At 30.7% G+C, this 58,061-nt stretch overlaps 5 protein-coding genes across 18 annotated transcripts; 2 read left to right on the plus strand and 3 right to left on the minus strand.

The window, feature by feature from the left end:
• Positions 1-924: 924 nt before the first annotated feature.
• LOC100797408 (protein prenyltransferase alpha subunit repeat-containing protein 1-B) lies at positions 925-9,514 on the minus strand. 8 transcript variants are annotated; one of them, XM_006576659.4, is made up of 12 exons: positions 9,274-9,514; positions 9,005-9,053; positions 8,412-8,523; positions 7,679-8,071; positions 7,157-7,264; positions 6,915-7,005; positions 6,385-6,453; positions 5,423-5,500; positions 5,177-5,266; positions 3,939-3,989; positions 1,648-1,866; positions 925-1,556 (listed from the first exon to the last, which is right to left on the minus strand). In XM_006576659.4, the coding sequence occupies exons 3-12, from the start codon at positions 8,492-8,494 to the stop codon at positions 1,437-1,439; spliced, it is 1,302 nt and encodes a 433-aa protein (XP_006576722.1). In that variant the 5' UTR covers positions 8,495-8,523; positions 9,005-9,053; positions 9,274-9,514; the 3' UTR covers positions 925-1,436. The 8 variants fall into 8 exon arrangements, with proteins under 8 accessions (XP_006576722.1, XP_003520431.1, XP_006576724.1 ...); XM_003520383.5 differs by having other exon boundaries at positions 8,412-8,527; positions 9,005-9,514; XM_006576661.4 differs by lacking the exons at positions 9,005-9,053; positions 9,274-9,514 and adding an exon at positions 8,708-8,955.
• A 927-nt stretch (positions 9,515-10,441) lies between these two features.
• On the plus strand, positions 10,442-24,329 carry LOC100797947 (protein PIN-LIKES 3). Of its 2 annotated transcripts, none has more exons than XM_003520384.4 (11): positions 10,442-10,577; positions 20,033-20,212; positions 20,577-20,656; positions 20,745-20,869; positions 21,319-21,440; positions 21,667-21,921; positions 22,078-22,170; positions 22,591-22,691; positions 22,791-22,843; positions 22,943-23,128; positions 24,062-24,329. In XM_003520384.4, the coding sequence occupies exons 2-11, from the start codon at positions 20,078-20,080 to the stop codon at positions 24,184-24,186; spliced, it is 1,275 nt and encodes a 424-aa protein (XP_003520432.1). In that variant the 5' UTR covers positions 10,442-10,577; positions 20,033-20,077; the 3' UTR covers positions 24,187-24,329. The 2 variants fall into 2 exon arrangements, with proteins under 2 accessions (XP_003520432.1, XP_040869921.1); XM_041013987.1 differs by lacking the exon at positions 10,442-10,577 and adding an exon at positions 19,006-19,094.
• Positions 24,330-41,186: 16,857 nt separating this feature from the next.
• Positions 41,187-42,742, plus strand: LOC100795830 (uncharacterized). The gene is made up of 4 exons (XM_003521027.5): positions 41,187-41,375; positions 41,511-41,631; positions 42,200-42,260; positions 42,343-42,742. Exons 1-4 carry the CDS (start codon positions 41,348-41,350, stop codon positions 42,661-42,663), a joined length of 531 nt encoding a protein of 176 aa, XP_003521075.1. The 5' UTR covers positions 41,187-41,347; the 3' UTR covers positions 42,664-42,742.
• Positions 42,743-43,134: 392 nt separating this feature from the next.
• LOC100796351 (uncharacterized) lies at positions 43,135-50,938 on the minus strand. 6 transcript variants are annotated; one of them, XM_006576666.4, is made up of 7 exons: positions 50,734-50,890; positions 49,372-49,776; positions 45,978-46,300; positions 45,843-45,899; positions 45,450-45,601; positions 45,183-45,305; positions 43,135-43,649 (listed from the first exon to the last, which is right to left on the minus strand). In XM_006576666.4, exons 2-7 carry the CDS (start codon positions 49,752-49,754, stop codon positions 43,455-43,457), a joined length of 1,233 nt encoding a protein of 410 aa, XP_006576729.1. In that variant the 5' UTR covers positions 49,755-49,776; positions 50,734-50,890; the 3' UTR covers positions 43,135-43,454. The 6 variants fall into 6 exon arrangements, with proteins under 6 accessions (XP_006576729.1, XP_006576726.1, XP_006576727.1 ...); XM_006576663.4 differs by having other exon boundaries at positions 45,183-45,601; positions 50,734-50,938; XM_006576664.4 differs by having other exon boundaries at positions 45,183-45,601; positions 45,978-46,291; positions 50,734-50,885.
• A 1,173-nt stretch (positions 50,939-52,111) lies between these two features.
• LOC100796883 (uncharacterized) lies at positions 52,112-52,881 on the minus strand. The gene has a single exon (XM_003521029.4). It carries the CDS (start codon positions 52,740-52,742, stop codon positions 52,419-52,421), a length of 324 nt encoding a protein of 107 aa, XP_003521077.1. The 5' UTR covers positions 52,743-52,881; the 3' UTR covers positions 52,112-52,418.
• Between the last annotated feature and the right edge of the window lie 5,180 nt (positions 52,882-58,061).

Below are 58,061 nucleotides of genomic sequence, written 5' to 3' on the forward strand. Positions count from 1 at the left end.
AAAGAACTCATTTTTGGCATCAAAGTCTCAAGAGAAACAGCTCAGCACATAGATCCAAAACAGGGTAGCAATACAAAATTTTCAAGACAACATATTCAAGAAAGTTTAACAACAAGAATAGGGTTCAAGGGTTGGAGAGACTTTCCCCCTACCTTGATGATGCTCCACAAAATTTAGAAAGAAGAATGGGGGAGTTTAGACTCAAGTTTCCAAACCTTCAAGAGTGCAAAATAAGATTTTGAAACTACAAGTGAGAATAGAACAAGAAAATATCAAGCTTAGAATTGAAAATGAAAGTCATTTACCTAAGCTTGATGGAAGAAGGGTTCAAGAACACTTGGAAAATCTTGAAAGAAGAATGAAAATGGTGTCTCCTTCCCTCATGACCAGCTTGTGAAAGATAGGAAGAATGACCAAGTTTTGTAAGCTTTTGAAGTTTAAATGAAACTTGTAGAAGAAGCTTAGAGCATGATCCATTGGATTATTGTTTATGATCTAATTAATGACCAAATTTGACACATTGAATGACCTTGATCAGCTATGCGTAGCCGTGCCATCCAATACCAAATGTTATGTGCTTCACTTTTAAAAATTTTACTCAAAAAAGTTAAAATAAAGTTTTGCCAAAAATGGATATTCTTACTTTATACCAAAACTAGTAAATTTTATCCTATATGCCTTGATTACTATGCTAATCTTCCTAGGATTAGCCATAACTTGAGTAAACCTCTCATAGAGCTAAATTACGCTGCCACTCATTGCACAATGCAATCTTGTCACGGATGGAATTTTCATTTAGACAATTTTCATATCTCTATCAGTTAAGCTAAACAAATTATTTATACTAAAAAAATATATATCTATATAACACGAAAATTATATATTTAAGATTATATAGAAAATTAATTAAATCACACAGGCACGGATTACTCAGTACAAATTTTCATTGTCTAGCCTATCACAATGTAGCAAAATAAATTAAGAAGGAAATTTCAGGGTGTTACAAACTTAATTTTTTGATAATGAAAGAAAGAATTCAGAGAAGGAAAACTTCTCTGCACTGTGGTAACAGCCACCCACAACTACCTAAATGATTGGCTACCTCTATCCCCCGGCCCTTTCCCTTATATCCCATGCAGCCTCTAACTTTACCACCATGCTTCCCACACTTGTTGCCAAGTATGTGAGTTAGTTATAGCTTGCATAATCCCTTTTTTACCCTTACAGATATAGGAGTCTCTAAGAGCTTGACTAGAGTATTTGAGGTGCAATTGAGTTGTTTTAGGCAAGTATGAAAGTTTCAATGGATTTATTTTTCAAATGGATTTATTTTTCAAATACATGTGCGGAGTTATAACAACTTGGAACTTAACCCTCTAAAGAGAAAGGTGCACATCACAGGATCTCTCTATCCCACATAGCTCATGTGCTTCCATCTAGTTCATAAAGTAATTGAAGAGTGAGGATCTCTCTGGGCATGACTTATCCAACAAGGTCTTCAGATCTACATCTTTTATCTTCTCTAAGAGCTTACTCTCCAGAGGCTTGGCGATTTGCTGATGCATATAATACATGTAAAACACCAGAGAAAGCAGTGCAGCTAAGCAGTCTTAAAAAGTAAATCCAAAGGAAAACTAATCCACATACCACTTTTAACCACAGTATGTAACAAGCAGAATATGCAGCTTGTGCTTGGACATCCACAAAATCATCAACAAAAGTTGAGCAGGAATGGAGAAGACATAATTCATTCTGCAGAAAGGTGCCAAAGTCATGATGCATGCTGATTGCCTCCTTGGAGTGGTAGGATGCATCACCGGAATCAAGTATCCACATGGAAAGGAAGCGACGATGAAGCCATAGAGCCTGTTAAAAATGAGCAATGTTGAATTTCTAAACTTGTAAGAAAACTACTGAAGTAGAATAGCCACTTGAATTGAAGGCACCATAAATCGCTAATAGTGTTTTTGGATGGAGCAATTCAGTGGGGGAATTCATTTTTTCAAAGAATTTAAAATGATTCATGATAAAATAGCTTGTTTGGATAGAATATTTGAAAGGAGATTTAATGTTTGGTATTTTTATGAATCATTTTGATTGACTAAAATAGTAGGATTTCAAATTATCTAAAAAAATATAAAATTTGAAATTCTTTTTACGGAGACACTCACTCTAACTCACATTTTTGCCCACGACTCTTTCTCGCTCAACACTCGCAACTACGGGTGACCAAAGTTTTTACGACCGGCATTGACTTAAGTTGTTTTTCACTAACGTTGGCCGAGATTTTTTTGGTCAGAATTTTTTTGTATGATGTCAACCAAAATTATTTTTTGCCGATATCGGCTAAGATTTTTTTTAGATGATGTTGGTTAGGGTTATTTTTTCACTGACGTCAGTCATGAGAACTTTTTACTGACGTTGGCCAAGGATTTTTTTTTTGCCATTGTCATCTAGGTTTTTTCAGTTAATGTTGATTAATATTTTTTTGGCCGACATTAGCTAATTTTTTTTCTACTGACATCAGTCATGGCTAACTTTTGAGTAGACACATGCTAGGATTTTTCAGCTAATGTCAGCTAGGTTTTTTCAGCCAACATCAGTCAAAGCTATTTTTTTAGCCAATATCGGCTAGGGTTATTTTCCAGCCGATGTTAGTTAGGGTGTTTTGGCTTATGTCAACTAGATTTTCTTAGCCGACATCGATTAGGATTTTTTTTGCTGACATCAACTAGGGTTTTCTAGCTGACATCAGTCAGAGCTATTTCCTAACCACATTAGCTAGGTTTTTTGGCTAATGTTGGTTAGGGTTCTTTCTACTAACACCAGCTAGGTATTTTTGACCGATTATTTTTAGTTGACATTGACTAAGTTCTTATAGTCAACATTCAGTAGAGTTTTTTCGGTCGACATCGGTCAGAGCTATTTTTTAGCCAACATCAGCCAAGGTTATTTTATAGTTGATGTTGGGTAGGGTTTTTTGTCCGACATTGGTCAGGGCTATTTTTTAGCCAACTTCGACTAGGGATTTTTCAACCAATGATGTTTTTCGGCCGACATCGGGTAGGTTCTATTGGTCGGCATTGACCAAGCTATTTTTTAGCCGATATTGGATAGATGTTTTTGTCAACGCCTGTTAGGATTTTTTTGGCCGACGTTGGCTAAAAATAGTCTTGGTCAATGTCGTTCGGAAAGACCCTAGCCGGTGTTGGCCAAACAAACCCTAGCCGACATTGGTGAAAATACCTAGTCAACATCGACTGAAAAATAGACTCAACCAACGTTAGCCGAAAAATAGCCTCAACTGACATTAGTTGACAAATGTTCCCGGCATACTTTGACAAAAAAACCCTATTTGATGTCGACTGAAAAAATAGCCTAAGTTGATATCGGTTTAAAAATATCATTAGTTGTGGTCAGGCAAACAACCCTAGTTAAAATTATCAATATTTTGTATTTTTAAATTATTAAAAATTAAAAAATATTTTTTAATTAATATTTCAAAATTAGATTGTGTTTGTTTTCTATAAAGTTTAATATTAAAATTTCATCTATTTAAAATATAAAATTGAAATTTTGCATATGGAGGAAATTGAATTGTCCTATCCAAACAAAGAATTTAAAATTAAAGAAATTTGAATTGATTTATCCAAACAAAGTATTTGAAAAATGAAGAAAATTAAAATCAAAGCAATTCAAATTTTAGGCATTTCAAATTCCCTGAAATTTTGAAATTCCTGATCCAAACACAAGGTAAAAAATAACAATATGCTATAAGACAAGAAAATGATATTCAGATTTCAAGAATCAAAAAATCCTATAAATAACAAATGAAGAGATTATTTATAATGCTCCAGCGGATCAGGAATCATTTTAGTGACAAATGATGTGACCATTGACCAATAAGAAACAACAAATTAATAATAAGGGTCACCTACCTCTCTTCCAACATAACGTTTTATCAATGTTTCATTCCAATCAAGTTCATCCTGTCAAATCAGAATTGCCACATTGTTAAAAACTACATTTTTGTACTGATAGTACTAGTAATATGAGGTCAAGATGATACAGTAATATCAATTCCATTAGCCAATCTGCAGTTCTTGTTTTCCCCTTCTATATTTCTATGAAGGAAACACATGCTGCCCAATCTTTTCGTGCAGTAAGTAGTACATTGAATATTTCAATGATAAAGTGTTGTCAAAACCACGTTCTGACATATATTACAACTATCAGATCATCATTTAAAGTAGTAAAGCAAGTAAGAAATAACAAAAAATTATTCAAATTCAAAAACATGATCAGTAGATCATGATGTTATAGTAAGTCGAGCATATTTTGGAGGTGCCTAAATTGAGCTTCGCTTGTTTGGAGCAGCTCACTAGTTTGCAAAATTTACAAGCATTCTTTTCTAACTTTATTTTGTCTTTCATTTTTCAACTAAAAGTTTTTTATTAGCATTGATGAATTTTAGAATAAAGAATACCAAATCAGTCATTTGTAAAAGTTTCATATCTCACGTACATTGTATCCTGAGTTGTTTTAAAAAAATTCTAGTGCTTCGTGTCAAATTTCTTCAACATTTGGAACTCATGGCTCTTAGAAACCTAAAAGGCCAATTACAAATTTTAATGTCTTAATTCACTCATTCTGCTACCATTTCTAGCAATAGGAAGATAATATAAACCACCAAAAGGCCCATAAGATCCTGCAACATGCACTAGTTTTATGACAATTAGATAACAGTCGAAGGTATGGGTTCAATCCTAAGCCCTTAAGATGAGAGATTGAGGCTATATTTTGATATCTAATGAGTAATGATAGGTCTAATTAAATGAATTGGAAGAAAATCATCATATACCATTGTTTGAAATTGGTGGTTAAGAAAAATAGAAGTATTGGATGGAATGCAAGGGAAGGGAAAGGAATACAATCCACCAGGTTTCAATCCATCCTATTTTGAAGCCAGAGATTCAAATTGCAGATCACATCACATGATGCCACTACAACATCTCAGAAGCAGCAACTCAACTGCAACAACCAGTCAATCACTATCAATTGACCATTCCTTTCATTCGACTCCATTCCATTCCTTTATATCAATCCAAACATAGTATAACAGACTTAAAATAAAGAGCCCATCAGATCATTTACAATAAATGAGTACAATTATTACCTTCAAGGCTTGGACAATATCAGCATTATGACCATAAGATACAGTTTCTTCCACAGAATTTTGGTTCTCCATAAATTTCAGTAATAGACGCTGCAATGCAATGGAAACTATTATTGTCAAGAGTGCAGAATCCTAAGCTCATCGAAGGACATACAAAACTATGGTCTGTTACTCAAAACTCAGTGTTTATAATTTGGAAATTATAAACATTCAGTATCAGGTTAAAGCAAGTAAATCACAACTTACTCTGCGATAATGAAAACAACAATTATCAGCAACATGCAGTGCAGCCCAGCTTCTGGATTTCTTTAATTCATACAGAACCTAAAAAGGTAAAGCGTCATGAGAACCATTCATTAAGTCCATGACAAGTAAGTTCATATTTCATTTGATGAAAAGATTTTTGATGGAATGGCAATGGGAGAGGGAGTAGGAATGCAATTGAATGTTGAATTGTTGACTTCATTCCATGTTTATATTTGATATAAAAAAACTTCGTACCCCATTGCCCAGAGGCTCTTCGCTATGCGAAGGTATGGGGGAGGGATATTGTACGCAGCCTTACCCTTGCATATGCAAAGAGGCTGTTTCCGGATTCGAACCCATGACCAACAAGTCACCAAGGCACAACTTTACCGCTGCACCAGGGCTCGCCCTCATGTTTATATTTGATATACTATAATTAAAATAAAAATGCAATAAAAATAATTTGTTTGTTACAGTTAAATATTAGCTGCTTTAGAAAACAAAATTTGGTCCCAAAAAGATTTTGGAACGGAACAAGTGGTCCACCTGTGATCGGCCATTTTTTATACATATTTTGATGAAATATAATGAAGATTACAGCACTTTTTATGGAATACCTATTCCTTTAGTTTTTGGAATGTTCAATCCCCGTCAGAGGAGCTAACCAAACATGGGAATGGGCCCATTCTATTCAACTAAACATGGAATAATTGGGTTAATATATCCCTTAGCTCCAACAGCAGGGTAAAGTAAAACTACATACGAGCACGTGTGACAAGGCATTTCCAAAAGAGAAAACAACTATGCTACTGATACTACATTGTATCTTTTGGGAGTTTAAGACTACATGTACATCCCTTCATGACAAATTGCTAGTCCATTTCATTATTCAACCATGCAATTTGATCAAGAATTCACGACATACACTTGCAACAAATAAAAATATATCATAGAATCAATACCTGTTCGATAGTCATGTATGAGATTAACCAGCAACGGTGATTCCATGCACGATAATTCATTTTTGATCTCTGTAAATGATGGGGTACATAAAAGGAATAAATGGATATTTCATTCAAAATGATATTTCATCTGACATGAAGTCTCTAATCTATATGGCAAAAAGGTGAGGCATTATATAAATCAATTAAAATCATCAACAGATAGCTTTCTTAAAAAAATAATCATCAGCAGATCTCTTGTCCGCCCCACCCCTCCAATCTTTTTTTCCTTCTTTAGGAAGATGTTTTGGAGATTATTTCGTATTTACAACGCAAAATGGATTGAAATATCAAAGGTGTCAACATTTGGCATGTGTATCATGTTACAATATAATCTTGTATATATCCTTGTATTGAGCAAAGGTCAGATCAAAGGTTTAATAAAAGCAACAATTATCCTTCTCTCATGTATGCAAGCCCGTCAATCACAAAAACATAAAATAAAAAGTTTCCAATTTAAGCAGTATAATGTTCCTGTATTGAAATTAGACCTCAGCTATTTTTTCCACCAGCTCAGATTCTTTTCCCAAAATCTCATTGAAATTTGAACAGTTTGCAGAGATTGACTTGATCACCCACCGCCTAAATAAAATACTTTTATGCATTAGATTGCTAATCACATTCCAAAGCCTCAGGATCAATTAAAATTCAACATTCAAATCTATATAATACTAAAAAAAATATATCCTTTTAGTGATGGGAACAAAGCCATTAGAAGCTTCACATTTAATACCTATGATTCCAAGCTTGTTCGCTTTTGGGTGAATATGAGAGCACAAGTTCTGACAGGAGAAGTTCATCTACAAACATTGAGAGCTTCTTCTTGGACACTATTAACTTTCTGCAATATGCACAGAAAAACTTGAGAAGTTGGTAACAAATTCCTAGCAAATTTCCTCAATGGATGTTATCCCTACTTTCTCTTTAATGCATTCCTTACAAATCCTACCTTATATGTTCCCTCACACATCGCAACATTTTGTGCAACACTAAGCTTTTTCTTCTGTTTACTCTTTAGCACCTAACATTTAGTACCATACAGTATCACATGTCTTATGACTGCAATAAAATTTTCCTTTTAGTTTAATGAACATAGCATCATTTGGACATTTGAACACAAGGAAAATGCTATCAAATAAATCTGTTGTCATAAGCAGTTGAAAAAAAATTATTGAAATCTGTCAACTTATTATTCTGACTTATAGATGTCCGCAAAAAAAGAGTATAAAAAATTATTAATAGATAAGATGAGAACCTGCAATTCCAAGCTGTCAAAAAGTCACAGCTTAGCAGCAGAAGAGACTTGCTGTGTCTCAGAAGCATACTTTCAAGATGATCACAAGAAGAAGAAGAAGCAGGTAAGCAAATTCCAACTTTGTCAGATTGATTGTCACACATCCTGTATTGTTTTAACGTAGTCATAAACACGTGTTTAGCAGCTCTATATAACGGTAGAAGAACATGAGTTGAAATTCCCAATTTATGATCTCTGTTCCAGAAATATAGGTTGTCTTGTTTGGAAGATTCCTCAGAGATCACTACCCCGTCTGCTGATTGATGGATAGCTTCATCAGATAAATTAGACGAAATGTAGGATTCTTCCTTTAGCAAGGCAAATTGGGATGGATGAATGAAGCCCAGCTCGTCACTGGATCAAAAGGAAACACAATATAGTTACTTGAATCAAGCAAAGAAGAATCAAGACATTGCTTACAAGTTGTTATTCTATCAATCAAGGTTATATCTTTCAATATGTTATATCATCCATAGACTTGATACAAGAGAAGTTTGCAAGATTTACTAAAACAAATTAGTAATGGTTTTCTAAAAACTAAAATCTTACTAATAAGCATTCATGATGAAAAGGTTAAAGCTATTAGAAGACAGCATATTGATTAACAGGAATCCTAGAAAATTCACAAGTTTCTGAAGCAACCATCAGGGCAGGTATTATATCAGTTTGTGTGCATGACATCATTAAACCTTACATTAGAGCATCAAATTCAAGAATATCCTCAAACTGACGTAAGAGATCCATAGCCTCTACATTAGAATGAGACTCTTCACTCATATTTGCTAACCTGTATCAAGTCAAAGGTGCTGACTTGAAACAAAACAGAAAAAGGATGGGATCAATTGCCAAATCAATCTTATCAAATAATACACTAGGAACCAAGTAATTACCCCAGAAAAGAAAATCAAGGAAATTCAATAAGCATCGATCAATCCAATAATCCATTTCAATTACAAGGTGGGACAACAAAAACAAGGCAAATAAACTGACATGAGCGAGCTGACAAGACTTGCACATTCCTCAATTTGCAGACATGAAACCCATTTCATAGCTTAATGCAGCTCAGGCATTTCCACAAATAGTTCATGGGCACTACCAATTGAGACACTTATTCTTGTAATTTTACAACTATGCGAACAAATAGTAGAATAGAAGGAAGGCAAATGAGAATGAAAAATTAAAAATAAATTCTTCTGACCAATCAAACAATTTGTTAGCCAAAGCCCTAATATCTTAAACGTTTTTTGTTCAGAATAGAAGACCAAACAAAAGGGAAATTTTTTTTACCTTAATGGAAGATTTCGAGAATAATGGAATTCTGGAAAGTGTCAAAGCACTGCAGAGAGTGTAGCGTAGGATGGAGGACGAGAGTTGTTTTGGGGAGAGAAAAAAAAAGAGGAGGCTAATTACGTAATTTTATAAACAAAAATAAAGAAAGAGGAGTGTACTTAGTAGAAAGGGGGAGTGTAAATAGCAAAAGACATATATTGTTATGTCCGTGTATTGCAAAATCGGATAAAAACGCCAACACAGTGAGGAATGAAGTAGTTATTAACTTATTATTGCAAGCGAAGCACACAGCAACATCAACGGTGAGCATCACTGACTCCACCCAACACTACACCTTCCAATTCGTCGTCCCTTCGCTTCAAACTCTTAATTCTTTTTGTCATTTTTCAACTTGCAGCAAACAAACTTTTAGGATTGAGGATTGAGGTAGTAGTATAAGATTTTGTATGTTTATATGTGATGTGAAGAAATAAACTAGTTAATGAAAGATTTATTTCTGTGCACAAAATTTTTTTAAGTTAGATACATTCACGCGATAAACAAATTTAGTGTCCAACTTAATTAATGAGAGGATCTCTCACCAAAAATAAAAAAAATATTTCAACTTGCAACACACCGCAACCACAAGTCCACAACCCTACTTGCATGCCAAAAGCTAATTAATGCTGTAAATAATATTTTTTTTATAATTTATTAGGTAATCAATTCTCAGTTTTACACCTAATATGTCGACTTCAATAATTATGTGCATCACTAGCTATACTGTTAATTACTTTTTCTCAATTATTTGTCACAAAATTTTTCTTAAATTATTTATGCACTGTTTTGTCTTTCTTTTATTTAATTATCAAAAGAATTTAAAAAATTTGACGATGATTAACCAAAAGATGTGTTAGCGGGTAGAATTATAATATTAATATTCGTGAGTTATTTTTATAATGAAAGGATATTGAAATAAGTATTGAAAAATAAGTATCTTTTTTAAAATAATATTATATTAAAAATTGATTTTTTTTTTCGAATACATCGTTGTATAAGTTAAATTCATGTAGCACAATCATTCACTTTTTTTAGGTGGAGATACAATCATACAATATTTATAACTAGGTCACAAGATCAAATTTTGTTGGTACTCTTTATTGAATTATTTTAGAATCAGAAAAGTTATGTTTGTCCCAGTAAAATTGAATTCAATTTTTTAAAGTAAAATTTGGAATTTATATTTTATGGATCCAAAAATGTGGTTGAGATGAAATATTCATTAAAAGTGATTTATCAAATTTATCGATAACGATTAATTATTAGTAAAATTTTATATATTTCATACTTATAATAATAATAATAACAATAATAATGAGACAACTTCTGTCTGCCGAGAATTATTATATAAATAATCCTTAGATGCAATGAATACACGTGAGTAATTAAATCTATAAATAGCAATGTGAGGAATAAATTTAGAGGAAGGGAAGTGTGTTGATATGGACAAGAGGGAGAGGCATTATTAAGAGTGCTAAAAGAAAGAGGAAGAGACGGAGAAAACGCAGAAGAGAAGAGGAACTTAAAATCTGTAAGATTTTCTCTCTTTTCCATTGTAACTTATGTGGTAAAATAAGGTTATATAATCCACCACTAAGAATAAGTGTTTTTTTTCTTTCTTTCTTTTTCTTAAGAAAAAGATTTTATGGAAGTCCTTCTGAACTTGGTGTGAAATTTGAAATTAAGATGTGAAGGATCAAAATCCTAGCATATAACGAAGCCATGTTTATTGTCTAAGAGAACACTTTCTCTTCGCACTTGATTATTTCTAAAAGTAGTAATTATGTGTTAGATTTATCTTCCTTTTCTGTTAGAATTTGGGTGGCTATAGCCTATAAGATGATAATCATCACCACTTTTTCTCTTTCTTTTTCTTTTTTCTTCAAAGGGCTATTGGACCAAAGGTGAGAAATTCAAAATAGAGACTTGAGGATTGAGGAATTGAACCCACACCATAAAAATAAACTTTTTTTAGAAATAACAATGAAATGTCTAAACTGAGTTGGCTCGAAATGCGCCAAGAGAAAGAACTCATGGGCATTTCTTTGGGTGTTGCTATTCTCACTACACACACTATAGAAAATGTTTCTTTTGCCCACTCACAAAAGCCTTACACCCCTCCCCTTTGTGTTGCGTCGTGCTACCCCATCCCACCCAACTCCAAGTTATGCTGCACCACCCCAGATCAGCATGTCCCCTCTCTGTTGCACCACCATGCCTCGAAGACACGAGCAGAGAGCTTGGTCGGACATAGATCGAATTTTCCTATGCATTCGAGTCATCCAATAACTATTCATCATATTGTTGGGATTTTAGGGGATCCTTATAAAATATCAATAATCACCCGGAACACATTACGTTAGATTATCAATAAGAGTTTTAGGAATATCTAGATCCATAATGATTGATCAAACAAACATAGCAGAATTTGAATTCGTAAGTGATTTATGATCTATGTACTCTTCTTAGGATTTGTTACGGAACGGATTACTAGTTAACAGCATAACTGGTGGCTTCATGGTTCTTCCTCAACCGAAACTTTTTTATTCCTTAATAAGACATTTGTAACTCTTCAGATGGGGAGAAGAGAAACTATATATGACGACTCGGTATATTGAGGACCATAACCTTCTTATAGTTATTAACCTAATAGGATTCTCGTTATCCCCTAATGGGTTAACACTGACATCTGCTCATTTAAGTCCATATCCTCTAATTTAATTGTCACTAATGATAAATAGCTAATTATGAAATGATAAAATTCAACTTTATTGCTACAAAAAATCCAAACAACAAAATGTTTATAAACTGTAACATAAGACTCCCACTAAACTAAGGTATTATCGGGAATTACACCCCTATGAGCAGTATGCTCATGAAAAAACTTTAAGTGTCAAACCTTTAGTAAGTGGATCAGCTAACATAAAATGAGTCCCTATATGTTCTATACAAATCTGTATTTTCTAAATTCTTTATTTAACAATCAAATACTTTATGTCAACAAACTTTTACTTGGTTGAATCCGTAATAAGATCACTAAGATATTGTCTCAGTAAACACCCAATGGCTACTTAATATTGACAACAACATGCAAGTCAATTACAATAATTTAGCAACCATAAGTTCTAGTATGATGTTTCGTAGCAAAATATTAACTCCACCAACATGGTTAAATGTGGATCCTTATGTGGAGTGATTGTTATTAAGACATTTCAAAAAAATCAAAGTCAGAATATCTAATGATATCTAAACTTCTAGACTTTCGATATGAAAACATATAATTTCTTATTCTCCTCAATTAGCGCATAATGCGCTTCACTATTTTCTAGTGTTGCATACCAAGATTACTCATATATCACCTTAGAACTTACACAAAAAATTAGTTTATACATGTATATTTGAGATTGAAATAATGAGTAATTTAAACCATAGTAATAACAACAGCAACAATTAAAGAAGAGAAAATAAGCATACAATGCAAAAATAATCTTTATTGTAAGTTTCAAGACCCAAACAAGATATCTAGCGCACCATTAATTCTCAATCTTTGGATTGAAAAAGACTAATTGCAAGTGGTACTCTCAACGCATTGATCAAACATTGGTGATAAGTTCTGTCAAACAAAGATTGTCTTTGAACACTCCATTGCTCACATGAAAAACTTATACGATAATTACTCTGGTCAAATAATGATTGTCTTTGACCATTTCATTATTCACATGAAAAATCACACTATTTATAATCACCACATGTTTACCATCGCAAGCATGCAATTATTCGGTCAAATTGTGTCTTCCTTTGGGTCGAACACAATTCACATGAATAATTTCATGCAGCATCCATGTAAATTCAATCAAATCAACTTAAGCAACAAAGGTTACTTTAACAACGTGTTGTTTCAATCAATTTAACAAAAAAATACAAGATAATTTAATATAATAAATGAGAGGTCTTAAAATTACTCAACTTTCACATATAATTTAGTTATATAAAAATAGATATAATAGAACATATAAATATTTTGCAGAACAGACCCATCACAAAATACCTAGCACAACATTAATTCGTAGAGAAATTAATTTGTAATTAGTACTCTTAACACAATGATCAAATATTAACAATAAATTCTGTCAAATAATAGTTTTTCTTTGGACCGACTATTATTCACATGAAAATGCCTTATAATTGTCACGCATTTATCATCACAGGTATAAAATATTATTTGGTCAAATTGTATCTTTCTTTGAACCGAAAACAATTTGTATAAATAATTTTATACAAAAATCTATGTAATTTTAATCAAATCAATTATCGTGTCAATCAATTTAATTAAAAAAATCACTAGATATGCAAATAAATGGGAATGATATGTTACTGCTAAATTAACTTCAAAACAAAAAAGAGCAATACATTTACCTTTCTTTACATGTCATGCAGCTTAACTTGGACACTCTTTATTCATGTGTCTTTGAACATTTCATTGCTCACATGAAAAATTATATGATAATTACTTCGATCAGATAAAAATTGTCTTTGAACATTTCATTATTCACATGAAAAATCACACTATCTATAATCACCACATGTTTACCATCGCAAACATGTAATTATTCAGCCAAATTGTGTCTTCCTTTGGGTTGAACACAATTCACATGAATAATTTCATACAACATCCATGTAAATTCAATCAAATCAACTTAAGCAACAAAGGTTACTTTGACGACATGTTGTTTCAATCAATTTAACCAAGAAATACAAGATAATTTAATATAATAAATGAGAGGTCTTAAAATTACACAACTTTCACATATAATTTAGTTATATAAAAATAGATATAATAGAACATGCAAATATTTTATAGAACAGACTCATCACAAGATACCTAGTACAACATTAATTCGTAGAGAAATTAATTTGTAATTAGTATTCTCAACACAATGATCAAATATTAACAATAAATTCTGTCAAATAATAGTCTTTCTTTGGATCGACTATTATTCACATGAAAATACCTTATAATTAAAAATATTATTTAGTCAAATTGTGTCTTCGTTTGAGCCGAACAAAATTTGCATAAATAATTTTATACAAAAATCTATGTAATTTTAATCAAATCAATTATCGTGTCAATCAATTTAATTAAAAAATCACTAGATATGCAAATAAATGAGAATGATCTGTTACTACTAAATTAACTTCAAAACAAAACAGAGCAATAGATTTACCTTTCTTTACATGCCATGTAGCGTAGCATGGACAATCTTTCTTCATGTGTCCAAACCTTTTAAAAGTAGCAAGTAAATTCTTCATCTTTCTTTTGTTTCTTTTGTTGAGAGCACCCTTAGTTTTCCTTCTTTTTTTATTATGAAAGGTAAGCTTAAATGAGCACTTTTAGACCTGTCTTTCTACAGCCTCTCTTCCTCTTGTACACAATGAGATATAAGTTCATTAATTGACCATTTGTCCTTGTCTTTCTGAGTGTTATAGCTCACCTTGAATTGCCCAGAGAAATGAGATCAAAACTCAATGAACGAGCAAGTCTTCACCAAGCTCTAGCTTAAGTGCTTTCAATTTTGATGTCAAGTTAGTCATTCCATGATGTACTCCCTTATATAACTTTCCCCCCTATTTTTTAACAAAAAAAATAATAAATAAATAAAAATTGCATGCGCAAAAAAACTTGCTTATATATGTTATGAACAATAGCCATGAAGAGTGTTGGATCAAATGGCCTCAGAATAATTAAGAAGGGGGGGTTGAATTAATTATTCTTAAACCTTTACTAATTAAAAATTACTCTTGCAAGGCTTTTACTAAATTGTTAAGAGAATAAGGAGTAGAAGAGAAACTTAACAGAAAGTAAAAACGGAAATTAAATGCACAGCGGAAATTAAAAGAGTAGGGAAGAAGGAGACAAACACACAAGAGTTTTTATACTGGTTCGGCAACAACCCGTGCCTACATCCAGTCCCCAAGCGACCTGCGGTCCTTGAGATTTCTTTCAACCTTGTAAAAATCTTTTTACAAGCAAAGATCCACAATGGATGTACCCTCCCTTGTTCTCTTTGAAACCCTAGTGGATGTACCCTCCACTAGAATTGATCCACAAGAGATGTACCCTCTCTTGTTCTCAGTCAAACCCAAGTAGATGTACCCTCTACTTGTACCACAAAGGATGTACCCTTCAATGTGTTAAGACAAAGATCTCAGGCGGTTAAACCTTTGATACTTTGTGAATGGGGATACAAAAGAATTCTCAGGCGGTTAGTCTTTTGAACATTTTTGTATTAGGGAAAGGGAAGAATCAAAAGAATTCTCAGACTGTGTCATTTTGAATTCTTTGACAAGGGAGAAGGGAGACACAAAAGAATTCAGGCGTTTAGTCCTTTGTTCTTTTGGAAAAGGGAGAAGAGAGACACAAAAAGAATTCAGACGGTTAGTCCTTGGCGAATTCTTTTTGGCAAAGGGAGAAGAGATGAAAAGAATGAATAGCACAAGTTTTCAAGGTTTAGAAAACCAGAAAACTTTGGAAAGCTTTTGGCAAAAGGAAGAAGAAGAAGAAGTTCAAAGAGACTCAAAAATCAATGTGGAAAAAATTGCTTGTGTAAAGAATGAATTGGAAAAGATTGATTGATAGAATGAATGAATGAAAATGCAAAACAAGGCCTTGCTTTTATAGACTTTTCATGTCTGGTCAAGAGGATCATTTTGAAGAGTTATAACTTTTAGAAAAACTTAAAACCAATTTGAAAAAGTCAAAAATCATTTGAAGAGTTACATCTTTTGATTTACTCAGAAACAATTACTGGTAATCGATTACCAAATCAGTGTAATCGATTACACAAAGCTTTTATGTGAAAGGATGTGACTCTTCACTTTTGAATTTGAATTTCAACATTCAAAGGCACCGGTAATCGATTACCAAAAATTGTAATCGATTACAGCTTTTTGAAATTAATTGGAACGTTGTAAATTCAGTTTGAAAACTTTTTCAAATCCATTTTGCTACTGGTAATCAATTACAATAATCTGGTAATCGATTACCAGAGAGTAAAAACTCTTTTGTAAACATGTTTTGAGAAAAATCCATGTGCTACTCAGTTTTTGAAAAAACCTTTTCATACTTATCTTGATTAAGCTTTTTCTTGATTCTTGAATAGTCTTTTCTTGATTCTTAAATCTTGAGTCTTAAACCTTGATCTCTTGAATCTTGATTCTTGATTCTTGAATTCAACTTTTCTCTTGAATCTTGAAGTGTTCTTGATTCTATCTTGAACATCTTGAACTCATTCTTTGATTGACTTTTGAGCTTTTTGTCATCACCTTTGTCATCATCTTTTGTTATCATCTTTGTTATCATCAAAACATCTTTGAATCACTCTTGATTCACCATGAAGTTTTGCTTCTACAAAGAGAAGTCATTCACAAATCCAAATAACAATGCCAACAAAAGCAAAATACACCCGAATTTAAATCAAATATCCAATTTACCAACAATTAATATGTATTGTTCCAAAAAAAATGGGGTTCATATAACCAAAGCAATCCAGGTATAATTAAAATCAAATAACTTTAATTTAAATCCCAATAATCTAACAGTAATCGCGGTTCTGATACCACTTGTTGGAATTCTAGGGGATCCTTATAAAATACCAATTATCACTAGGAACATATGTTAGATTATCAAGAAGAGTTTTAAGAATACCTGAATCCATAATGATTGATCAAACAAACGCAACAGAATCTGAATCCGTAAGCGATTTATGATATATGTAGTCTTCTTAGGATCTATTACCAAACGGATAACCGACTAACAGCATAATCGGTGGCTTCATGGTTCTTCCTCAACTAGAACCTCTTTATTCCTTAATATGACCTTCTTAACTCTTCAGATGAGAAGAAGATAAACTATATATGATGACTCGGTATATTGGGGACCATACTTCTTATAGGTTCCCATTATCCCCTAATTGGTCAACACTGACATTTGCTCATTTAAGTCCATGTCCTCTAATTTAGTTGTCTAATGAGCTCACTTAATTTGATCACATAAAATAAAACTCATTAATGATAAATAGGTAATATAATTGTCTTATAATATTAGCCAACATTAATTATTGGAATAAAAAAATTCAACAATCTCTCACTTATTGGGCTACATATTGTAATAATTATATCAAAAATCCTTAAGCACGTCTCTGTATACTATTTACCTTTAGACTTCCACCTTAACAGCTTAATTCATCTCATATATTAATAATAGAATCAATGCGTCTTTCGTCACTTCAACAAATGTAACTAGACCCCAATGAACACCACATGAATATAATCAATGACATAGGTTAATATGAATAAACAACATCAAATTTTCAAAAATATTGTTATCAATCATAAATAAAATTTTTTACTATGGTATTTTCAAAATTAATTATTTTAATATTAGTTTTTCCAAAATTAATTTTATCAATTCTTAAAAATATACCGGTCTCAATTGACTGTCCTTGTCCGTAGTCCAAACAAAGTTAAATTGAGCAATATGGGAGGTGGATATATATTAAAATAAAAAGAATTTACCTTTCAAAGGAATAATTTGAACAGACAAGTAACAAATTTGGTTTGACAGAAGGAGAAAGATTTGAGTGGTGAAGGAGGAGAAAGAAAAAGAGACTATATATGATGGAACGTGTGTGGTAAAAAATGAAAGAGGGAACAAACTTAATAAAGAGCAGAGCTAAACATTATTCTTATAGCATTAATGACTTATTATTATTATTATTATTATTATTATTATTATTATTATTATTGAATATCTGCAATTCTACAAAGTTTCAAGTAGTGGACCATTCGGTTCCCAGATTTGGAATTCCATTAACAAAATACGTGTGCTCACCTAAGCCTACTATCACTTGCACTGCTATTTTTAATTATATGCGTTCCTAGTCTACATGTCTGTCTTTTTCTAAGCTTGTTGTGTTCATTCTGCTGTGTGATGAATCAAGCAAATCAAAAGTTGCATGACCAGTGATTTCTCCAAAGTTGTTACACAGTTTATATCTATGATTACATTGGCATATGTATTATTATATAAATGTAAATAATTCTTTAGTCTTTTACCATTATTTGTGTCTATTAAATGATGAGGTGAAAGAAATAATAAAACATCATCGTGAATCAAAGGGTATAAGTTTGTTTGGATTTAACTACTTATTTTGAGTTCAAACTCTGAGGATCGATCTAGTCGTGTTAATTAAGTACTGTGAAAATATTATTACTTATAATTATCTTATTCGATTTGAGCATAATTATCTTTTGCCTTTTTTAAAAAAATTGAGCATAATTGTTTTCCATATGAAAGATGAAAAGATGAAAGATACTTATCATACCACATAAGGAAATGTTAAAAATGCTTTATTAATGCATTTTCTTTAATAGAAATTTTTTTAGTGGAACCGGCAAGTCTACGATAACTATATACACACTATAATATATTGTGTGTTTTTAACTTATAAAAAGCTAGAGACTAATTCTTTAATAGACTGAGATTCATTTAAGAAAATATCTTCTCCAACAAATGTTCTTCCTTATAAACGAATTTTGGGATGGATATATATTAACTTTGTACATCAAATAAAATTGCTTAATAGTATATTATCAATTTATTTTTTTATTAGATGAATACTATACTATATATACAAATAAAGACAAACTTAAGGTGCTTAATCGTCTTATATGACCTTTTTTTTCTTACCGATTCTTGCATATATATAAAGTGAATAAATGGCCAACCATTTAAACTATTCAGAAATTGTATATGACTTAAAAAAATAAGTTGAGTGCAATATTTGGTAACCAATTAAAACGAGTTTGTCTTCTACATTTGGATGTCTTCTACTTTTGGGATAGTGCGCTATGTTCATATGAATATATTTATATTTCCACATACTCACACTAAATGCCCTTAATTACCCACTACAAAGCCACCAAGTCCCTTTAAAAACATCCAACCCTCCAGCTTCACCTTCTCATAGGCCAAGTAACTGAGCCTCAGGTAAATGAACATTGCGTATCTCAGTATCTCTTGCATTTTTCATTCTAGCTAAATTGTTCTTTAATTTCTTGCTTGCTTATGAACATGCAAGAATTTAATTAATACTTTTATGTTTTTTTATATTTTAAGTTGGAATAAATTCCTTTTATATATATATATATATATATATATATATATATATATATATATATATATATATATATATATATATATATATATCACTTTCCTCGAAGCATGTTGAGTTCTTGAGACTTATGAGTATTCATTCATGCATGTTAGTTAGCAACTTACATATGCTAGTAGTTGCCATTTCAAACAACATTTCATACAGAAAAGGAAGGGCCCGTACGTCACATTGTTATGTCATGTATAATCAAATTCAATATTATATGACGTTATAAGATTAACTTAATGATAAAAGAAATAAAATAAAAAAGTTATCATGAGTTTAATTTTTTCTTATAACAAATATTAATAATTAACCATTAGCATTTGTCGTTTAAAAAATTTACTTGATGACTTACCAAGCAAGATCAGCATAGTGAAGGAAGATTTGTGTAATTTGTATGATCGATGTATTCAAATTCCATTAGTTGTCCCCATTTATATATATATATATATATATATATATATATATATATATATATATATATATATAAATAAAATGTTGGTGACATTTATAAACATATTGATTATTGAATTATTAAACAATACTTCCAATTATATTATGTCTGTAATTGGCGTATTGTATGGATTCATATAATTGAAGAGCAAGCTCAAGATTTTCTTATATTATTTAATCATATCATTAGCTTAATTATAATGTGTGTGTATATATATAGCTTTAATAAAAAAAATATCGAAACTATTCTTTGCTGACTTTGCAGTAAATCATTTTGAGGTTAATTATTTGAAATTAACTTTGCTTCACATATCAGGATTACAACTCGTTTCTAGTTGTGTAAAAGAAAAGAAGACACAACATGGACTTTTGGAAGCTTTTCATTGTTGCATTATTGCCAGTTTTGAAGGTATTGTTGATTACTGCTGTGGGGACAATCCTCGCAATTAATCGCTTGAACATACTCGGGGAAACTGCCAGGAAAAACCTCAATACTGTAAGTTTCACCATTTTCTTTCTTAATTTATTTTATTTTGAATATTATTATTTATCTAAAGTTACAAGTTTATTAATTGTTAGCAAGCCATATTGCTCCTTGTTCAATATTTTCTATAAATAAAACTATTCGTATTTTTTTTTACTATTGCTCTAGTAAGACATTCAATATAACTATTCTAGTTTATAAATATAGAAAAATTTTCTAGTCCAAGTATTTTTGGAAAGTAGCTTCACTCTTCAATTTTTTTTTCCAAGACACTTTTCAAGAATCAAGCTCACATGCCAACAATGTTCAAAAATCACTATAGTTGCTACTAATATGACTTACTAATATATATGATTTTTTTCTTATATATATACAGATGGTATTTTATGTCTTTTCTCCAACTCTAGTTTGTAGCAGCCTAGCTGAAACAATAACTTTAGAGAACGTGCTTATATTGTAAGTTTGTTTTCTTGCTATACTTCTACATTTTCTTTTCAAACAAATTCTCCATGGATTAGCAAAGATGATTTTACAAATTTTGTAGGTGGTTCATGCCCGTGAATATTCTTCTCACATTTGTCATTGGGTCAGTTCTTGGATTGCTAGTTGTTAAACTAACTAGAGTTCCTCATCATCTTCAAGGCCTTGTGTTGGGGTGCTGTGCAGCAGGTCTCATCACTTGTATATTTGAAACTCTGTCTTATCAATATCATATGCATAGCATTTAAGAGTACAATTTTCATACATGATCACTTTCAATTAATTAAAAATCATGATATAGATACTTTTAAAGTATGTAGTACACCTTCTGCTCCTAACATATGTAGTCCTAGATTTTTTTTATATAAATAAAAAACTAATAAATAGATGAAAAAAAATTATAAAATTAATTTTATTATCATTAATTTATTTATAGATTTTATCGTTCATTATTAATATTATAAAAGATACAAATAAAAAAATAATTAATATTACATTAAAAAGTTAAAATGATCATTTTTTTCTTATCCAACAATTATTATGACCCGAAGAAAATATTATTCAACTTAACAATTTTATTATACAAGATAATTTAATGTGGATGACGATTTGAGATTTGAAATGTTTGATTTCTGCAGGAAATCTGGGAAACTTGCCTATAATTTTAGTTCCAGCTGTCTGCAAACAAAGTGGCAGTCCTTTTGGAGATGTGAATGTTTGCTACAAAAATGCACTAGCATATGCTTCTCTATCAATGGCAGTATGACACTAACTCCAAACATTTGGAAGTTCAAGAACCCATTTAGCTTGAAACAATATTTTGTGTCATTTTTCTTTCTGTTTTCGCAAATCACAAAAATGCATGTTATCTTATTTTTACTTTATTTTCTATTTTGAAGTATTTATACAAGAAATAGTGATAAAACAACATGATGACATTTTTATGACTATTTAAGACTTTTTTAACTGTGTTTTTTGTTTTTCAGCTAGGATCCGTTTACATTTGGTCTTATGCATACAACCTTGTTCGATTATATTCACCGAAGATTTCTAATGAAGTCAAAGTTGATGACAATTCCGTAGTAGAAAATCCAGTGTCCACAACAAAATCTGATCCAGAAAACCCTTCAACATTTTCCACAGAATTACCATTTGTTAGTGCTGATGATAGATCACAAACCGAAGATCATGTGAAGCACTTTGAAATTCAATGTACAGGGCATAATGGGCAAGTGGAGGAGGTATATATATAGTACATTTGTTCCAATATAACTAGATTAATTGTGTTTACTTTTTTGAATGACATGAATTTCTACCCCTTTCTCTTCATCCAATTATAATCTTATGTAAATTATATTTGATAGTACTTATGATCATAAATTTAATGCGTTTTACAGGTATCAAAAAACAGAACGATTATGAACCATTTGATAATATTAGTCCAAAAGGTCAACCTGAAGGTACTATTCACTCCTTCAACGATTGGAGCGGTAAGTAAAAAAATTCTTGTATTTATTTATTTGACAGTCTTCATATTATTTTCATTCAATTCATTGAGCACAAAGGGAATGATGTTTAGAATGAGGCATCCTAGTTATGGACAAAACTTACATATGTGTTTTTAGTATTTCTCAATTAAAATTGCAATTTGATGTCGATAATTTATGTTGACCTCTAATGTAAACTTTTATCATACAAATTATTGAAGTGATCGAGATTCCAATTCTAATTAAAGAATGATGCTAAAAATACTTTAGAAATTAGATGTAAATTTTATCTTAAAATCATTTCAAATTCAAGACTTGACTAAAAATAACTTAGTCATGTGTTACTTATGATAATTAAGTTCTAAAAAACAACCTTGTTAGTTCCTAACAAAGATGCTTTCTCTTTTCCTTCTTTGCATGTAGATTATTGGTTTAATAATTGGTGTAGTCCCTCAATTTCGGAAACTATTAGTTGGTGATAATGCTACTCTCCGTGTGGTTGAGGACTCGGTAATCATGGTGGGGTAAGTGTCCCTTGCACCTAAGTTTAGTTATTAAGTGAAATTAAAATTGAAGGTACATTAATTAGATGATCGCACACTTTTATTTTCCCCAATTTGCAGGTATGCATGCATTCCAGTAATGACTTTGTTGGTTGGAGCAAATCTTATCAAAGGTAAATAAAACAAAAAATGAAATTCTCAATTAGGGTTGAGTTGAATTTAGAAGTTGTGATTTGAAAAAATATGGTGACAAAACTGGTTGCATTGTTCAGGTTTGAATGGACTAGGAAAGCAACTTCCACTCATTATTGGGGTTACGATGGTTAGATGTATTGTCTTGCCAGCAATTGGTATAGGTGTAGTGAAAGGTGTTGTTCGTCTTGGATTGATCCATCCTGATCCATTATATGAGTTTCTTTTGCTGCTTCAATTTGCCCTTCCTCCTGCAGTAGCCATGAGTAAGTAAAATATGAAATTTAAATGTGCATTTGTGGCCAAAGTAAATTATTACATTAATTCCTATATGATTTTCTATTTTCTTAGTTTCATGCCCGCCCACACACATATGTATTATTAAGTAGCATCATATAGGATGAAACTTTTACAAATAACTAATTGATCCGAGGAATAATAGACTCAAATCATTTAAGCAAATAATTAGGAATTCAAATCCTAATTTTGCATAGGTAAAAACCTAATTAAGAGGGAACAAATCACCTTATGTGTGATAACATATCCTCCAAAGAAATTAATCTGTGTAACTAATTAGCAATACTCCTTGCAATCATATACACTACCAAAAAAATTATATATATGAAGGAACATTATTGCCCTCATTATTGTTAAACTTAATTTAGTTCTTTTACATTTTCTCCGAGCGAGATTATTTTTTTGTCAATTTGAATTATCTAGTGGATACCATTTAAAACAAATGAATAAATTATTCTCACATTGAATAAAACAATAAATAATTTACTCACCTTGAAAATTTATGACATCTTCCACTTATATTTCTTAATTTTCAAAGAGAATTAATTCAAGCAAGATATCTGAATTATTATAAACTTTTAAATATATTTTTAATTTCTATGAATAAAAAAATATTTCTTAATTTGTCTACCTATCTATCCATTGATAGTATGCACAAATCTAACTTCACATGAGCATATGTTTACTCTCACTATGATATATAGTTGCTATTAAATGCGTGATTTTTCCTCAAAAAATTAAATGCGTAATTTACAATACTTTTTTTTAAGAGAATTTACAATACTAATTATTGGCTCCCTTCATAGATATCCATGTAAGTGTTCACTTTTGTTGCTAGAAAAAATCTGAACCATTTTTTCTATATTTAGTCGGAAATATACTTAATTTTATGAATGTGCCAGGTACGATCACTCAATTATTTGGAGCTGGTGAAGGTGAATGCTCAGTTATCATGCTTGCAACTTATTCCTGTGCAGCAGTTTCAGTAACACTTTGGAGCACATTTTATATGTGGCTTGTACTATAATTATTTGACAGTGGAAGATCTCTATTAACGCTTCACAAATGCCTCACTCTTTAAAAAAATGCATTTTAGTGGATATATAGCTAAAAATATACGTTTTACTAAATTAGGAACTGTTTAAGATAAATCAAGCATATTTGTTGTAATTGACTTGTAATTTTATGCTATAGTACTTGTTTGTAGCCGAAAACAAAATGAAGAATGGAAACAAGAAATCAAAGCAAAGATCACTATTTCATTGGGCCAATCTAGCTTAATAACAATAACCATAACGGAGTTGTTATTCACTCTTCCCTCAAAATTCCACAATTATTCATCCCCCAAATGTACTACGAAATTGTATTTCTGCATAACAAGAAATACCAAAATTACACACTGCAGAATCATGATTCTATTGTATATAGTTTTTACACCCTTTGTTATACAGTAAAAACATAATTTTGTAGTGCATCTAGGACGGCGAAAAAAGAACATAATTATAAATATAAGTTACTTTTTTCAAAGTAATCAAATTAATTTATCACTCTTAATAGTACTCAATATATTTTTGTATCGGATACAACTTATCATTTATAAAGGTAATCAAATTAATTATTATAAGAATTACCTTTATTAATCATAAACAAATCAATTCATGAAATTATTTTGATTACATTAAAAAGAGTAATTTATGCAGTCATTAATTTAAATTTAAATAAAAAAATATAATTCATCCAAAAATTAATTTGATTACTATTAAAAAAACTAATGTGTGTCATCACTAATATAATTTGTATCAAAATTAAATTAATTCAAGTAAAAATATAATTTAATTCTGCAATTAATTTTTTCTAAAAAATATCTAACTGAAACACATTTCTATTGTATAAAAAGGGGTGCAAAAAATTACACAACAAACGTGTTTCCGTTTTGAATTTTATATGTGAAAACATGTTTTTATTATGTAATTTTTTCGCTCTCCCTTTTTATACAATGAAAATGTGTTTTTATTTTTATATATGGAGAGGAGGAGAATGTGCAACACCACTGCATGGTATGAAATTGAATGTTCTTAGAGATTCAAGACACCTAATGTATAACCATGACACTTGGGCATGCACTAGAAGGTAGTGGTGGCATGTATGCAAAGAGAGGAAATTTAAATTTGCATTTGAGTGAGAAATTGGGTTGAAAACGAAAACACACCAAACATAGATAAGAGAAGAGAACTAAAGAAGCATATGTTATATATACAAGAAGGGACGTGGGTTGTGGTGGATTTTCGACGATCAAAGATAAGAAGGATGAGTTTATTTTCCCAAACTTTCACTCATTAAGTTTTATTTATTTTGCTTCCGAAGTGGAATTTTCATGCATTTTATTGATTGAAGAGTTTGATATATATGTATTATAAGTCTAAATTTTTGTTACACTATCAATTAATAAGAAATTTTTATTAATACAATTTTCAAGATAATTATTATAAAAGTTAATAATTTTATTATTTTATATATATATATATATATATATATATATATATATATATATATATATATATAATTTGTGATTGTTTCATTGTGTTAAGTTATTTTTGTTTGATGGGTATAATGATATTGTTAACATTATAATTAATCAATGTTTAATTTTTTGAAACCTGTTGCACATATCAGGACTTGATTTGTAGTTATACAAGAGAAAAGAAAAGAAAGACAAAATTAAAATGGACATCTGGAAGCTTTTTGTCATTGCATTAATGCCAAATCTGAAAGTACTGCTGATTACTGTTCTTGGCACCTTCCTTGCAATTAATCGCTTTGACATACTCACAGAAACTGCCAGGAAAAAAATGAATACTGTAAGTTTCACCTCCTTGTCTTAAAGACACCCTCTTTTTCAACCTAAATATATAATATACAATGTTCCAAAATTAAGCAAATGCTCCTTATATATATTTAAATAAAATGATTTTTACAAAAGGAGTTTAGTTGGTTGAAAAAGAGTGGATGAGCTGTTTTAAATTTTCTAGTATTTATTTTTAATTTCTACTAATAAAAAATAAAATAAAATGATTTGTTTCTCTTACCAGATTAACATACTCTTCAAAATATTATTTTATATGTTCAAAATAATTGATGACATTAGATTAATTAATAAGAAATATATAAAAATATGATTTATAAAGAAAATTACATGTGAATGTAATGTTCTGTTTTGATACCATGACATATTAAATAAGTTTTGTTCCATCACCCTGGTGCCCCACTTGGCTCACAAGTCCATGAGCTACACCAATGCGGTTGATACATTAATAGTTAATGTCTTAACTTGAAGGTGAAGACCAAAATTAAAAATAAAATAAAATTAGAAGAACTTAAAAATCTTTTTTATAGAAATAAAATTTTTTTTTTACAAATAGGTTATTTAAGTCCGATTAAAAATTACAAAAATATTGTAGATACGACACTTTAACTTCTTATTTAATAGGTCTTATTCACTATTGTCTAGTTTTTAATAAATTTTTACCCAATAATAAAAAACATATGAGAAGAAGTGTGTAAAAAAAAAGACTTAAATATATTTTTGTCCCTTTAAGTTAGTGTTTTTTGATTTTTGGTTTTTATAAGTTTATTTTTCTAATTTTAGTTCTTGTACATTTATGCGTTTTCAATTTTGGTATTAGTAAGATATTTTGTTCATTTTATTTCCTATAAGACTGCATTTTTTAAATAAAAAAATTGTCCCTATATGTGTAAACTTATGAGACTATAAATGAAAAAAATTAGAATCTTAAAAAGATAAAATTAAAAAAAAATATAAATTTATAAGGATTAAAAATAAATAAAAGACTTAAAAGAACTAAAATTAAAAAAATACCAAAGATTAAAATTAAAAAAATGAATTTAAAAGGATAAAAAATGAAACAACACTAACTTACAAAAAATCAAAAACATATTTAAGTTTATAAAAATATTGCTACCACGTTTTAAAAATTAAATAAGAAGTTGTTCAAAAGAAATATGAAAATCAGGGCACATGTATTATTTCTTAATTGGTTTTTATATCCTGCATGGGAAAACACTGCCCATATTAATATATTCATTATATCCCTAAAAGCTTGTGCTAATAGTGTATTAAGATTGGAAGGGGGAAAAAATACGTGATGTGCTTAGCAGTTAGCCATACAATTTTTTATGTAAGTCTTCTGTAAAAAAAAGTTTTATATAAAACTCATACTTGACTTTCTTTACATATGGTATATTTTGTCTTTTCTCCTGCTCTTGCTTGTAGCAGCCTGGTTAAAACCATAACTTTAAGGAGTATGATTACACTGTAAGTTTTCACATTGGTCTTCAAAATTAAAATTTCTCAATTTTGTTGGTTTAATAAAGATGCTTCGATGAATTATATACAGGTGGTTCATGCCACTGAGTATTCTTCTCATAATTATTATTGGGACAGCTCTTGGATGGTTACTTATTAAAATAACTATAGTTTCTCGGCAAAATCACCAAATTGGGTCCCTTTTACAAATTAATTATCAAAATGGGTCTGTTTCAATTTTATTTACCAAGGGGGTCTGTTATTTTACTACAAAGCGCCTACCTGAGGAGCGCGTTCCACCAGAACGCGACACGTGGCTTGACTGGACAAGACGATGTGACAGGGGTGGTCGTGCCTGCCTGTCAGGCGCTACCTGTCGTGCCTACCTGCCAGGCGCTACCAGTCGTGCCGACCTGCCAAGCGCTACCAGTAGTGGTGGGGTCCCTGGCACGTCCCTGTTCCCTATAAAACCATTTGCCCTCCGTTTCATTTTCACACAAAAATCTTGAAGCTAATCGGAAACCTTGAAGCTGAGTTGAAACATGTTAAAGCGCTTTATAACGGTTAGAAATTTTGTTCAAAACTAGTAAATATTTTTTATCTTCAATACATTATAGCATTAATTAATAATTTATTTTGTTGATGATAATAATGATTATATTTTGTAGGTGCATAAACAAATTGACACGAACTATAAAATGAAATAGTAATTTTGTTTATATTTTTTGTGTGATAATTAGTAATTTTTGGTAACTTAATAATTTATTTTTTGGTTATAATTATGTTTTATTTGTTTGTTGATGACAATAATTATTTATTGTAGTAGTTTTTATGTCTAGCACATTACTATTATTATTAGTTAAGCTCATAATTATTGATGTTGTTGGTATATTTTTTTAATAGCCAAAATTTATACATAGACATTAAAAATAAATGCTGATTGTTTTGCGTCATGAGTGTGCGAAGTAGGAAATTGTTGTGACAGTAATTTCATTTATTTAGAGTAATTTGTTGTTGTTAATTTATTTTAGGTTAATAATTTATGTTATGTTAATATATTTTTTATATTATTGTTTGTTGACGACATTAATTATTTATTGTAGGTATATTTTTGAAAAATGAATTCAATTATTACACTCGTCTATTTAAATGGTAAGATGTACGAAACTGATGATGGTATCACATTTGAAGGCCCTAAAAAAGCTATTCAAATAAAGCGTGGTATTAGTTTTGAGAGTTTAAAAAAAAGGATACACGACAAGGTAAAATTACAAAAACATGAAAGTATATCTACTATCACTTGTAGATTTTTAGTTGCAGGTAAATATATTGCACTGCAAATTTGTGACGATGAAGATGTTGAAACAATGATTCAAAGTTTTGAACAACAACAAGAAATGTCTGTCATAGAATTATGTGTTGAAGTTGATGTTGCGGGTGCTTCTGCAATTAATTTGACAAATTCATTGTTATCATGCGGAAATAATATGTCTCACAATGAATCGGGTAGTGCAACAGTTGGAACAAATTCAGAAGAAGATTTTGATGATGATGATTATTTAATATCTAATTCATACGCTGAGGACTCATTAGATGAGGATGAGGATATTAATGAAATGTCTGACACAGATGATGAAGCTGCCCGTTTGATCGAACCACTTACAGTTGTGCAATCGGGAGAAGGTATATTTATTGTTATATATAAATAAATATTATAATATTTAAATAATTCTCTACCCTTGAATTATAAATTTTTGGTATATTGTTTTTGTAGGTGGAAGTCAGACTCCATTTTGGGATTCTGCTTCTCACTATAGTAATATTAATTGGAGTTATCTTGACCAAGAAGAAATTTGCAGTTTAGATATGGAATCAAATTTTAATATGGGTCAAGAATTATATGTTGGTATGAAATTTGATACCAAAAGCGCGGTAAAAAATGCATTACAACAATATGTAATGAAAGTACATCAAAGTTTCAAAGTTGTTGAATCTAAATCGCAGAAATATGTCGTCTGTTGTGGAAATAGAAGCGATGACATCCCATGCCCTTTTTATATGAGGGCAATTTTATCAAAAAAAACTGATACATGGAAATTTACGCAATGGGGAGGACCACAGTTGCTTGAATATGAGTATAACTCAAGACCATGATAAATTGGATTCTGATTTGATTGCCACTTGTGTACTAGGTATGATTATAAATTTTCATTCTTATTTATCCTTTTTTTTGTGTTTGTTGGTGTGGTGTACAATAATTTTTCGTACTTATTTTTATAGGGATGATCAAAGAAGATCCGTCACTCAAGATTTCTTTGATTCAAGAGAGGATCAATGGAATGTTTAATTACAACATTTCGTACAGGAAAGCGTGGAAGGCAAAGCAAAAGGCAATAACAATTGAATATGGCGACTGGGATGAGTCTTATGCCGTTCTTCCGTCATGGCTGAAACACATGCAAAATCATTCGCCAGGATCGTATTATCAAATTTGTGAAACCGCCTATTGTTGGGCATCGTTCCCATGCCCATAACTGAATCAAGAGAGTGAAACCGCCTATTGATTTAGCATGATAGTCTGTTGCGATGCACATCTCTCTATAAAGGTTACCCAGAAGAGCAGCTCCCCATGCATAAGTGCTGCACTCTCTAAGGTCTCTCAAAAATTGCAAATATCTCATTGGCACCCTTTTGATGCTTTTGTCAACAAACATCACGCCTCCTATGAATCTTAAGATCCAAGCTCGAGCAAATCTTTCAAGCCCTTGTTGGTTGCCTATGAAATCATTAATATTTGCAAATTGAGAAGTCAGCCAACTCAATAAAAGTGAGTTCCCGTCAACTGCATCATCGTCAGGCATGACACCCAATAATTCATGGCACAACTCAAACCAATCAATATTTGTATTGCCGGTTAAAGGTCTTCCATCCACAGAAATACCAAGTAGCACAAAAACATCTTGAAGGGTAATAGTTGCCTCGCCACACTTCAAATGAAATGTATGTGTTTCTGGTCTCCACCTTTCAATAAAAGCATTAACTAATGCTCCATTTATCTTCAATTGCGTCAATTTCATTATCGGGTACAAACCCGAAACTTGTAATAAAGGAATAATTTCCTCGGGCGGTGCTTCTCTATGATTATACAGTGGTGTAGCTCGTCGAATTTTTAACGTCCTTTGATTAGCACCATTCCAAATATGTTGTGATATATGGCTTTTTTGCATCCACAGTAAATCATCCTCTAATGGTCCATATGCCACGTCATAATGATTAGATGATGATGAACTTGCCATATTAAAACTCCTGTATAACAAGAAAAAAAATTAATAATCACACATATCATAAATAATTAATAATAAATTACAATATTTAAATACATTTTAAATACGTACGCAAACAATATTCTAAAAAAATACATAATTTAAATTTTAGAAATGAACACATAATTTAAGTAAATGAATTATAATGACACACACACACATATATATATATATAGCAGTAATTTCAGCAATTTTTTTTCTTAATTTTAACTTTTTATTTTAAAAGTTATTAATTATAATTTAGAGTTTAATTTTAATTTTAAACTATTGATATATTGTATCAAACTCAATATGTCTTTCTTTTTTAAATACGCTCAATAGCAATATTATAGTAATATTTATTATTAATTTTAATTAAAATTATATTCTAGAAATTAAAATTATCAACCCAACAACAACAAAGTCTTACAATTGCAAATAACATCAATTATAACTAATATAATTAAATGTTAACAAAAATAATAATGTAATATTTAAATAACAAATCATAAATAACAATATTATTATCTATAATTATCTTCAACAATAAATAACAATTTTATATTATTATAAAATCAAAAAACAAAGCACTAAAAATATATATCAATTTAAACTGCCTATCTATCATAAAAAAAAATATAACAAAGCATTACAAATATAACACACTATCAAACTAATAATAATTATCTCTACAAATAAATCCACTAAAAAGTATAAATTGCCTATATGCATATATATATATATATATATATATATATATATATATATATATATATATAACAATTTATATACATTAAATAAATTAAAAACACAAAATAAAAACTAACCAACCAAACAAGGGAAGGGGAACCTGCAAACAGGGGGAGAAGCCTTGCTGCAAAAAAAAAAAAAAAAAAAATATATATATATATATATATATATATATATAAATATTAAAATATAAAAATTTATATAATTTAAATAAACAAAAAAAAAAACAAAACCTGTTGGGGAGGGGGGAACTACAGGGGAAGAAGGGGACTGCTTGAGGGGGAGGGGGGACAGCCTGGGTGGTGGTGGGGTTTGGGGGAGGGGGGGACCATTTAAGGCGCCTGGACGCGCCTGGGGCCAGGGCGCGAACCGAGGCGCCTCGGGCAGGGCACGAGTCAACGCGCCTGCGTGCAGGGCGCGACCCTTAGCGCCTGCATGCAGGGCGCGACCGTACGCGCCTGGTTGCAGGGCGCAACCAGCCCCTGTCGCCACCGCCTGCCACCACCTGCAACGAACGCCACGTGTCGCGTTCCTCCGGTAAGTGCCCCTCAGGTAAGCGCCTTCAACCACCAGAACAGCACCCCAAGGTAAATAAGAATGGAACATACCCATTCTAGTAAATTTTTTGTAAAAGTGACCTACAATGGTGATTTTGCCATAATTCCTCATCATCTTCGAGGTCTTGTGTTGGGGTGTTGTGCTGTAGGTACATACGTAGCTTACAGATTTTTATTTATTATTTTAAAAAATTAATAGGATTTTTTTTAAATATTTGTGATGTGCTAACCATACCAAAAACTTGTATTTATGATCATTATTGAAGATCTAGAGATCTAAAAAAATTGATATTAATTGTAGGAGATGGTAGAAAATACGATGTAACTACTAACATAAAAAGTATTGCAGAACTATATAGTTGCATATCATTATGGGCCAATTTGTTTAAATTTAAGTAATTTAAAAAAAAGAGATTTAAAAAAATGATTTTTTAATAAATAGTTAGAAGTTGCTTCTCAAAAAACATAAAATTATTTTTTTAAAATAAAAATATTTTAGACAACACTTCAAAAGAAAATAGATAAATAAATTCCTTATTTTATCAATAAAAATGTTTATTTTTTAATAACAAAAAACTTTAACAAACATACCTAATATATACTTCCTCGATTTTTCTGTTTGACATTTTAACACTCTTTTATTTGTTGTTTTCCAGTTCTAATGCTTTTTTTTCCAATTCCATCTTTAGCAATTAATTAATGTGTGCTTTTAAAGAAATTAATTAATGAGTGACAAGGAAAGCAACAAGAAATTAATTAGCTATTTTGATGAAAATTAAAAGATTTCTTAATTCTGCTTGTTCCATAACCTTTAATGTGCGTGTCTTTGGAGTTTGATGTCTACAGGAAATCTGAGAAATTTGCCTCTTATTATAGTTCCAGCTATCTGCAAGGAAAGAAGCAATCCATTTGGAGATGTGGATATTTGATACAAAAATGGACAGGCATATGCTTCTCTGTCATTGGCAGTATGATACTAACTTAGAGGATTTGGAAATTAAGTCTTTGAAACGAAAAATGGTTTCTACTGATATTTATATGACATTTAATGTGTTATATAAATATAGGTTGAGATTATGTACAAGTATTGAATCATGACTATCTAATAATTTCTTCCATAAAAAGTTATAAAACACTTTTTTTGCTCCAATATATTAATTATTATTAGGTGAAATTCACATGAGACCTATTAAATAGAAAGTGATCAATTGCAAATGATTACATTATTTTTTGACACTAACATGAACAGTGGCGGAGCCAGAAAAATTATAAAGCCTGGGCAAAAATTTAAAGATAGCAAATTCATAAAATATGGATAAGTGGTGAAGGCACGCAATTTCTGTTAACATGTCAAAAGTGCCAAGGAAATTAGGAATCATTTCCAGTCAAAAGAACATAAGGCGTGCGTGACCTAAGTCCGCGATATCCCTGTTTGAAACAGAGAGACAGACAAGCCAGAAAGTAACCAGAGCAGAGACCCAATTGGCAGAGTATATTTCTACATTTTACTAAATCCATGTGAGGATAATGTCATATTGAACACAAGCATCTTATTAGTGTGCGTTTGGATATATATATATATATATATATATATATATATATATATATATATATATATATATATATATATATATATATTTGTAAAATTAATTTTGAATCAACGTGAATTTACGGAAACGGGAGTTTTGTAGTAACATAACTTTTGTTTGGATAACAAATAATATTATCACACAATACTGTTTGAAGTTTGAACCAAGAGTTGCCATTTATCTGTACACTGTAATGCCATAATTTGATGACTGAGGCCACATTAGGATATCCAGTGACCTGCCAAATAGAATGTCATGCAATAGATAAAATTATAATTATTATTAGAATATTCTTTGATAAAAGTGGAGAAAAATTTTAAGTTTTTATTCCATTATTTGAGAAAATAAAATAGGAAGCAAATTACTAAACAATTAGTCAGGTTATTTCATTTCACAAAATTTTAAACAATTTCAAGAAAATATAATAACTAATAAGTGAGATGATGAGGAAAAAAGAAAAAAAAAATAGAAAGGAAACAAGATGGAATCGATTTTTTTGCTATAAAAAGTAAGTAAATCTTTACAATTATCCTTTCATGAATACAACTATAAAAAACAATGCATAATAGCAATGAAGAACAAACTTAAATTCCTATGCATCTATTTCAACCCTTCACTACTAGACTTATCTTAGTGGATTAAAAAAAATGATTTGAGACAACATTTCCATGAGCAAGGAAAATAAAAAAAAGAATAAGAAATAAAATAAGAAGGCATTGGAACTATTTGAGCTTATCTTTTTGAGCATCTTAGCTCTGAAAAACGTGAAGAACGACTTGTATGTGCTAGTATTGCAGTTACGTTAATACAGCCCATTAAGAGCCCGTATACCACAAGTTCAATCCTCGGTCTTCAGAATAATAGCCCAAAATATGCTGTTACAACTTACAACTCAAATAATTTTTCACTTTTACAATTCACTTCTCAACTTACTAAGTATGCCCCCCTTTTTTATATTTTTTATTGTAAAAAATATCATTTTGTATAAAAATAATAAAATTCCTGTCTATGTCTTTGGGCCAGAGCCTGGGCAATTGCCCAGGGTAGCCGGGCCTTGAAACCGCCTATGAACATGAACATGAATTTCATTTAATAATTAAAAATGATAAGTAAAAAAGAATGTGTTGTTGATATAAAGCATCACATCACATATATAGTAATTAACATTAGGAACAGGTTTGTGTATATACGATGCGAAGGACATTTGTCTCCCCTTAGAAATTTTTCTGCAAATCACGACGGTGAAAATATGCTTAAATGAGTTCCAAACCTGGTGTTCTAACTTCGGGATGATCCAACGGTTAACGAGTCCGGAATTATCATTTGACTGAGACGGGTTTGGATGTATGCAGGAAAAAAGGGAGGATTTTGGGAGAGGAAGAAGGGAAAACGAAATTGAGAGGAAGAGAAAGCATATAGAAGTATCGTCAATCTGAAAACTGACCTAACATGTCTCTATTTATATAGTTAGGGTACTCACAACCTATTATTTACTCTATTTTTCTTTATTTTTATTATTTCATAAACAATAACTTTATTTTATTTCCTATCGAATGAATAAATAAAATATCATTTTTATTTTCCTTCATACCATTATTTTTATTAATAAAATTATTTTTCCTTATTTATTTAATTATAAAAACCTCATCATTTTTCTAAAATTATTTATTTTTAATTAAAAATCCTTTTTAATTTATTTTATGAAAAATGGAATGTTACATATATAATGCCTCAATGTAAAAGAGTATAAAACACATAACCAACATATACACATTACAACACAAGCAGATTGCAATTTGGAGAAATTCTGACTTTCTTCAGCGGGTTGAGTAATCCAATTGGATTCAACTTGTTGGATAAATTGCTCTTCCTCTTTTGACTTAAATGTAGAACATGATATTATTGAACATTTTTAGTTTAGTATTTTCATATTCTTTTTCATCTTATTTGAACTCTCTTTGACTCTTATTTTACCACCATAACTTAGTTTTGGTCTTAGGCAAATAATTGGACTTAATTGATAATTGTTGCTTATTTTTTGATTTTGTGATTACTTGACTTATATGTCTTGTATAGGACCTATAGGATGCTACAGAACTCCATATGGAGCATATGAGTAGTCCCTGGAAAGCTAAGAAAAAGAGCTATAATTTTATCAGAAGTAAACTGGTCATTTCTGTCATTTTGAGGGTCATTTAAGGCTTGGAAGTCAAAGCCACTACACTTGGATTTTGGGCTACGAATTTTAGGTCTTTACATTATGTAATTAGCTTAATTAGAGAGATTAATTAGGCCTAATTAGGACCCATCCATTACTTCTTATTAGTTAGAGTATATATTAGTGTAGTTAGTTAGCTAGAATCATTTTTCACAAAACAAATTTAGAAACTTCTAGTACAAGTTTTGAGATCAAACTCTTTTCTCTCTTTTTCTCTCAATTGTTCTTCATCTTTCTTCAACTTTGTTTTTCTCTTTTCTTGCTCAATTTTCATTGTTCTTCCATTGGTGATGACTATGGAAGGCTAAACAACTAATTAATCCAAGGATCCAATAAATCAATGAGGAATTTGAGTTCTGGTTAAGTATTTCGAGTTTTGTTGTGAATGGTCATCCTCTTCCCCAATTTTATTTTTGTATATATGATTCTGAATGTGTTTAGGATTGGAAATAAATTAAGCTATTGATTAATTTCCTAATTCGAATTTAATTACAAATTAATTGGATGATATTTCAATTGGATTCGTGATCTCAATGTATTTAGGGATTAGTTTGATTGAATTACATATAATGAGATTGATTGAACTTTCATGATATGATCATCATCTGTAGCAAACTATGATAATTCAAATGGCTTGGATTTGATAAATTGGATTGGTGCTCTTAAATCTGTTTCATTTCTGTTTTTATGTTTCTGTAATTCTACATTTTTGTTTTTTGTGTTTTTACAATTCTACATTTCTATTTATGTAATTTTTTTCAATTGTCCACAACTTATTTATTGAAATCCCTTGCAGTGTATAAGTGGATTAAAGTCAAAACCAAATTGGATTGTGTCTCTGAGTCGACCTTGGTTATTCATGTACTATAAAATGAATCCTAGTTTGTTTTGGAACAATTCGACAATTCTTATCAGATATTCAAGTAGAATGCTCCTTAGGCACATTTTCAGGGGAGTCAGGGTCTAAAACTCGAACCTCAAAATTGAATTTATCCTTTTCAATTGATTCCTTGGTTCTTTCGATAAGCCATTTTGTTAACAATAAGTGTTAAGTCATTCAGTTTTGTAAATAGATAATTAGATAGTTAGTATTTTTACTTCTCATTATCTAGGATAAGTACCAAGGTACATTTGTATTGTAATTTGATCAATGAGATTTCATTATTTCAGCTTTTCAAAGCATTCATTCTTCTCTCCTTTTTTACCTCTTCAGCTGAACCTTGCATTTTTTACATGGTATCAAAGCCTTTTCTTTTGTTTCAAGGAACTTCTTTTTCCTTATAGACATGTATCTTCTTTTAGAGATAATTTTGGAGTGAATAGGCAATTTAGTTCCTGAGATTATACCCATTTTGTATATTAGTCCCTAACTTAATGTTAAATGCAAAATAGTCCATATCTTTGGATACGTGTTGCAAAATAGTCCTTCCGTTAAATTTTAAAGTAACGTTGTTAGTGAAGTCAATTTTAGTGTCACGTGGACTATCCAACATGACACTAAAGGATGACGTGGCATGGTATGTGGACGTGCCTCTTAAAAGATGTCACGTCATTTGATGATAACAAAACGAGTAAATAGGCAATTTAGTCCCTGACTTTGTACCCCTGTTGCATATTAGTCCCTAACTTAATGAAAAATTCAAAATAGTCCCTATCTTTGCATAAGTGTTGAAAAATAGTCCCTAACTTAAAAGATGCCAGAAATCGTGCTTAAAGTGTTCATGCATTGCGAAGGTTGTACCTTGCACGATTTCAGGCAACGCAAATTCCTCCTTGGATTCCTTGTCATATTTTGATTTCTCTGGTTTTTTCTCTTCTTCTTTCTTTTCTTCTTTCTTTGCTTTTTTCTCCTCCACTTTATTTTTCTTTGGTTTTTTCTCTTCCTATTCAGAACCCAAAAAAAAAAAAAAAATCAGAACCCGGAATGATACATTGATGGTAATTGAAGAAAAAAAAAGAGGAAAAGAGAATGGTTATGCAGACCTCGCCCATTGGTGTGGACGACTGCAGAAATAAGGTTGTTGCGGTGGATTTTTGGTTCTTTTTATTTGTGCAAGTGTGTGTGGGTTCTTTTTCTTATATATGCCTCAATTGGTTCAGAACCATTAGATTTGAAGAAGTCACTCATTCTATCATCATCAAATGATGTGGCACTAAAATTGACCTCACTAACAGTGTTATTTTAAAATTTAACGAAAAGACTATTTTGTAACACTTATGCAAAGATAGAGACTATTTTGAATTTTTCATTAAGTTAGAGACTAATATGCAACATGGGTACAAAGTCAGGGACTAAATTGCCTATTTACTCATTTTGTTATTATCAAATGACGTGACATCTTTTAAGAGGCACGTCCATGTGTCATGCCACGTCATCCTTTAGTGTCACGTTGGATAGTCCACGTGACACTAAAATTGACATCACTAACCACGTTACTTTAAAATTTACCGGAAAGACTATTTTGCAACACTTATGCAAAGATAGAGACTATTTTGCATTTCACATTAAGTTAGGGACTAATATGCAAAATGGGTAAAATCTCAGGGAATAAATTGCCTATTCACTCGATAATTTTGTTTGAGGAAGATTTGGCACTAAATATAAACACCTCTCAAGTTGGAATTTGAATCTTGATTCAGCATGATGTTTCTAAGGAATGTTGTGTTTTATGATCCTAGTTATGGATTCAACAATCTAATTCCTTTCCTTGATCCATGGTTTCATCATTCACAACTTGTATCACACCATCTCAACTTGATATACCTTCTACAATATCCATTTAAGACACTAATCCACCTAGACATTTTCACTAGAAATCTTAGACCCTCACATATTTCAAGAGATTATCATATAAAATAAGGGATTTTCACCGATTCGGGTCAACTCATGACCTAACTCGATCCAACCCAACTCATATTGGGTTGAATCTTCTAAATGTTCGAATCAAATCCGACTTAATCCAATTAAGACCCGATCATATACGAATTGAGTAACGAATACTATTTTTTTCAACCTGACCCAACCCAAATCATATAATTAAATTTATTATTATATATAAATTAATTATTAAATACAAAACACATTATTTTTTAGCTCACATACTATATTAAATTATTAAATTAAACCATTATGATTTTTTCTTTTTTAAGTTGTTGTTTTATCCCTGTCTTGATTTTGCTTATGTTTTCTCATGCTAGTACAATATTTTATTTCTATCTAAAATAAAAATATTGTATTAACATTAAAATAATTAATTTTATTAGTCAAATATTTTTAAAATTTGATCTCTTTTAAATGCATTTAGTCAATATATGCTTACAAAATTTTAGGTAAAAATAAATTATTATTATTATAAAAAAATATTTTTGTAAAATATAAAATATTTTTTAAATATTCAAATTCAATTAACCTAACTTAACCCGTTTATGATCGAATTGGATTGGATCAGGTATAAAAAAATACACAAACTCAATTCAACCCAACTTGTTAAATTTTGATCACATTGAGTAACGGATTTAGTCAAACTCAATCCGCCCAACCCATCAACACCCCTTATAAATTTACTTTGATGAGTTCATCCACCAAGCCTAATTCCAACATCAAATATTCTATTTGATAATTACATTTCCTATGATGCTCTATGCCTCTATCTCCCAAAAACAAACATTTTTCTGAAGAATCAATCTCATACACAGAAACATCCAACATGATTGTTAGGAACAGGCTATTGATGCTTAATTTTCAGCTCTTTCAAATAATAACACTTAGATTATCACATCTCAGCCCGTTAGAAAGATGACCATCAAATCCAAATGAGTCTTCAAAGTGAAGTATAAAGAAGATGGATCCATTGAAAGGAACAAAGTTAGGCTAGTTGCAAAGGGAGTTTGCCACTAAATTAATAGTTTGTTAATCACGCACCATACTAAGCTAACTAACCTAAACTTCCTTTGTTAATTAACATATGGCACAAATCAAAATATTTTTCACGATAGCTAATTATGTCTGTTTTGAGGTAAAAATCATTAATCAATTAAAAAATTGTTATGCAAACTGAAATTTGTTAAATCTGTTAAGCACGTGCAAAAAGATAAATAAGAAAGGAAAATGTTAATCCAACCCAAAAGAAAACATGATTTTTTTGAAAATGTGCAGTAGTACAATGGTAGATAGGCATGGTGTTGCTTTTGTGGGGGGAAAAGGAATCCTTTCTTCATGCAGATGATGGTCATCTCCTCATATATATGAATATTATGACGAAATAATTTTAATGTTAGTCTTAAAATACTCAATAAAAAATATATTTTATGCTAGTATCAGCTTGATGAATCAATATATAATTTTTAAAAAGAAAGGTACATATATTATAAAATAAACTTAATTAAAATATAATGACAGTATAAATACCATTTATACAATTATTTAAAAATAGACGGTGTCATGTGTGTTAAACTTGTTAATTTTTGTAATAATTATTTTAAAGGTTATATTTAAAATGATTTCTAATTTATTGACACTATAAAAATCTTTAAATAAAATGAAACTCTGATAAAGAAAAGTATGTATTAAAAGATTAAAAGAAACATGAACTTGTAGATAATCATTAATTATTGTTAAAAAATTAATAAGAAATATTTTGCAAGGCTTTAAAAGGGAAAGCGATTGTTTTAAAAAAAAAATACTGTACATATCAAACTTTTTAAACTTGAAGTCATTCTAATCCCAAAGGCCAAAAGTAAAAGAGTAAAAGAGGGTTATTTTATTATATGATCATACAGGACAAGGAAGTATTACGCATACATGCCGGCCGGATCCATTCTTCGTAGGTTTGACTAAATTTATTATTTAATTTGTCTAAGGGAGTTATTTAAAAAAAAATGCTATTTTTTCTGACAAATAATCATTATGCACCATGCATCTAAATTTCAAGGATGTGGCAAATAATCATTATCCTGAAATGCTTAATGTCTTGAATGACTCAACAACATAATAGATATACGGAGATAATAAATATTTATAAACTATCAAGAAGACAATCCAATCGAGATATTAAAATAATTATATTAATTTTCTCTTCAATAACTCAAATTATTTACTTTATTCTTATTCACTTCATAAGATTCCAATCCAAATTCCATAAGGTAGGTCAATTGAATCATATAAATTACTAACATATATCCCATTGGAATTTACCGCTAAACAACTTCTTTTTCTTCTTTTTTTTCCTCCCTCTTTCCATCATGCATGGACCTGCTTTAAGCCACAAGCCAGTTCAAGTCAAGAATCTAACATAGAAATAGGAAAAGAAAAATAATATACAAAGAATACCTTACTTTCACCAAACAACCAGATATACTCATTTCCTAGGCTTACGTTCTATCTAGCAATATATATTGACCTTATGATAAGCTTTTGTGATCAAAATCATTCTCAATTTTCAAAATATCATGGGGATGGTTACGAGTTACATGGGAGGTACAAGTCACATTCTCTTTCATTTTCTGCCTTTTCTTGCATGAGAATTCTGAGTTCTATTTTTCATATATATTAATAAAAACTTTATTTGGTCTAAAATTAATGGATTTCACTATATTAATTCTGGCATCTCAGGAGCTGAGGTTGCATCCAAGGGGATGAGTATGCTAACAGGAACACTCTATGATCGGATCATTAAGCAGAGAAATATCCGAGAATTAAATGAGTTCCAAATTGCCATTCTTGATATCTTCAAGTAAGCATGTCATGTCATTTCTTAAAAATTGTTACATTAACAGTAAATAGTTATTATACTCGTTAAAAAAATGGCCCCTGCACTTAATATTATCTTTTATTTTAATCTCTATGTAAAAAAGATGTTATATTTTAGTCCCTATATAAAGAAAAAAAAAATGTGTACAAATTATTCCATGTGATTTGACTGATGTTATCATGTTTTAAGAAATTTTTTTATAGTTTAATGGTAATTCACTTACAATGTAAAATTTTACAATGTAAAATTTTACACTGTTATTAATCACATATCACCCCTTGATATTACTTTTAAAATAATTTTGTAAAAATCAATATTTAATTATTTCTGATTTCTGATTAGATGATAATATAAAATTATTTTTAAAAAAATCTTTTTTTTAAGGACTGAAGAGAAAAAGCTTCATAAATAGGGACTAACAAAAATGTTTTAAAAATAGGGAACAAAAATAAAAATAAAAATATTTCCACAACTAAAAGCATTGTTAACCCTTTGAATGTCACCAATCTAACATCAGTTTTACTGATATTTTCTGACAATATTTTCATAGTGCAATCAACATGGCATTGCCCGGTAAGCATTATGATGCTCCAGCACACGATGATATACAGGTCAGTTAACTCTTCTTCCACTTTGCGTTGAATCTGCAATGCATGCATCCCTCCTAAACTGGCATGTTTCTCTAACAAGCAGAAATGTTATGAAACATGGACTAAATCTGAGGGTGCTGAGAAGAAAAAGGAAGCTTTCACCAGATTCATCTCAGAGAATGTGAATCTGAGCAAAGCAGATGAATCTATGATGATCACTGGGATAGTGGCTCCACCAGTTGCCATGGTAGCTAAGAGAACTGGGCAAACTGTGCCTCAGCTAAGTGTTATCAAAGCCATCCCTGATGTTGCATTTGTTCCTGGAGCTACCATTTTGGCTCTCATTGCTATTAAGCTCACAAAAAGAATGGCATTCAAGAATATCCCATCCCTTCCTCAAAAAGAGGAGGATACCCCTTCCTAGCTTTCCCTTTTGATGGAAATGTGCATTATTAAATGTTTCATGTTATTTCCAAATGCAATTAATTGTGAACTTGACATTATTGAACAAAGATGAATTTTAGTGCCAATTGACTTGAGAAACCACATAATGTCACATTCTATGAATAATAGATACATGCAAATGATATGATCTCATCGGAGTACAAGGGAGGGATGGTGATGAATGACATCAACAGTGCCTATTATTACCGACCATTAAACAAGTAAAGAAAAGTAAATTTCATATAGCTGGTACACAATATGTGCAAAATCAACATTTCTAAGATACAAAAGAAATTAATAGCCAATGAAGGAGAAAAATCATCCTTTTACAAATATGTCAAAAGAACATATATTGTTTATAAAGAAATTCGATTTGGAACAACAATACGTCGAGGTCCAATATGGAAAGAATTCAGAAGGTTTTTCCTTGATTTTGTCTCTGAACAAACAATTTGAAATGCCTTGACTTTTTTAGAATATAAGATATAGTTTCAATCGTTTACTGACGTAATAGTTCCAACCAATAAATAAAAATAAAAACTTCCCCTAAAAAATAGAATATGCTACCATATTCACATCATGTGCAATTGATATAATGCCTCTATGAAAAAAAGTATAAAACAAATAACCAGAATTTACGAAGTACGACACAAGCATACTGCAACTTGTTGGAGAAATTCTCAATTCCTTCGACTTGTTGAATAACCATTCCAATAGGATTCAGCTTAACCTCTTTGAGGCAGATATCTTCCTTTTTTTCCTGGGGACATTTTACTTGAATGTAGAACATGACATCCAAGTAGAATGCTCATTATGCATACCATTCTCATGGGGGTCAGGTTCTGAAACTTGAACATCAAAACTGAATTTACCTTCTTCAATGGAATCCTTGGTTCCATCATAGTCAATAAAATCATGCCACTCTTCCTTAGCTACTTGATTATGTATAAGAACTTCATCTTTGGTCTGCACATAAGAAAAAACTAATATTAAAAATTCACAAAGGTTTGTAAATAATACACATTACACAGATTGTTCAATCCTTTCAGCGTAGCAGCTTAGTAGTTGGATGCTTGTGCCCAGGATAGTTAAAATTCTTGTTATTAATTCAAATTTTCAAACAATAATTGCAGGCTTGCATCACATATTATTAACAAGTAAATCCAGCCATAGGGAATGAGGATTGCAATTTCATACCCAAAAGTGCTTCCTGTTCCAGGTAGTAATATGAATGCAAATACGTAATACATGACATATAAGAGGATATGACAACTATTAAAAAACAAGAAAATGACATGGCAGGGATACAAACACGAGAATCCATAAATACAAATTCTAACTATTCATATGCACACAATTATTTATGAAACAGTTTTAAATTTTAAAATAAAATAAGTTAGGATGACATGTACAAATACGCACACAAAAAGTATATCACAACAACCAAGGATATTCCTTAGAAAAAAACATTGAGTAGAGCATTTCAATTTTTCAGCACACTAGAAATTGGATAACATGAAATAATACAGGACTATCTATAACCAAATTAAAGTCTTCGTGAATTACACATTTGTGATTGGTTAAGAACAAAATGCTTATGCAAATTCAGATCAAAGAGTTCAGTACCATATCAATTTGAACTGAATTTCACTCTACACAAGCTAACTAAACCACATTCCTCCTTTCCCCGACTCTTATCTAATTTTTACAAAGCCGCTCTAACCTTAACCTTATGCTCCATTCGTTGATGCAAAACATCACAGATATGCTCACTATGGCCTATGCTCTCTCTAACCCTATTCTAATAGACCCCACTCCATCCTACACAAACAAATGGAACCCAAAATGCTGATACCCAGATCATTGATTTATTTACCAGATTAGATGTTTTTCCAACAATCCCAATTTCCTTTGAGTTTCAGATAGAGTCTAAATTTTCATTGCAGACCCTCCTAATTCTTGAAATATAGCTGTATATGAGCTATGTCTGAGATGTGTCACTAAGCACCTAAATCAAAGGAAATGCAAGCATATGCAACAAGTGGCCATATCCATAGGTCACATTGACCAATGATATGACACTACCTGCCATATTCATGCTTCATGGGAGAACTACAACAGAAAATCAACCTTGAAACACGACCATAATTACTGCAGAAAAATAGTTTTGACATTGACCAATCAACACCTTCAAGTTCAAGCAACAATATGATTTATAAAGAACAAGTTCCATCCACTAGGCAATATTAAAAATATTCTCAAAAAAGAAGTCAGAAGAATGAGCTAGGTAGAAGTTATGTGGCATCTCAATCTTAGTGAATAACTCCTTTCATGTATGGTACAAGCAATTACGAAAACCAAAAGCACAGGGCAAGCAATGGAAAATTCTATTGTTACAAAGATACCAAATGTCAAGCATAACCCACATACCCAATCTATATATGACAAAAAAATACATAACCCACATACCAAATTCTTGTGTTTGTATATAAAGCTTACATCTTTCAATGGATCATCAAGCTCAGGCCCATCAGTGGTTACAATACAGGGAATCATCACTTCACGACTAGCTGATGCATTTCCAGGCATAAGTAGATCTCCCATGTGAAACTCAGATTCAAGCTGAGATGAGGAACGAGGAAAACTAAATGGTAATGTGTTTTCATTACTGGTGAAAGTAGAATCAAAATGATTAAATCCATCAGATCGGCCACGCATGCTAAATTGAGTTATAGAACAAAACTTTCCACAACTTTCACTTATCACCTTGTCGGTTCTAGTTTTTAATTGCTGAACTTCTGACTGTATAGCTTCAATCTTCTGAATGATGTCATCCAAGGATTTATCAACATTTCCATACTCTTCAGAAGACCACTCATCATTCAGCTTGAATTCCTGGTTACTATCATTGACACCTCCTGATATCAAATAAAACAGAACGTAGACTTGGAAATTTAGAACCCTCGTGGAAATGAACAAGTAAAACCTGTTTTGTCAAATACTTAAAATTATAAGGTAATACGTGAAAAACCAGAGGAAAAACTGTGCATTGAATACTTTGTGCTTGTTTGATTCACAGTTTCACAATTTTACGGTGAGATAATTTTTGCAAGTTGTATAAATAACAAAAGCAGCACCATGTATATTACTGCTACTCACCTATACCAACATCACAAACATCTTTCAAACATGTATCAGCAGTACAATCTGTTTTCTCTGGAAAAAGACAAGAAAAAATTATAAAACAAAAAGATGTCAATAATAAATACTATAACAAATAAAGAAATGACATACCATAATAGGAGAATAAACTATGGTTAGACATGTAAGATTCTATATCGCACTGCTCTTCAACTCTTTTTCTTTTGTTCCTCTTCATAACTTTATTTCTATGCATCCGATCAGATATAGGGATGGATTTGATATTAGAGTCTTCTAATGTAAAGTGTGCCAAATCAAGTTGCTTTGAGTGATTGTATGCTGCAAGTTCTTTCTCATATTTACGTGCTTGAGACTGAAGTTGCTTCATCTGCAATTCAATCCACTTACAGCGCCATGACATAGGGTGTATGAACCTCCTCCAATGACTTGTCAAACTTTTTGTCATCCTTTTCTTTCTTAAAATACATCTCAGTAGAGTAAATTGTATAAAAAAAAAGTACAAATAATTGGCATTCAAATCAAACTTTAATCATGTAAAAAAAACTGACAATAAAAATCTTATTTTAGAGCTGACTGTATTACTCGTATCAAAATAGAATTTCAATAATGTCAATCTTAAAATGCAGCCCTAGAATAAGTTGTGTTGGACTTTCAGGGGTAGTTTTCAATTAAGACAAGAACAAGAAACTGATATAAGATTCGTACTTAGGAAGATAGCTGTAAAGCACATTCATTATGCATGTGACAAGATTTAGTAAATCTCTAATTCAGGGAATATAGCTAATCTAAGGTAAATCAGTGTCAAGAAATTTTTTATTAACTTATGTACTAAGAAGCACAGGGGCGTGTCCCGCATCAGAATCACGCCAGTGTCGGTTGCGTCCGCCGTCGCCGGACATGGTTGGGCCGCCAGACACGCACGATTGGACACGACCCACCATCCGGGCGCGGACACATCACCTATTTTTATTATTTTTTTCAAAAAAATTAAAAAAAACGCTTATGAAATACGAACCACCTCAGTTCTCATTCTCATGCACCTTCTTCTCCTTCACATTTCCTGCAAGCGAACCAAACGCCTCCGTTGCCGTGCACGCCATCACTGCACGCAGACCACACCGGACCTCCATCGCCACGCACAGGTAGCTCCCCGTTTCTCTTTTCTAATTTTATTTTTCTGTTGCCCAGAGAATATATATAATTTATGTAACAGATTGTGAAACAAGATACTGATACACGTCCGTGTCCGCGCAAGTGAATATATATAATATATGTTACTAACAGTAAGACTTTTTTTCGTCTGTGAAACAAGATACTGATTTTTATATTGTATTAGTTTTCTAATATTATAATATACCTATACAATAGCAAAGTGGAGGCAGACTTGTTCTTTGAACAAATTCATGGGGTTAATGCTATATCCAATATGTTCATATGGAAGACTCAACGATGAAATCTGCAGAATATATAAAATTATGGGTTTCTTTCTCTTTACTATGTTTTATTTTTCCTGTTTCATAATATAAAATTCTGGGTTTCTTTCTCTTTTTGTTAGACTTGATGCCTCTTAGTCTTAGTACTTTTTGTTAGACATATGACATATCTCTTGATGCCTCTTAGTAGTTAGTACTTTTTCTTAGATTATCATATGAATATATAAATTTTATTGTCATGTTTGATCATACTTATTTTTTTGTCATGTTGATATTGATCATATTTTACATATATATAGGTGCCCGCCGCATCCCCGTGTCCCATGTTTTTTATTGTAGGCGTGTCCCTGTGTCCATGTCTGAAACCGTGTCCGAATCTGTGCTTCTTAGCTTATATATCCAACTTAACAACCTGAATTTGTTGTATAAACTACAAGACAAACAATTAGATAGATACATGAAGCACAAGGTTCACTATTAGAATTGTGCAATTTGATCCAATGCATGCTCTCACAGTTTTCCGAGCTGTAACTTTGAATCAATAATGACTATGAATCATGACAACCTTGTTTAAACAGTTGACTTTCTTTCACAAAAAGTAAGGGTGATGAGGAGATAAAATGGAGTGTAGGAATGTCTAGGGGTGGTCAAAAAAACCAAACTCAATTGAACTGGTGTAAAATAAGTGAACTTTTTTTAATAAAAACTGAACTGAACTGTTGTTGAGTTCAGTTTTTAAAAACCAAACTGCTGAACTGAACTGAACCATACTTAAGATATTAAGAGAGAAAAACACCAGACACTCAGATCAGCACTCACTCTTCACTCTACACCTACGCTCAGTTCACCCTTCATGAATCTCCCTAAATCTGGTATGTGGGTTGCATATTACTGCAGATTGCAGGGGATTTCAAGTCAGAAGTCAGAACATTTTAGTCTGAAACACTTGAAAGAAAAATTGTAAGCAAGGGAAATTTCAGAGTTAAGGTTTTTTCAATACTAATTCCAAATGTAATTTCATAACCTTATGGTTATAATGATTTATTTTCATGCTTGTATGTTGTAGTTGCTCATCTCTTTTAAGCTTTCTTCTTTTTTTTCTTTATGTTCTAAATGACAATTTTCCCTATACTTGGTCTCTTTACAGCTTTATTTTTGTTTTTGATTTCTGCTTCAAAGGTTAGTTCAATAAAATATTCCTGTAATAACCTATTTGGCATGAGTTTGTAGTTGCCTGTTGGAATTCAGATAAAACAACTGATCTAGATGGAGGCTGGATGCAGACATTGGATGAATTTCTCCTTCATTACCATCACACATTTTTTTTGCTTGTTTCAGCATACTGTTGTCATTTCCTATATTGCCACCTCTTAGTCAAGAAGTCAAGAACTCTAGCAAGAAGAAACTGGTGTCTCACGCCCTTTAGCAAGAGCAGGCTTTTTATTTAATAAACTATTCCTATAATAACCTCTTAACCAGTGATCTGCAGCACTTCCAAAACAACATCAAATAGTTATCTCCATGATACAAAACTGATGCTTTACTCTTCACTCTTTTATGAACAGGCCATCAAATTATTTCCTTATATCAAACTAATCAAAACTTTCACACCAGCACCAGAAAAAAATAAAGAAAATGTGAGAATGGGGTTATTGAAGTATGAAAAATTAGAAGTGAAGAACAAACCAACAAATTCAAAGATAATCAAAATGAGCTCCACAGAGAAAACCACTCAGTCATCAGAGAAAACACCAAACCCAACCATAGCAGTATAAATCACACTTTGGTGGTTGGGGGTGAGAAGACCAAGTGAGCTCCACAGTGACTGTTGCAAATTTCTAATTTACCTTGTTTATATGAAGAAGAAAATAGAATGGCCAAAAAAATGAGGTAGTTACTAATGCCATCTAATCTAGATAATCAACTTTCACAATAAAGTATATGGGTCTGTGGCTTCCTTATGAACTGGAAAAATAGGCATTCTACACAAAGGGAAGTGCTATCAGTTTTTTGTTTTTTATTTTCTTCCATTTCTGCATTCTCGCTTTCTATAAAATGAACAGATGCCTGAAACAATTCAAAGGGAAACATACCTTCCTTGACATGATTCAAACCAGTCATCACACTTTGATGAGGATGGATCGTCAGCACACTTTCGTGATTCAACTTCAGTATCGCTAAAGGATGAGGCATTCTCAGCACCAGATCCTGAATCACCAAAAGAGCTGGAACACTCGGGGGAATCCTCACAAGAATCTTCCATCAGAAAAGGTTTCCCCAAATTTGAACACCCAATGATATCAACTTCCACATCCTCATCTCCACCAGATGAAGGAATTTGTTTGATCGGCACCGTTTCCACGCCAAAAGCATCGTCACCCATGTTGACTTTAACTGGCACAAGAACCCTTTGTCTGGAAAATGCAAGGGCATTAACATTCTCCGAATGGCTCTTCAACTCTAAATTTAGGCCCATTTTCACAAATCATTCAAATTCACTGCTCAAAGAACATGAAAAGGCCACAATATCATAACTGAAAACACATGAATCACAAGTTTCCTCAAAAACAAGATACACCACAAACCAATAGCGCATACAAGATATTGTGTTCACTTCAATTCGTGACATACTTATGATTTTCATAAAAAAAAATATAGATAACAAAAACTATTACATTCTTCATATAAAGCAAGCACAAGAACATGATACCGATTTGTCTTGTCATGAAATAGATAGTATTATACCAAACAATTTACCAAGCATAGCATGATATCCGTAGACACAAAACAAATTTGGATACATACACTTATTACAATCAAATGAATAATTCCAAAACTGATTAATCATATATTAAAAAATGCTCTCTTTTCCAATTCTTGGAGTGAAAAAAAAAAAATAGAACCAACAAACTAAAAGGGCACAACGTGCTAAACAAATTTTAGTTCCCCCTACTCACAAACAGAAAAACAACAAATTCAAAAAGACAAAACCTTTCGTAGCTTCAGCTTATTAAGAAAGTTAATAATCATTCATCAGATTATTAAGAAAACAATCAAGCTTTTGAAAAGGAATTAGTCTTACCCGTGAACCAAAAATCTGATTTTTCTGAAGGGATGAGAGAAAAACGAAGATTTTTGAAAAACCCAGTAACAGAAACACCTTTATTAATAATAATTAATAATCAATAAGAATTTTTTGGTATAAATAATTTTTTTCTCATTCGAAAAGTGTGTGTGGCACTTTGTTGGGTTTGATTGGCGATGGCCCTTCAAATTTGGAAACAAAATACAGACTATACTGTGAGTCAACTCATGAATAGAAACATTCCAATTTTTTTCTTTCTTTATTTTTTTGAATTAAAATTGGAATTTGTCTTTTTCTTCAATCATAATCATAATAACAACAATAAAAATAAAAACAAAAGATAAGATTGATTTAGAAATATAAGACATACGTTGAGGGAAGAGAACTCTGCTGCAGAATGTTGATTGGTCTTCTTGAGGTTCTTCATGCAAAGGCACTGTGTTTTTGAATTGAGAGTTTAATCTTCTTTCGTTTCGATTTGTTGTTTGTTTCTTATAGCATTCTACCAAAAACAACAAAAAAAAAAGAGGGACCGTGAAAGGGACTAAGGCACCTGTGAGAGTGACACAATAGTCAATAGATACACATACACCAAACAGATATTATTTGGATTTCAAAATTAAATATTAAGATTAATTAATATGATATTCAATTTAGAATCTTCAGTTTATTGTAAAATAAATATGGATTGATTTGCACCGATTTCAGGATAAAAGAGGAAGTGAATAATTTTATATAAATAAATTATTTATTACCAGTATTTTAGGTGTATTGCACAGAATAAATGTTTATTTTCTATAATTAAAATTTATAAGTTTTGGTATATGAATTATACTTTAAATAAAATTTATAATAAACATATATTTTTTAATATATAAATTGTATTTTAAATTTATGATAAATAATTTATATGTAATATATTATTATTATTTTTAATTATTGATATTTTTATAAAAAATGAAATTCAAATTTGAACTAGAGATATTAAAAAGATAGGTTAAAAGAGATAAACAAAATTAATAAAAAAAATCTCTTAAAACACTCATGCCGAAGAATAACAAGTAAAAAAAAATTCATATTCAAGATAGTTATTATAATGATAATAGGGATATTATATTATTATTTTTCTATCTAGGGGAAATAATAGAACAAGAGGACTAATGTCTACGGACATGAAAAGTCCCTAAAGCATCATCTAAGACTAAAACCATTAAACGAGAAGGAAAAAGCCATGTTATCAAGGGATTTTTTGTTGGCTAACCAATAAGCACAAGAGTAGTTTCTCCTTCACGTAGTGTGATGCATGATGACGTTCTAATCTTCAGCAATATAGCATGAAGTTCAACGCAGAGAGATGTTGTATATCCACACAAACCATAATAACCGGAAAGTCATTGACCCATAGCATTATGGAATATATATGTCACCATAACCTACTCAACCGGGGTTGCCATGAGAGCTTCCATCCGTGTTATATTATATGTATGTTAGCAATGTATTTGAATTTTGTAAATAATATATAGCATATGCATATTAGGAGTGTTATATATATATATATATAAAAAGACTCGTGCATCTTAATTTCAATCTTTTTTATCATCTATTGATCTAGGGTGCAACAAAGAGAAAATGATGATTAAGTGACAAGAAATTCAATCATGAATGACACAAAATTGGAAACAATCACAGAAAGAAAAAACTAACAACAAAAAAGGGATTTAATTTACTAGGGTAAAAAAAAACCCTCCCATAAATTGTCAAGTGCTTAAAAGACCATGCTAGAATATTCCACTAATCCCCTTTTTACATGTCTCAAAATTGAGAAATTATTACATGATTTTAATTTTCACATCACACATAATCGAGTTTTATTAACTCTTCCTAGTAAACTAAAAATCTTGATTATATGTCAATTGAAAATTGATCTAAAATATAACCACTTAGTAGTCAAGGGATCATGGAATACTTTCTCCCCCAAAGAATACAGGAATACAAAATGTTAATGGAAAAGTCCAACAAAATTCAACAATTTATGGCCCATGAATGATAGATATCTCAATAGCATCTAACTCCCTTGTCTTGTTGTTGCCCAGCCAAATCCTCCAAACTCCACTCTCTTCTCATGCCACTGCTCCTTACCAACCTTGGTCCAACATCCCCTTCACTATTGGTGCGTCTATGATGTTCTGCCTTAACCTTGACCAATGGTCCACTACGTGCATATTTGGGTGGGGTCATGTTCCTTGACCAGCTTCTATCAACTTGCATTGCCACTTTCCTGTTAGGTTTCTTTGTTTCTTGTGGTGGGAGACATTCATCATCCCTATCAGAATTTACCCTTTGAAGAATTTGGCCACAGGTAAGGCAATTAAAACTCATGGTGGTGTTACGTGAGTGCCAAGCAACCGAACCTCAAAAGGGTAGGTTGTGGCGGGGAATGTTGGTGGATGGGGAACTTAGGCTCATGAATTACATTAAGGTGGTGATGATGAAGTTGGAGAAAATAACATGATGATGGGTGAAAGATAAGGATATGAAATTGATTGCAATAACTTCTTGTTATGTGTTCTAGCATGAATTTCTCACCTCAAAATTAGCTTAGCCTTTGATTCCAATTTTGGGTTATACTAGTTTTCCATCCCATGCATTATAGGTATATGATTAAAATTAAGGAGTCTATTTAAGAGTTTATTTGATATTTTTGAACTTCATTATATATTTTAAAGAATTTTGTCTGTCATTAAATAGAATAAGAAAGAATAATTTGTCACTACTATGAAATAAAAAAAAATGAACCTTAAATTGAGGATATGAAACTGATTGCAACAGCTTCTTGTTATGTCTAGCAATAATTTCTGGCCTATACAATGAGCTTAATTAGGCTTTGGTTCCTATTTTGGGTTATATGCGGTTATGTGTATCCTTGACCGATGCATCATTGAGTCATTGACTCTGTTGTTCTTTGCATCTTAAGTTGGAGTCATCAACTCATTATTTTGTCAATGATGTCACCCAATCAAAAGTGAGATTCTTCATTGTTAATTTTCTTAAAAAAATATTTTTTTACTCACATGATAGTTGATATTGCCATGAACATATGTAAAACTATCCGTAAGAGATTCACATATCAAATTTTAACATGTTATAATTATGTTTAATTTTTTATATATCTAAATATTTAAATTTAGTAGGTTTATTGTTTTGCATTTTTTTTTAATGTAGTTCACATTGATGGGTCAATTTCCATCCTCTAGTACTAAGTGCATTCTCTTAATTTATTTTCTTTTGGATTACTATACCTAGTTTTCTTAAAGTGGATGAACTATTAAAAATTGTTTTTGAATGACAATAAAGAAAAGTTTCCAATACAATAAAGAAAAGGGCTTAGATATACAGTTTTATAAACAAAGATTCACCATAAAACATTGAAAGCAATGCATATTTTTAACTGAATATGTCAATGTGTGTATGAAATTGAAGAAAATGGCTTAGGTAGATTTCATCCCCCTCCCCCCGGTTAAATATAGGACGAATTTGGTTAAATTTGTTTCTTAAAAAAATACTTATTTTAATAAAATCAGCAGTTTTTTTTGTTTTTTTTTCCTTATGTTTGTCTCTAAATTTTTATACTTAAATAAAATATTTTTTTTTCTCATTTCCAGAAGTAAATTCTATCTGTTTATTAAGAAATTTTTTTAAGAAAACACTTATTTTTTAAAAAATTAAGTTAAAACAAACCCGTCCATAATTAATACATGAAGAGTATGTGATGTTTAATCACGTTACATTGAAAAAGCTAATTCTAATTGTGGAAATAACTTAATTTTACAAAAATGTCATTTGATTTCATTACAAAAACGCGAGTAAATTATTTTTCTCTCTTCAAAATAGGAACTAAGACAAGCATAATAATTAATCAAGCATAATTTATGACTTTTGGTCAAAGTTTAGGGACTGAAAGTGAATTTCGTGAAAAACTTTAACTAGAAGATTTATTGAACAAATTGTGTATGGCTTGTCATGTATTCTTGTAATTATGTAAATTAACTTGGATTCTGACAGGGACAAATGCAATTGAACTTGATTTTGCATGTTTTTCTTTTCTACACTAGTTGCTGAAAATAAATTATCAAAGCTCTATTCTAATATTGTTATGAGAAGATGATCTGACTTATTGTTGTGAAATTGTGTTTTTCTGTTTGTGATTCTGATTTTGTTATGGTTAGTACGTACAATGGTATTTTTATCAATTGTTATTATTTTATATCTAATAATACAAGTTTATTTTTGGAGTATGTAAGTGTTACATAAAAAACTCGTTTTGTTTGGATTAGTGTTAACTACAAAACTATAGTTGGTCAATTATGTAGTTTCTTCTACAAAAATTTGGAGTGGGATTGAGTTAAAAACAATTTAAGAGCTTCTCAAATTTATAAAATTATAATATTATATAGTCTTTGTATTTTCAAATTTATAAAGTTACCCTTCGTTATTGATCGACGATTGCTCCCTTCACCACCTCATTCTGTTCAACTTCTAGATGAGGGGAAAAAAGATGCACTTAATTGAGGTTTGATTTGTTTAAATGAGCATTGCCATCGGCAGAATATAGGTCCCTATATAATATAATGACATGTTTTCGATATGCTCATGTGTGTATTTTCCACCTTTTTGAACATTGTGCCTTTTCACAAGTATGGTTCTTTAACAATATTTTTTTCACGTGTAATAAGAGCTTGACTCTCTAAATTTGCTATCCATTTTCTAGTATTAATACCAAAATCATGTAATATTTTTTAATTAATTACCTAATATGGTATTGGCAGCAGCTGTTCTCTTTTGTAGCTAGTTCATAACAAGAGTTTCTTTTCAAATAGTCCATGTTAAAACCATATTAGCTGACTCTGGTTTAGTTTTTATGTACCTTTTGGATATCTTGTTTATTTGCATGAGGTAGTTGCTGATTGAAGCAAATGGTCATATTAGTGATTTCATACACCCAAAATATGGTGATATGGACTTAATTGCTTCTGTTGTAATCAAAGTTGAAATATTATTTCTTAGATAGATTTTTTTTTTCATTTTCTTTTGTCATCTTTATTTGGACCTAACACATACATGTCTGACACTTCATTAGAGTTTATTTTGAATTGTTTATGTCACTGGTGGTCAAAATTGAATATTTCTTATTTTTTAGTTCAAAATGGGCTCAATTCACATTGTAGATTGGTATATGAAATGTGTTGTGGTGGTAACGGTGTTTTGAAGGTGTTATTGTAAATGCTTATATATAATGTAATCTTAAAATATTTTGTAAATTTATAGAGGAAAAATAGTAAAAAAAATTAATGCTTAATATTATTTTTTAATGAATAAATATTTTCTAATATTAAAAATATTTTTTAAAATAATAAATATTCTCTAATATTAAAATATTTTTGAATTATTTAATATTAATTTTTTGAATTATTAAATACTTTAAAATTAACTAATGTTTATTTTATATAAGTTTAATATTAAATTTTTAAAATAAATATTTCAAAATAAAATTTTGTATTGGTGAAAATTTAATTATTGTATCCAAAAAATTTGAAATATATGACATTTGAATTATTTTTATCAAATTCAACTTCCTTAAATTGTTAAAATACTTAGAAGATAAAGTTATTTACTAATTATGATTAAATTTGTAAGTTATTTTAATATTTTAACTTTTTTTACAACCCCTTTGTTTAGTCTCACTGCTGCATCGAGTTTGGATCCTCCCCAGTTAGGGGTGGGTAAGCGGGCCGGCCCGCCCCGCGTAAGGCTCGCCCGCATTGGCAGCGGACCGAGCCAATCCGCCCCCGCTTCTTACGCGGACCAAATAAATTGATCCATCCCCGCCCCGCGGACCCCATGGGTCAAATGGACCGGTCCGCGGGCCTAACTTTAAAAGAATTTCAATTTTAATAAAAATACAATATAATCAAATTAAGTTTAATACAAATGTAAATAAAATATCAATAATTAGTCAATTACATCAATAAAATAAATAAATCATACAAAAACTCAATTCATCATGTTTATAACTTGCATATCAAGAGTTTCGTGGTTCATTCCCTTATCCCATGATTTTATCATATAATAATAGACAAGTGAAGTGTGATGGGTGTAGTAAGTTTGTGAAAACAAAAGTATCTCTACGACAGAATTGAGAAAAGAGGCATAAAATTTAAGAGTTTAACAACAATGAATCAACTCCAACAAAAATAGGATAAAAACAAATTCTAGAGAAAGAAGAGATATACTTTGCGTGGTGGAGAAAAAGTGTTCTTAGTATGCTACAATGATAACTACTAAATATGATATGAGCTATTTTTTATAATAAAAATATATTGAAATATATTTAAAAATATTTATTTAACAATTATTTTTGACTTAAATGATAAGAATTGATGTTTTTATTATTTATGACTTGGAGATAGGGGTGGAAATGAGCCGAACAGTTTGTCGAGGGCCTTCGGCTCGGCCTATGTAAGGCTCGGCTCGGCTTGGCTTGTTTACTATAAAGGTCAAGCTCAAGCTTTTTAAAAAGCATTTTTAGATAAAAAGGCCAAGCTCAAACCATAAAAAAGCTTGTTAAGCTTGACAAGCTGGCTTGTTTAACTAATAATTGTTTAACTAATAATAATAACTTTATTTTATCAAATCTTATCTTATCCAGATTTTATTCTATCTAGATTTTATTTTATTCAAATTTTATTTCATCACATCTTATCTTATCTTATCTTAATTTTATTTTATTTCGTTTATGGGTTTGGACTTAAAATAGATTTGTAAGTTTTGGGGCCGAGGACCTATATAACAGCACCAAAGTTTTAGGTTAGGGAGTTTTTTTTCGGAGAGGAGAATAATTTTAGGATTTTAGAATTTCAGTTTTTATTACTGTTCATGCACACTGTTCACGTAGAATAAAATTCATTTTCTACCAATCATCTCTAATCCATACATTTTTTAATATTATGCTCTTTTTATTTTCTTTTGATATACTTTGTGCTTTAACGACTTGAATTCAATATGATTTTGTTTATCAATTATTTTTGGATTTGTACATTATTTATACGAAATTTTATATTTTATAAGTTTCTTTTTTTAGTTAGTATTTCACTAGGTTTTAAAATAATTAATTAATCAAATACGTCTTTAAGCAAGCTTTTAAATAGGCTCGTGGGCCAAACCAGACTTTTATATAAGCCGAGCCGAGCCTTAAAAAAAACCTATGACAAGTAATGAGCCAAGCTCAAGCTTTACGTATTCAACTCAAGCCGAGCTCAAGCCTAGTAAGGCTTGGCTTATTTTCACCCCTACTTGGAGATATGAAAATGATAGATTAAAAGAGAAAAAAGATCCAAAAAATATCAAAAAGGAAGATTTGTTTATCACTTATCTTTTTTATAATAAAAATATATTGAAATATCTTTAAAAATATTTATTTAACAATTATTTTTGGCTTAAATGATAAGAATTGATATTTTTATTATTTATGACTTGTAGATATGAAAATGATAGATTAAAAGAGAAAAAGATCAAAAAAATATCAAAAAGAAATTTTTTTATTATTTATCACTTATCTTTTTTTATATTAATCTTTTATTTTTCTTATCTTATCTTTTTTTATCTTTATCATCTTTTAATTTAAATCTTTTATTTTTATCT

Source organism: Glycine max, chromosome 3, assembly GCF_000004515.6.
Source record: "Glycine max cultivar Williams 82 chromosome 3, Glycine_max_v4.0, whole genome shotgun sequence".
NCBI lineage: Eukaryota > Viridiplantae > Streptophyta > Magnoliopsida > Fabales > Fabaceae > Glycine > Glycine max.

Coding starts and splice junctions, on each gene's coding strand:
- LOC100796883 (XM_003521029.4), bottom strand. CDS start 52,742: ATGAGTTTTAATTGCCTTACCTGTGGCCAAATTCTTCAAAGGGTAAAT.
- LOC100797408 (XM_006576659.4), bottom strand. CDS start 8,494: ATGAGTGAAGAGTCTCATTCTAATGTAGAGGCTATGGATCTCTTACGT. Junction 7,265..7,678: donor TTGACAGCTTGGAATTGCAG/GTTCTCATCTTA, acceptor TGCATATTGCAG/AAAGTTAATAGTGTCCAAGA. Junction 5,501..6,384: donor CATACATGACTATCGAACAG/GTATTGATTCTA, acceptor TTACCTTTTTAG/GTTCTGTATGAATTAAAGAA.
- LOC100797947 (XM_003520384.4), top strand. CDS start 20,078: ATGGACTTTTGGAAGCTTTTCATTGTTGCATTATTGCCAGTTTTGAAG. Junction 20,213..20,576: donor CCAGGAAAAACCTCAATACT/GTAAGTTTCACC, acceptor ATATATATACAG/ATGGTATTTTATGTCTTTTC. Junction 22,171..22,590: donor CTCCTTCAACGATTGGAGCG/GTAAGTAAAAAA, acceptor CTTTGCATGTAG/ATTATTGGTTTAATAATTGG.
- LOC100796351 (XM_006576663.4), bottom strand. CDS start 49,754: ATGGGCCTAAATTTAGAGTTGAAGAGCCATTCGGAGAATGTTAATGCC. Junction 46,301..49,371: donor TTTGAATCATGTCAAGGAAG/GTATGTTTCCCT, acceptor ATGTATTTTAAG/AAAGAAAAGGATGACAAAAA. Junction 45,602..45,842: donor TGTTTGTGATGTTGGTATAG/GTGAGTAGCAGT, acceptor ATTTGATATCAG/GAGGTGTCAATGATAGTAAC.
- LOC100795830 (XM_003521027.5), top strand. CDS start 41,348: ATGGGGATGGTTACGAGTTACATGGGAG. Junction 41,376..41,510: donor GGTTACGAGTTACATGGGAG/GTACAAGTCACA, acceptor CTGGCATCTCAG/GAGCTGAGGTTGCATCCAAG. Junction 42,261..42,342: donor CAGCACACGATGATATACAG/GTCAGTTAACTC, acceptor TCTAACAAGCAG/AAATGTTATGAAACATGGAC.